At 41.3% G+C, this 72,089-nt stretch overlaps 1 protein-coding gene across 2 annotated transcripts; it reads right to left on the bottom strand.

Moving 5' to 3' along the window:
• Nucleotides 1-28,799: 28,799 nt before the first annotated feature.
• LOC123767436 (uncharacterized) lies at nucleotides 28,800-68,315 on the bottom strand. 2 transcript variants are annotated; one of them, XM_045757125.2, is made up of 7 exons: nucleotides 68,222-68,315; nucleotides 65,465-65,527; nucleotides 51,045-51,104; nucleotides 49,114-49,214; nucleotides 48,577-48,703; nucleotides 40,874-40,986; nucleotides 28,800-29,018 (listed from the first exon to the last, which is right to left on the bottom strand). In XM_045757125.2, the coding sequence occupies exons 1-7, from the start codon at nucleotides 68,249-68,251 to the stop codon at nucleotides 28,937-28,939; spliced, it is 576 nt and encodes a 191-aa protein (XP_045613081.1). In that variant the 5' UTR covers nucleotides 68,252-68,315; the 3' UTR covers nucleotides 28,800-28,936. The 2 variants fall into 2 exon arrangements, with proteins under 2 accessions (XP_045613081.1, XP_045613082.1); XM_045757126.2 differs by lacking the exon at nucleotides 28,800-29,018 and adding an exon at nucleotides 35,941-36,244 and having other exon boundaries at nucleotides 68,222-68,314.
• Nucleotides 68,316-72,089: the final 3,774 nt, after the last annotated feature.

Genomic DNA, 72,089 nt, shown 5'->3' with positions numbered 1-72,089 from the left:
CCTTCTTTGACGGGAAATTCGTGTCTGCATAAGCAGTTCCGTTATTTTTTTCCTGCGTTCATAAGGTTTTCTGCGTTCTCTTTCTACGTTGGATCTCTTTCTGGATTTCCTCAAAGGAACATGTTTCAGACAGACTTGATACGCTTCCGAAGTCAGTTTTTCTATTCCTTCTGTAGGACTTGTATTACTTAGAACAGTTTCCCATGGAATGTTTGTAAGTTCCCTGTTTATTATCTCCCAGTCTATCCTTTTATTATTAAAATTGAATTTACTGAATAGCCCCTCTCGCTTTATCAACGTTTTAGGTCTATTCTGAGTATTGATGGTCGTGTGCACTTCAATGAGCTTGTGATCTGAGTATGTGGTATCTGATATCGTAATGTCTCTGATAATGTCTTCATTGTTCGTAAAGACCAGATCTAAAATATTTTAATTTCTCGTTGGCTCCGATATCTGCTGATTGAGTGAAAATTTGTCACAGAATCTAAGTAGTTCTCTAATCTGTGGTTGGTTAGGTCCCGATAGATTTTCTGGTATAATATTATTGTTTGCTATTTTCCACCTGAGACTAGGCAAGTTGAAGTCACCTAGGAAGATAATATCAGATATCGGGTTCTCCAAATTATCAAGGCTATGCTCTATTTTGTTTATCTGTTCTGTGAATACCTAAGCCGTTGCATCTGGCGGTTTCTATATTAGAATAATCACTAAATTTATTTTTTTTGTTTTTAATCCCAGTACCTCTACCACCTCATTTGTAACGTTTAGGAGCTCCGAGCATACAAGGTCTTCCCAGACAATACGTACAGAGATAGTGTAGTAAGATGACCATACATACAGAGATACTTTAGTAAGGTGACCATACATACACAGATAGTGTAGTAAGATGACCATACATACAGAGATAGTGTGGTAAAGTGACTCTACATACGGTGATCATAGTGTAGTAAGAAGGCCCTATGCACAGTGTTAGTTTTGCAAGATAGCCCTTCATTCAGTGATTGTGTAGCAAGGTAACCCAGCATATTATGGTAGTGTAGGAAATCGACCCTACATATGTTGATAGTGTAGCAAGGTGACCCAACATATCGCCATGACCCTGTCAATTGTCAGGTATAGGGGTCTGACAGCTGAATGGACAGCACTCGGGATTCGTAGTTCTGAGGTTCCGGGTTCGATCCTTGGAGGAGGCGGAAATAAATGGGCAGAGATTCTGCTACTTGGGGGTGTGTAACATAAAGGAGACCTGTTCGGGGACCGGGCCGCGGGGACGTTAAGCCCTGAAATAATCTCAAGAAAACCTCAAGATAACTTTACATGTGTTAATAGTGTAGACGGTGTCCCTACATATGTTGATAGTGTAGCAAGATGACCCTACATATGTTTATAGAGTAGCAAGATGACCCTACATATGTTGATAGTGTAACAAGATGGCCCTACATATGTTGATAGTGTAGAAAGATAACCCCACTTATGTTGATGGTGTAAGAAGATGACTACATTTGTTGATAGTGTAGCAAGATGACCCTACATATGTTGATAGTTTAGCAAGATGACCCTACATATGTTGATAGTGTAACAAGATGACCCTACATATGTTGATAGTGTAGAAAGATAACCCCACTTATGTTGATGGTGTAAGAAGATGACTACATTTGTTGATAGTGTAGCAAGATGACCCTACATATGTTGATAGTTTAGCAAGATGACCCTACATATGTTGATAGTGTAACAAGATGGCCCTACATATGTTGATAGTGTAGAAAGATGACCCTACATATGTTGATAGTGTAAGAAGATGACTACATTTGTTGATAGTGTAGCAAGATGACCCTACATATGTTGATAGTTTAGCAAGATGACCCAACATATGTTGATAGTGTAACAAGATGGCCCTACATATGTTGATAGTTGTTACCACCCTTGAGACTAAATAAGGTTCTTCTCCCCGCAGTGCAATAAAGAAAATAATAAATCGGCCTTGCCAACAACTGTCTAGGGGTAAATATACACCACTGCATAAAATGGAGAACAATATATTTATGCTAAGGGGGACAAACGTATAACACTTAAATGTATAAATAATAACCAGAAATATTCTTCAGCATGCAACTCATAGAATAACCTCCTTATTGAGACATGAGCACTATCACTAAGACATGGATTAATTAGAGAGAAATATGCAATATCATCTAACTAGATAATTAACATTTATATGGGCTAAAATAACAGTGACCAATGACTTAACTTAAAACACATCTCCTCTCGACTTCAGCCGCCACGCTTCTGCCCACGCCTTGGACCGCAGGCCAAGCGTCTACCAAAAAATCAACTAACCGTCCACACAAAACATTGTGGAAAATCTAATAATAAAACGCAGCACTAATATTCAAAACATTGTTAATCTAAAGAGTAGTAACACTGGTACAACATTCCATACAATAATACAGAAACCAAATATGGGCATAATTTAAGGTGAAACTATAAACACTCAATTGACAACAATGTTCCCACACTGGCCATATCCAAATATGGTCAACCGCCCACACGGAGAAACTACATGAGAAATTAACACCAAAAGCCTCTCACAATATAATGTAACTCATGCACACTACTGCATGCTATAATATATATATATAACATACAAAATCTTATATCATACAACTAGATGCTATATTAAGCACAAGACAATAAAGTAATATGAGAATCAAGAGTAATGGTAGAATCCTAGTGAGATTCGTAACATCCCTCCCGTCCCCTAAGAAAAAAATGAAATTAACTGAAGGTTGATTTCATTTTTTTGACTGCATGAAATATAACATGTAATATAACATGAAAATAAACATGAAAATGCTTCGACTAAAATTCAAGTGCAAAGCAATGAAATCTCACACAGTAAAAAAATACAAAAATTTCATACATCTTATGAATAGAAACACTACATAGGTTTCACTGGAGTATGCAAATTTATCTCTCCAGGGTACTATCTCATTTATATCACTTAGTTTCAGATCATATTTCACACTCTTATCTACAACATTATCATTATTAGAATTGTCAAGAAAGGTAGCTGCTTTCACACAGTTATCACGGCAATTTATCTTTCTATCTGTTGCTACTATTTCTCTGAGATCAGTCCCATATTTCCAATTGATCCATTTTCTATATGGTGACATTTTCCAAGACAGACTCCCTTTCCCATTACTCCCTTTTTCTGGAGCTGAACTGCTTAATTGAAGCTGACTGGATGTTGAGTAGATTTGGGACTTCTCCTGGGTATGCTCTGACACAGACATCTGCTCTTCATCCCTCTTGATCCTCTGTGGAACACATACTCTCGCCCAATGGATACTAAAATTAGAGAAATTAGCATTAAACCTCACAATTATGTATAAAACTTTCCCATTCATAGAACCTTCCGAAACACAAGACACCGACTTAGCAAACCTTTGACCTTCAAACCAAGAAATACAACCCAAGATAAGTGCAAAGACTACCTGATCGAACTGACTCAGATGATCCATAAGGAACACAGAAATCAATTGCCTCATAACTCTGTCATAACGATCAGTGAAAGAAAACAGGCATATGCCTAGGCACCATATCTCAATCATAACTCTCAAGACAAGTTCACACCTCCTGATGGTGAACTTGAACACAACACACACTATCATCAACCTTCTAGTCTTCCAAAAGACTAAATAAAACATGCCGAAAACTTTACAACCCTAACCATCACTTCCCAAGTGATTTACGTCTGATGACAAACAATCAACCAAGAGGTTTAAGGGTCTTAACATCTTGAAGATGCACAGCAGATTACCTGAGAAACGCCCAAGGACAATCTGAAACCCTTCACAATGATTAACACTAGGTAGGATAACCTTATCCCCCAACTTGAAATACACACCTGGAGCCTCAAACATCTGCTCCCCAGTATGATTTAATCCTTCACCCACAATATGACTGAAAGTCAACACCACACTTGAGTGGAACATACACTTTTATCACTCGTGCATCAAAATTACCTGGATCTGAATATAGAGATACTGCTCTAGTATAACTCACCACTTCCTCAGAACTACTGGTTGCACAACCTACTTGAGTAAACTCTCTCTGCTCAACCACAAGGCTGGACAAAGATGTCCCACAGTCCATTACTTCACAAGAAAATGGCTCCTGCAGAATAAAAGTAGATTTCAACATCCTACACACACTCTGACTCAAGGTACACAATGAGAAATACTTACTCCACATGGAATAAGAATCACAACTCCGCAACTTAGATCCAAATGCTACTTTACCACTCTTAATGATTTTACCAAAATTTCCTCCCATGACTTCTGGAGCTGCTTGGAGTACTGTCTGCTCACAATCAATAATATCACTACCAAGCTGGGTCACATCCTCACAGACAACTGAAGAGGGAGGCTCACTGGGTCTCCATCTACTCAACAGAAGCTGATCCTCTGGCTGCTTTCCCACACTCTCCAAAACTGGATCTACAGTACAGACTGTCTCCTTGCTTCTCTCTGAAATCTTAGGGTCAGTTCTACTCAATGCACTTAAATTAAGGGAATCTGAAACGAGCGGGCAAGTAACAGGTAGTTTGACCTCCTCCCCTATTATATCACCTTGACTAGGGTGAGGCGGGGCCTCTACAACAGACTTACTCTCGACAACTGATTCTAAACTTGGAGTGAGCGGGAATACTTCTGCCAACCCGACATCTTGTCCTAAACCATTCACTTGGCTGGAATACAGAGTCGTGGCTTTTAAGTTTCTCTCAACTCCTGGCACAACGTTCGTTGTGAGCGGGCAAGACAATGGTACATGGACATCCTTTCCCAATTTATTGGAATAAAGCAGAGTCATAGTATCAGGCTTACTCTCAACAACTAAATCGGCCACACAGGAATCTGGAACAACCACATCCCACTTCTCCACTGAAGGGGTACTGGTTACTGGAACAAATGCTTGAGTAACAACATCAGAACTGACAACTGGATTTATATTAGTACTGACATCAGCACAGGTAGAATGGACAAAACCATCTTCTACAACAGGTTCATTCATAGAACTAACTTCAGCACAGGCAGAATAAACATGGTCTGCAACTGGCTGTTTACACAAACGGGGATCAATCTTACCCACAACATGATTTATGGCCACATCATTACCCAATATAACATCCACACCTGGGATGGGCAACTGGGTACTAACACCCACAGTGCATACACTTGGAGTAATGGTGGATCTTAAAGTAACGTCTATTAGAGGTACAGTTTTACATCCTGCAACACTCTGAAGAACAACAAACTTTCCAGTCTCTCTCTTTTCAACATCAGAAAGAATACTGGATGAAATTATGGTTTGGGAAGCACCTGTATCACGAAGAATAACCACTGGCTTCCACTTCCCATTAATACACAAAACTTCACCTGAAGACATATATGGTGAATACTGTTTCACCCAATTGGGGTTTACAGTTACATGTTTATTAGTAAATTTATTTTGCACACCTCTACAATAAATGAGACCAGTTGGTCTTAACTCTGGGTGCAAAGCATAACATGAATTTACCAAATGACCTCTTCTCCTGCAATGCGTGCAATACCTGCTAGTGGTCGGAACAGCCGAACCCACTGCAGGCTTAATCACTACATTACTTGAGGTTGACAACCCTGTCTGTTCCTCAGATTTAGGCTTTACAGGAGAAGGGTTAAGGGGAGAAGGTGAAGTAGCTGGTCGAGTCTGGAAAACATGATTTTTATGAGCATAATTATTAGTTTTAGCATTAAAATGGTTAAATGGTGCTCTGAAAGGTACTTTAGTAAGTAGTTCATGTTCATCAGCTAGCTTGGCTAATTTGATAAGATCAGTGGTTTGTTTATTTTCAGCCATAAATAAAGCTAATTTCTCTGGTAGACATCCCACTACTTCCTCAGTTACTATGAGGTCTCTTAAAGTCTCAAACTCTGTAATATTAAGTGCTTTAATCCATCTGTCAAAGTGATTTAATTTTACTCTTACAAAGTCAGAAATAGTCTGGTCATGTGCTCTTTTTAAACTTCTGAATTTTATTCTATGTGCCTCTGGGATCTGCTGGTAAGCATTCAAAATACTCTGCTGAACAAATTTAAAATCGAAAGAATTCTCAGCCGGCAAAGATGCAAATACCTCTTGAGCTTTACCCTTAAATTGTCCTTGTAATATGCTAACCCATTGATCGACAGGCCAGTTCATGCTGACTGCTAGTTTCTTAAAATGCAAGAAAAATATTTCTGGATCTTCTTCATTAAACTTGGGTAATTCTACATGTTTACTGTACTTGGAAGAACTATTTGTACTCTCTGGATTATTACTAGTGTTACCTTGCCCTGCTGCAATTCTCTGCTGTTCTAACCTGTTATTATTTTCAGCAATACTCTGCTGAATTTCTAATTGTCTAGTCTGCTGCTCTGCTAGTCTTAACTGAGCCTCCAACTCAAGGTGTTTTGTCTGGTTCTGCAACTCTAACCTCTGCTTGTCTGCTTCCAACCTCTGCTTGTCTGCTTCCAGCCTAGCCATTTCTAATTGAGTCTCCAACTCCAACTTTAAGATTGCCACCTTGTCACTTGACTCTTCTTCTAACTCTCGCAAACACTCTTCTTCAAGTTTCTCCTCCTCCACCAAGTGTGTGACAATCACTCTTAACACTTGAGCTTTCAACATTTTACTGGAAATTGCTATGTTCAATCTATCAGCCAGCAATAACAAACCAGACTTCTTTAAGTCTTTAATTTTACCAAAATTTGGCTGATCTACCAGCGCAGCAACCTGATCCTCCATGGTTGGCTCAATTATCACAACTTACACTTGAAACAACACTGAAAATTATCCTTGGCCCCTGGCACAAGCTAAACACTTACCTCAAATCGTGAAGCGTTGAGAAGTTTTCACAGCAGCTCAGATTGAACAGATAATTTCACAGGCTTGATTTGGTGTCACTAGATAATCACAGAGTACCTAGGAAGGCAATTGCTATTAATAATTAGCACTGTTAATTGTACAACATTACAGGGAATTAAGGCTTATTCTCCCGGACACAGGCCCTCATTTGTTACCACCCTTGAGACTAAATAAGGTTCTTCTCCCCGCAGTGCAATAAAGAAAATAATAAATCGGCCTTGCCAACAACTGTCTAGGGGTAAATATACACCACTGCATAAAATGGAGAACAATATATTTATGCTAAGGGGGACAAACGTATAACACTTAAATGTATAAATAATAACCAGAAATATTCTTCAGCATGCAACTCATAGAATAACCTCCTTATTGAGACATGAGCACTATCACTAAGACATGGATTAATTAGAGAGAAATATACAATATCATCTAACCAGATAATTAACATTTATATGGGCTAAAATAACAGTGACCAATGACTTAACTTAAAACACATCTCCTCTCGACTTCAGCCGCCACGCTTCTGCCCACGCCTTGGACCGCAGGCCAAGCGTCTACCAAAAAATCAACTAACCGTCCACACAAAACATTGTGGAAAATCTAATAATAAAACGCAGCACTAATATTCAAAACATTGTTAAACTAAAGAGTAGTAACACTGGTACAACATTCCATACAATAATACAGAAACCAAATATGGGCATAATTTAAGGTGAAACTATAAACACTCAATTGACAACAATGTTCCCACACTGGCCATATCCAAATATGGTCAACCGCCCACACGGAGAAACTACATGAGAAATTAACACCAAAAGCCTCACACAATATAATGTAACTCATGCACACTACTGCATGCTATAATATATATATATAACATACAAAATCTTATATCATACAACTAGATGCTATATTAAGAACATGACAATAAAGTAATATGAGAATCAAGAGTAATGGTAGAATCCTAGTGAGATTCGTAACAATAGTGTAGAAAGATGACCCTACATATGTTGATAGTGTAAGAAGATGACTACATTTGTTGATAGTGTAGCAAGATGACCCTACATATGTTGATAGTTTAGCAACATGACCCTACATATGTTGATAGTTTAGCAAGATGACCCTACATATGTTGATAGTTAAGTAAAATTACTCTACGTATGTTATAGTGTAGCAAGATGACTCTACATATGTCGATAGTGTAACAAGATGACTCTACATATGTTGATAGTGAAGCAAGATAACCCTACATCTCTTTCCTACAAGATAGGGTCATCTACAGATGACCCTATCTTGGTTATCTCAAGACAACCAAGATACATATGTTAATAGTGTAGCAAGATGACTCTGCTTATGTTGATAGAGTAGCAAGATGACCCTACATACCTGGTTGATGGGGTTCTGGGAGTTCTTCTACTCCCCAAGCCGGCCCGAGGCCAGGCTTGACTTGTGAGAGTTTGGTCCACCAGGCTGTTGCTTGGAGCGGCCCACAGGCCCACATACCCACCACAGCACGGTTGGTCCGGCACTCCTTGGAGGAATAAATCTAGTTTCCTCTTGAAGATGTCCACGGTTGTTCCGGCAATATATCTTATGCTTGCTGGGAGGACGTTGAACAACCGTGGACCTCTGATGTTTATACAGTGTTCTCTGATTGTGCCTATGGCACCTCTGCTCTTCACTGGTTCTATTCTGCATTTTCTTCCATATCGTTCACTCCAGTATGTTGTTATTTTACTGTGTAGATTTGATACTTGGCCCTCCAGTATCTTCCAGGTGTATATTATTTGATATCTCTCTCGTCTTCTTTCTAGTGAGTACATTTGGAGAGCTTTGAGACGATCCCAATAATTTTGGTGCTTTATTGCGTCTATGCGTGCCGTATATGTTCTCTGTATTCCCTCTATTTCAGCAATCTCTCCTGCTCTGAAGGGGGAAGTGAGTACTGAGCAGTACTCAAGACGGGACAACACAAGTGACTTGAAGAGTACAACCATTGTGATGGGATCCCTGGATTTGAAAGTTCTCGTAATCCATCCTATCATTTTTCTGGCTGTCGCAATATTTGCTTGGTTATGCTCCTTAAACGTTAGGTCGTCAGACATTATTATTCCCAAATCCTTTACATGCTGTTTTCCTACTATCGGTACATTTGATTGTGTTTTGTACTCTGTATTATGTTTAAGGTCCTCAGTTTTACCGTACCTGAGTACCTGGAATTTATCACTGTTAAACATCTTATTATTTTCTGATGCCCAGTCGAAAACTTTATTAATATCAGCTTGAAGTTTTTCAGTGTCTTCAGCCGAATATTTTTCATACTGATTTTTGTGTCATCTGCAAAGAATAATACGAAGCTGTGACTTGTATTTTTGTCTATATCTGATATGAGAATAATTAAACGCAGCGGTGGAAGGACCGTACCCTGAGGTACAGAGCTTTTAACTGCACTTGGACTAGATTTTATATGGTTGACCGTTACTCACTGAGTCCTGTTTGACAGAAAACTGAGTATCCAGCGTCCTACTTTACCGGTTATTCCCATTGCCTTCATTTTGTGTGTTCTATCACGCCATGGTCACATTTATCGAAAGCCTTTGCGAAGTCCGTGTATATCACATCAGCATTCTGTTTTTCTTCTAATGCCTCAGTGACTTTGTCATAGTGCTCAAGTAGCTGTGAGAGGCACGATCTTCCCGCTCGAAATCCATGTTGGCCTGGGTTGTGTAGGTCATTGGTCTCCATGAAATTGGTGACCTGACTCCTAATCACTCTCTCAAATACTTTTATGATGTGCGATGTTAGTGCAACTGGTCTATAATTCTTTGCCAATGCTTTGCTCCCTCCCTTGTGTAGAGGGGCTATGTCTGCTACTTTAAGTGCATCTGGTATTCCCCCCGTGTCCAAGCTCTTCTTCCACACTATACTGAGTGCCTGTGCTACCGGCACTTTGCATTTCTTTATAAATATTGAATTCCATGAGTCTGGACCTGAGGCCGAGTGCATGGGCATGTTTTCAATTTCTCTTTCAAAATTTAGCGCGCTCGTATTGATATCAGTTATATTTACAGGGGTTTGAATATCCCGCATAAAGAAATTGTCTGGATCTTCCACTTCCATGTTGTTTATTGGAGTGCTAAACATGTCCTCATACTGCTTTTTTAGGATTTCACTAATTTCTTTGTCATCCTCCGTGTATGAACCTTCACTTGTACGAATAGGTCCAATACTGGCAGTGGTTTTTGCTTTTGATTTCGCATTTGTGAAGAAATATTTTGGATTTTTCTTTATTTCCTGAATTGCTTTCTGTTCTAACTGCCTTTCTTCAGTTTCATATGAGTTTTCCAATTTCCGCTCGATTTCTTCAATCTCCCTATTTAAATTATTCCTTCTTTGACGGGAAATTCGTGTCTGCATAAGCAGTTCCGTTATTTTTTTCCTGCGTTTATAAGGTCGTCTGCGTTCTCTTTCTACGTTGGATCTCTTTCTGGATTTCCTCAAAGGAACACGTTTCAGACAGACTTGATACGCTTCCGAAGTCAGTTTTTCTATTCCTTCTGTAGGACTTGTGTTACTTAGAACAGTTTCCCATGGAATGTTTGTAAGTTCCCTGTTTATTATCTCCCAGTCTATCCTTTTATTATTAAAATTGAATTTACTGAATAGCCCCTCGCGCTTTATCAACGTTTTAGGTCTATTCTGAGTACTGATGGTCGTTTGCACTTCAATGAGCTTGTGATCTGAGTATGTGGTATCTGATATCGTAATGTCTCTGATAATGTCTTCATTGTTCGTAAAGACCAGATCTAAAATATGTTCATTTCTCGTTGGCTCCGATATCTGCTGATTGAGTGAAAATTTGTCACAGAATCTAAGTAGTTCTCTAATCTGTGGTTGGTTAGGTCCCGATAGATTTTCTGGTATAATATTATTGTTTGCTATTTTCCACCTGAGACTAGGCAAGTTGAAGTCACCTAGGAAGATAATATCAGATATCGGGTTCTCCAAATTATCAAGGCTATGCTCTATTTTGTTTATCTGTTCTGTGAATACCTAAGCCGTTGCATCTGGCAGTTTCTATATTAGAATAATCACTAAATTTATTTTCTCTATTTTTAATCCCAGTACCTCTACCACCTCATTTGTAACGTTTAGGAGCTCCGAGCATACAAGGTCTTCCCAGACAATACGTACAGAGATAGTGTAGTAAGATGACCATACATACAGAGATACTTTAGTAAGGTGACCATACATACACAGATAGTGTAGTAAGGTGACCATACATACAGAGATAGTGTGGTAAAGTGACCCTACATACGGTGACCATAGTGTAGTAAGAAGGCCCTATGCACAGTGTTAGTTTAGCAAGATAGCCCTTCATACAGTGATTGTGTAGCAAGGTGACCCAGCATATTATGGTAGTGTAGCAAATCGACCCTACATACGTTGATAGTGTAGCAAGGTGACCCAACATATCGCCATGACCCTGTCAATTGTCAGGTATAGGGGTCTGACAGCTGAATGGACAGCACTCGGGATTCGTAGTTCTGAGGTTCCGGGTTCGATCCTTGGAGGAGGCGGAAATAAATGGGCAGAGTTTCTGCTACTTGGGGGTGTGTAACATAAAGGAGACCTGTTCGGGGACCGGGCCGCGGGGACGTTAAGCCCTGAAATCATCTCAAGAAAACCTCAAGATAACTTTACATGTGTTAATAGTGTAGACGGTGTCCCTACATATGTTGATAGTGTAGCAAGATGACCCTACATATGTTGATAGTGTAGCAAGATGACCCTACATATGTTTATAGAGTAGCAAGATGACCCTATATATGTTGATAGTGTAACAAGATGGCCCTACATATGTTGATAGTGTAAGAAGATGACTACATTTGTTGATAGTGTAGCAAGATGACCCTACATATGTTGATCGTTTAGCAAGATGACCCTACATATGTTGATAGTGTAACAAGATGGCCCAACATATGTTGATAGTGTAGAAAGATGACCCTACATATGTTGATAGTGTAAGAAGATGACTACATTTGTTGATAGTGTAGCAAGATGACCCTACATATGTTGATAGTTTAGCAAGATGACCCTACATATGTTGATAGTTTAGCAAGATGACCCTACATATGTTGATAGTTAAGTAAAATTACTCTACATATGTTATAGTGTAGCAAGATGACTCTACATATGTCGATAGTGTAACAAGATGACTCTACATATGTTGATAGTGAAGCAAGAGAACCCTACATCTCTTTCCTACAAGATAGTGTCATCTACAGATGACCCCATCTTGGTTATCTCAAGATAACCAAGATACATATGTTAATAGTGTAGCAAGATGACTCTGCTTATGTTGATAGAGTAGCAAGATGACCCTACATACCTGGTTGATGGGGTTCTGGGAGTTCTTCTACTCCCCAAGCCGGCCCGAGGCCAGGCTTGACTTGTGAGAGTTTGGTCCACCAGGCTGTTGCTTGGAGCGGCCCGCAGGCGCACATACCCACCACAGCCCGGTTGGTCCGGCACTCCTTGGAGGAATAAATATAGTTTCCTCTTGAAGATGTCCACGGTTGTTCCGGCAATATTTCTTATGCTTGCTGGGAGGACGTTGAACAACCTTGGACCTCTGATGTTTATACAGTGTTCTCTGATTGTGCCTATGGCACCTCTGCTCTTCACTGGTTCTATTCTGCATTTTCTTCCATATCGTTCACTCCAGTATGTTGTTATTTTACTGTGTAGATTTGATACTTGGCCCTCCAGTATCTTCCAGGTGTATATTATTTGATATCTCTCTCGTCTTCTTTCTAGTGAGTACATTTGGAGAGCTTTGAGACGATCCCAATAATTTTGGTGCTTTATTGCGTCTATGCGTGCCGTATATGTTCTCTGTATTCCCTCTATTTCAGCAATCTCTCCTGCTCTGAAGGGGGAAGTGAGTACTGAGCAGTACTCAAGACGGGACAACACAAGTGACTTGAAGAGTACAACCATTGTGATGGGATCCCTGGATTTGAAAGTTCTCGTAATCCATCCTATCATTTTTCTGGCTGTCGCAATATTTGCTTGGTTATGCTCCTTAAACGTTAGGTCGTCAGACATTATTATTCCCAAATCCTTTACATGCTGTTTTCCTACTATCGGTACATTTGATTGTGTTTTGTACTCTGTATTATGTTTAAGGTCCTCAGTTTTACCGTACCTGAGTACCTGGAATTTATCACTGTTAAACATCTTATTATTTTCTGATGCCCAGTCGAAAACTTTATTAATATCAGCTTGAAGTTTTTCAGTGTCTTCAGCCGAAGTATTTTTCATACTGATTTTTGTGTCATCTGCAAAGGATGATACGAATCTGTGACTTGTATTTTTGTCTATATCTGATATGAGAATAAGGAAAAGAAGCGGTGCAAGGACCGTACCCTTAGGTACAGAGCTTTTAACTGCACTTGGACTAGATTTTATATGGTTGACCGTTACTCACTGAGTCCTGTTTGACAGAAAACTGAGTATCCAGCGTCCTACTTTACCGGTTATTCCCATTGACTTCATTTTGTGTGCTATCACGCCATGGTCACATTTATCGAAAGCCTTTGCGAAGTCCATGTATATCACATCAGCATTCTGTTTTTCTTCTAATGCCTCAGTGACTTTGTCATAGTGCTCAAGTAGCTGTGAGAGGCACGATCTTCCCGCTCGAAATCCATGTTGGCCTGGGTTGTGTAGGTCATTGGTCTCCATGAAATTGGTGACCTGACTTCTAATCACTCTCTCAAATACTTTTATGATGTGCTATGTTAGTGCAACTGGTCTATAATTCTTTGTCAATGCTTTGCTCCCTCCCTTGTGTAGAGGGGCTATGTCTGCTACTTTGGGTGCATCTGGTATCCCCCCGTGTCCAAGCTCTTCTTCCACACTATACTGAGTGCCTGTGCTACCGGCACTTTGCATTTCTTTATAAATATTGAATTCCATGAGTCTGGACCTGAGGCCGAGTGCATGGGCATGTTTTCAATTTCTCTTTCAAAATTTAGTGCGCTCGTATTGATATCAGTTATATTTACAGGGGTTTGAATATCCCACATAAAGAAATTGTCTGGATCTTCCACTTTCATGTTGTTTATTGGAGTGCTAAACATGTCCTCATACTGCTTTTTTATAATTTCACTAATTTCTTTGTCATCCTCCGTGTATGAACCTTCACTTCTACGAATAGGTCCAATACTGGCAGTGGTTTTTGCTTTTGATTTCGCATATGTGAAGAAATATTTTGGATTTATCTTTATTTCCTGAATTGCGTTCTGTTCTAACTGCCTTTCTTCAGTTTCATATGAGTGTTTCAATTTCCGCTCGATTTCTTCAATCTCCCTATTTAAATTATTTCTTCTTTGATGGGAAATTCGTGTCTGCATAAGCAGTTCCGTTATTTTTTTCCTGCGTTTATAAGGTCGTCTGCGTTCTCTTTCTACGTTGGATCTCTTTCTGGATTTCCTCAAAGGAACATGTTTCAGACAGACTTGATACGCTTCCGAAGTCAGTTTTTCTATTCCTTCTGTAGGACTTGTATTACTTAGAACAGTTTCCCATGGAATGTTTGTAAGTTCCCTGTTTATTATCTCCCAGTCTGTCCTTTTAATATTAAAATTGAATTTACTGAATAGCCCCTCTCGCTTTATCAACGTTTTAGGTCTATTTTGAGTATTGATGGTCGTTTGCACTTCAATGAGCTTGTGATCTGAGTATGTGGTATCTGATATCGTACTGTCTGATAATGTCTTCATTGTTCGTAAAAACCAGATCTAAAATATTTTCATTTCTCGTTGGCTCCGATATCTGCTGATTGAGTGAAAATTTGTCACAGAATCTAAATAGTTCTCTAATCTGTGGTTGGTTAGGTCCCGATAGATTTTCTGGTATAATATTATTGTTTGCTATTTTCCACCTGAGACTAGGCAAGTTGAAGTCACCTAGGAAGATAATATCAGATATCGGGTTCTCCAAATTATCAAGGCTATGCTCTATTTTGTTTATCTGTTCTGTGAATACCTCAGCCGTTGCATCTGGCGGTTTCTATATTAGAATAATCACTAAATTTATTTTCTCTATTTTTAATCCCAGTACCTCTACCACCTCATTTGTAACGTTTAGGAGCTCCGAGCATACAAGGTCTTCCCTAATATACAGACCCACTCCTCCATGTGACCTAATTTTCCTATCACACCTGTATAGGTTATATCCTGGAACCCAGATCTCCACTGTCTCACATATGTTAGTAGTGTAGCAAGATGACTCTACATATGATAATAATAAAGCAAGATGACCCTATATATGTTGATAGTGTAGCAAGGTGCCAATACACAGAGAGTACAAGGTTCACGAAGTAACCAAATTGTTGTGTAGCAGGACATATTATGGAGTGTATCAAGGTAACTTTACACACCTCTATATACTTTACAGTATACATATTTTGTGCTCTTCAATACACAATGTAGGATTTATGATTTATGGCTGGGAAATAATGACATGTTCATTTAAATAAATCAAAAATAATTTAAGTGGTGACTCTTTATTTTAGGAAATGTAAACATTGTAACTTGTTTGCAATACGTTTCCACGTAGTTTGAATTTTTTAAGTTCTAGATTCCCAACAAAATTTTAAACAAAACACACACACACACACACACACACACACACACATTGTGACGCAAAATTAATGAGAAGAGTTGTGACAGACGAGGATTGTAGGATCCTCCAAGAGGACTTAAACAGGCTGCAGAGATGGTCAGGGAAATGGCTACTGGAGTTTAACACCAGTAAATGTAAAGTTATGGAAATGGGATCAGGTGACAGGAGACCAAAGGGACAGTACACAATGAAGGGGAACAGCCTACCTGTAACGATTCGAGAAAGAGACCTGGGAGTGGATGTGACACCTAATCTAACTCCTGAGGCACATATAAATAGGATAACGACAGCAGCGTACTCTACACTGGCGAAAATTAGAACTTCATTCAGAAACCTAAATGAGGAGGCTTTTAGGGCGCTTTACACTGCCTACGTGAGACCCGTCTAAGAGTATGCCGCGCCATCATGGAGCCCCCACCTGAAGAAACACATAAAGAAACTGGAAAAGGTTCAGAGGTTTGCGACGAGGCTTGTCCCAGAGTTACGTGGGATGGGATATGAAGAGCGGCTGAAGGAACTGAACCTTACGACACTAGAGAAAAGAAGGGAGAGAGGAGATATGATAGGGACATATAAAATACTCAGGGGAATTGACGAAGTGGAAATAGATGAAATGTTCACACGTAATAATAACAGAACGAGGGGACATGGGTGGAAACTGGAAACTCAGATGAGTCACAGAGATGTTAGGAAGTTTTCTTTTAGCGTGAGAGTAGTGGAAAAATGGAATGCACTTGGGGAACAGGTTGTGGAAGCAAATTTTATTCATACTTTTAAAACTAGGTATGATAGGGAAATGGGACAGGAGTCATTGCTGTAAACAACCGATAGCTACAAAGGCGGGATCCAAGAGTCAATGCTCGATCCTGCAAGCACAAATAGGTGAGTACAAATAGGTGAGTACACACACACACACACACACACACACACACACACACACACACACACACACACACACACACACACACACACACACACACACACACACACACACATCTGGAGAGAAGAGACGTCGTGACAACCCATCAACATGGGTTCAGGGAGGGTAAATCTTGCGTTACAGGCTTGATAGAATTCTATGATCAGGTGACAAAGATTAATCAAGAAAGAGAAGGATGGGCGGACTGCATTTTTTTGGACTGTCGGAAAGCCTTTGACACAGTACCCCATAAAAGGTTGATGCATAAGCTGGAGAAACAGGCAGGAGTAACTGGTAGGGCCCTCCAGTGGATAAGGGAGTACCTAAGCAATAGGAAGCAGAGAGTTATAGTGAGGGGTGAGACCTCAGAATGGCGTGAAGTCACCAGTGGAGTCCCACAGGGCTCTGTGCTTGGACCTATCCTGTTTCTGATATACGTAAATGATCTCCCAGAGGGTATAGACTCATTCCTCTCAATGTTTGCTGACGACGCCAAAATTATGAGAAGGATTAAGACAGAGGAGGACAGCTTGAGGCTTCAAGAAGACCTAGACAAGCTGCAGGAATGGTCGAACAAATGGATGTTAGAGTTTAACCCAAGCAAATGTAATGTAATGAAGATAGGGGTAGGAAGCAGGAGACCAGATACAAGGTATCACTTGGGAGATGAAATACTTCAAGAGTCAGAGAGAGAGAAAGACCTGGGGGTTGATATCACGCCAGACCTGTCCCCTGAAGCTCATATCAAGAGGATAACAGCAGCAGCATATGCCAGGTTGGCTAACATAAGAACGGCCTTTAGAAACTTGTGAAAGGAATCTTTCAGAACATTATATACCACATATATCAGACCAATCCTGGGGTATGCGACTCCAGCATGGAGTCCATATCTAGTCAAGCATAAGACTAAACTGGAAAAGGTTCAAAGGTTTGCCCCCAGACTAGTACCCGAGCTGAGAGGTATGAGCTACGAGGAGAGACTACGGAAATTGAACCTCACTTCGTTGGAAGACAGAAGAGTTAGGGGGGACATGATCACCACATTCAAGATTCTCAAGGGAATCGACAGGGTTGATAAAGACAGGCTATTTAACACAAAATAAATAATAAAATAAAAATAACACACGCACTAGGGGACACAGGTGGAAACTGAGTGCCCAAATGAGCCACAGAGATATTAGAAAGAACTTTTTTAGTGTCAGAGTGGTTGACAAATGGAATGCATTAGGAAGTGATGTGGTGGTGGCTGACTCCATACACAGTTTCAAGTGTAGATATGATAGAGCCCAATAGGCTCAGGAACCTGTACACCTGTTGATTGACTGTTGAGAGGCGGGACCAAAGAGCCAGAGCTCAACCCCCGCAAGCACAATTAGGTGAGTACAATTAAGTGAGTACACACACACACACACACTTATGTGCGTGCGTGTGTGTGTGTGTGCGAAATGCACCTGAATGGTGCATTTCACCATTCTGAATGGCCCCCAGGACTATATGCAACTGAGTTTTCAGTTGCATATAGTCCTGGGGACCATTCAGGCTTGGTCGCATTTGTGTTCCTCACGTGTGCCCCAAAGGATGAGGTGATTAGATAAAATGCTATGCCCAAGATTACCCTCCAAGTGCCAGCAGAGAAGTGGTTCAAATAGGCTCGGCAATCACTTCCTTATGTCTGGTCGTGATGGTCAAGTGGATTAAGGCGTCCTGTACATACCAGTTGCGTTGCTCCTGGCAGTATGGATTCGAGTCACTTTTCTGGTGTGAGTTTTCAGTTGCATATAGTCCTGGGGACCATTCAGGCTTGTTCACATTTGTGTTCTTCACGTGTGCCCCAAAGAATGAGGTGATTTGATAAAATACCATGCCCAAGATTACCAACAGAGTGCCGGCGGGGGAAGGGGAATTAGCCTCGGCTACCATCCTCTTTTGTCCGGTCGTGTTGGTCGAGTGGTTAAGGGATCCTGTACATCAGATGCATTGCTTCTGGCAGTATGGGTTCGAGTCACTTCTGAGGTGTGAATTTTCAGTATTCATTCACACACACACACACATACACACACACACACACACACACACACACACACACACATATATATATATATATATATATATATATATATATATATATATATATATATATATATATATATATATATGTCGTACCTAGTAGCCAGAACTCACTTTTCAGCCTACTATTCAAGGCCCGATTTGCCTAATAAGCCAAGTTTTCCTGAATTAATATATTTACTATAATTTTTTTCTTATGAAATGATAAAGCAACCCTTTTCTCTATGTATGAGGTCAATTTTTTTTTATTGGAGTTAAAATTAACGTAGATATATGACCGAACCTAACCAACCCTACCTAACCTAACCTAACCTATATTTATAGGTAAGGTTAGGTTAGGTAGCCAAAAAAAGCTAGGTTAGGTTAGGTTAGGTAGGTTAGGTAGACGAAAAAACATTAATTCATGAAAACTTGGCTTATTAGGCAAATCGGGCCTTGAATAGTAGGCTGAGAAGTGCGTTCTGGCTATTAGGTACGACATATATATATATATATATATATATATATATATATATTTATAGGGAAGGGAGTACCACCTCTGGCTGGAAGAAGGGGGACCCATAGCCTCGGAGGAAACCACACATAACGCATAGGAGGGAATGTGGGTCCCCTCCAATACAGTTTCTGTGTGCTTTTCTCCTACCACCCCCTTTTTTTTTTCCTTTATTGTGTATTTAAAGGTTACAAAACATACAAGACAAATGCCTAAAGGTTATGGATCTCTTGAAGCTCCTCCGCTTCTGGACATGAACCGAGGACGCAGCAAGCATTTCCCCTCTGGATCGCCACACTGAGACGCTGAAATAAAAAACTGGAAGCCCTTGGGTCTCTGGTGACGTCAATGAGCTTGGACCCCAATTCCTTGAGAAATCCCAAGGCACTCTTGCCCCAGGGGCCATGCGTCTCAGACGCTATGGGAACAAAGAGGTATTGACCTTCCAGTCGCCTGTACTTGAGTGATTTTGCTGTTTCCCTGTGGTTGGCCGCCCCACCTGCTTGATCAGCTCCGAAGTGTACATAGGTGTCAGCCAGGGTGGATACACATGTGTAGTCCCACACCAACTGTCTACCCTCCTTCCATGAGTATATGGTGATGCCAACAGGGCGAAGTGCTGGGAAATCCGGGTTTTGGACCCCTAGGATGCGAGGTTCTCTCTCCGCTGGGCACCCAGCTGAGACGAGGCTTCTCTTGATGATGTCATTGACCTCGTTGTGTCTTGCATGCCAGCCCTTTGTGCTTCCGCAATGCAACCCATGCAGTCCGTATTGGTCTGCTTCCACCCTGTTGCAAATATATATATATATATATATATATATATATATATATATATATATATATATATATATATATATATATATATATATATATATATATATATATATATATATATATATATATATATATATATATATATTGGTCTGCTTCCACCCTGTTGCAAATATATATATATATATATATATATATATATATATATATAAAAAGTTTGTGAGGGTACCACCTCTGGTGCCAATGTGGGGACCCGTAGCCTCGGAGAAGAAAATAAAAAGTATTCAGAGGAGACCTTGTGGTTTCTCACTGAACACCAATATTATCTTCTCCTACCACCCCCATTCTTTTGTATGTACACATATATATTTACTTTATTTGAACTTTGTTACAAAAAAGGAGTTACATATGGGTTACAAAGATGGTTGTCATAGGTTGTCGAGTTCCTCCAGCTCCTCAGATGGCGGGCAGGAACCCTGGATGCAGTGCGCATTTCCCCTCTGTATCGCCACACTGAGGCGCTGGAAAAGAAAGCTTGCAGCTCTCGGGTCCCTTGTTGTTTCAATGAGCCTAGAACCCAGTTCCTTCAAAAAACTGGTAGCACTTTTACCCCAGGCGCCGAGCGTCTCAGAAGCAATGGGGACAAAATTGTAGTGGTGATCCAGTTCTCTATACTTACGGGATTTGGCTGCTTCCCTGTGGGTGGCAGCGCCACCTGGTTGTGCAACACTGAGGTTAATGTAGGTGTTAGCCAGGGTTGATACGCACGTGTAGTCCCATACCAACTGCTTGCCATTCTTCCAGGGGTTCACTGTGATACCATCCGGGCGACCAATAAGAGCATCAGAGTTACGGGGCGTTAGGTAACGGGGCTCTCTTTCAGCTGGGCATCCTGCTGTGGTGAGGCTCCTCTTGATGATGTCGTTAACTTCACTGTGCCTCGAGTGCCATCCCCCTGTGCTTTGGCAGAGTAGGCCATGGTGGCCGTACCTGTCAGCCACCACCTCGCCGCAAATACACCTATATCTGGTGTGGATTGGGGCAGCAAGGCGGAGGGCCACAGCAATTCGGAGGGCATGTGGTGTGAGACGCGTGCCAGTTGCCGACATTGGGGTTGCTAACAGGAAATCCCCTGCATGTGGTGCTGCTACTGCTGTGAGGCGAGCAATGTCGTGTTGTGTTGTTGCAGCACCCAGGCACTCTGCAGCAACTTGGTCTACAATGGGACCATCCCAGCTGGATTGCTTGTGGGATTTTGGGGATGGTGGTTGAGGTGATTGGCCTGCACGAGAGGCCCACTCTGTGGCACAGCGTGTAAAATTGGGATCATGTACACCTGCCAGCTGATGTAAGTGGGCAGGTAGAATTTCCTTCACAAGGTCGTCGGATGCTGATAAGGAGGACAGGAAGGCTGGAACAGCGATTTGCGTTGCTGTTCGAACTCCGAGGCCCCCAAGTCTTACGGGAAGAGAGGCTTGTTTCCACTGTAGGTCATCGAGAGAGAGGTTAAGGGCTTTTTCTAGCATTGATTTCAGTAACCGGTCATACTCACTTAGTTTTTGGCTACTGTAAGATGGTGAACACCTCAGAAAGTAGGTTAACCTGGGGAGGGACAGACATCTGGTGATGAGGTAGAGTGCATCATGAGCATCAATATCCTCAATCCTCCCATCCATCCTCTTAAGGTCGGCGATTTTCTTATCAAGGACCTCATCGATGGCTTTCAACCCCAGGGGAGCTCCTAGGAGTGTGCTGTCTTCAGGTTTAGTTTTATGGATATTTGGCAGAAGACCCTCTATTCTCTCTACGATGCCCTGGTTGGAACATATTATTTCACATTTAGAAGGGTTCAGGGTGAGGCCTAAAACTGCACCTTGCTCCTGGATTTTTCTGATGTCCTCCAGGAGGGAGTCTTGGGAACCAGCTAGGGTACCATCATCCAAGAACCAGATGTTAAGCTCGCTGGACAGGACCTCTGTGACTTGTTTGATGACTAAGCAGAAAAGGAGAGGAGCGAGGGGGTCACCCTGTTGGACGCCTTCTCGCGAGTCAATTTCATGTTCGCCAAAAAGTAGCTTAAGATCCATACTGTAGCATGAATGTACAAAAGGGTAGAGGGAAGGGAAATGACTATGAACCGCACGGAGTACAGCATCCCTCCGCACCAAATTGAAGGCATTTTTGAAATCTAGCTTGATAAGGGCCTTTTCGTCTGTGATGTTGGCGATGAAGGCTCGAGCTGCATGGGCTGCCGCCTCACACCCTTGTGGAATGCCAAACCCGAGCTGTTTTGGCTTCAGCATGTTGGCCGCTGCATCACTAACTGTTCTTGCAGCTGCCTTTGCGACGAGACGCCGGAGAGAATTGCCCACAGCTATTGGCCTGATCCCTCCATCCTTTTTCTTTAGAGCACAGAGAGATGCTCCAAAAAAGATAGGTCTTATGGACGCTGGTATGTTGCCAGCTAGACATGTGTTGGTGAATCTGGTTAGTTCCACCAAGAGGTTCTTTGCAATGTCACCCAGTGCAGGGTTGAGCATTTGCTTGAGGTGGTTGGGTTTTAGTCCTGTGAACCCACCTGCTGATCCTGTAGGGAAGGACATGGCTGCTTTATGGACCACAGATTCAGCCACCCAGAGAGGTTCTGCTCCGGTAGCCCCCACTTGTACAATGTCGTCCTCACGCGGAGCCCTGGGTGGGTGTTTCTCCCTTAGGGCTTGAGCTGTTGCGGCATCTCTGTCGGCAATTGAGTCCTCACTGGTGATGACTCGTATTGCGCCAATAGTGTTTCCTTCTTCTATTTTCTTGGTGACTGATGTTCTGATTTTTGATGTCTCGGATATGCCACTGTTGCTCTTCCTGCCGTGGGTGTTTCTCGCGCGAGTGGGAAGGCGCACCTGGTTGTCCTCCCTGGGAAAATCATTTATAGCTTTGATGACTGAGGCAGCTAAGGTTTTGTCTCTCCTTGCAGGGGTGGCTAGACATATGTTGCCAAACATTAGGAGGTTGTGCCATGCTTGGGTCGTTCCAGGAGAGTCGTTGACCTTTCTCAGGAGGGCAGATAATTTGGCTGCTGCATGGGGGCGGGCTGCTTTAGGGATGTGTTGCAAGGTTCTGGCCGATGTTGCTTTGATAGCTTCTAATAAATTTTCTGTGGGAATGAAGGTCTGGGAGGTGTTTTGCCTTACGGGCGGTGTGGGCTGTTGATTGGTGTTCTCCCTGGGAGGGCGCCCAGAACCCAAACACCTGGCTCCGTTGTGGTAATGAATGCGCACATTATCGTCACTCAACCGGATATAGCATACCCGGTCACACGTCTGACATCTACCTTGTCTACCCCTGTTTGATGGCTCATCTTGGCTTGGAGAAGCCTGGCTATCTGTTGGGAGCTGCGACATGGGCGGGCGCTGGGCTGGCGCTGGGCGGGCGCTGGGCGGGAAGGTGGACGGCGGGTGGAGACTGGAGGGTGGGCGGCGGTTGGAGGCTGGGGGGGTGATCAGCTGGCCGTGGCACTTACTACTCAGGTGAGTGGTAATACATATACCACCTCTATACAAAGTGTGGGTATACACCCACTACACAATATGTGGGTATACATTGGGTGGGTGGGTAGCGTAGACACACATGGGAGCCTCCCGGCTTCTATGGGCGGGTGGCAAGGTGGCCTCGTGGGTGGGGAGGCGACGTAGTGGGGTGGGGAAGGAGGGGGAAGAGCAGGTACTTCCCGGCCTGGGCGCTGGGTGGGGGCGGGGGTCAGGGCGACACTAACACTGGTATAATTTCCCCGTATATCACTGCACAATAATGAATGAATCACACACTTGTAATCTGACTCACTGCACGTGTGATGTAATCACAATATGATAGATATGTTGCGCCAATTATCGCTGACAACGTAACTTGTTCAGCAAAACTTTCAAAAAAGAAAAACACAAAACACTGTTTGGCACACGCGTAACCCCCACCTCCCTCTCCTGACCACACAACACCCCTCACTCACCCCCCACCTCCCCTCACTATGGGAGGCCTGCAGGGTCCATCCTGGCCCCTCACTCCAGCCTCCATGACTCCACACTGCCAACCCACCTGTTTTGATAAGTTTTCACATAGATGGTACACCGTAGGCACTTCCGGCCACTCCCACGTCTGCTTGGTGTATTCACGGTGAATATGGTTGAGTCTTGGTACGGTGAGGCCAAGGTGTCTCAGGGTAATGGCTGAGAAGGCAGCAGCTCCTCCGCCACACGTCCGTCCCCTAGGCCTCTCCCTATATATATATAGGGACCTCTCCCTATATATATATATATATATATATATATATATATATATATATATATATATATATATATATATATATATATATATATATATGCAGAAAAACCACAAAGAAATGGGAAAGAGAGGTGAACGTTTCGGCCTGTTAGAGCCTTTGTCAACACCAGACTGACTAGAGAAAGAGAGAGAGAGTGCAGGCCAACACCTGGAACCTGACCAACCCATCTCTAGGGAAAGGATTACCAGAAACAGGAAAGGTCAAAGAGGATTAAGCGGTCAGAGAATAAGGATGAAAGGTTAAAGAAAAGCCTCATGAACACACAATAAATAAATATAAAATTGTAATGAGACTTTGTAAGCCTCCCTTTCAAAGTTTTTTCTTAAACTGTTGTGTAATATTGTAACTTAAAACAGGGTCAAGTTTGTACATACCAGTCCTAACATTGAGAAGATTTGGACATTGACTAATTAGCGCAGACTCAATTAAATTCCGTTCCACAAAGCCATTGCAATTGGCAATGCTTTTCGCCCCATCCCAATTAATAGTGTGATCACACAAACTTGTATGTAGATACAAAGCATTAGACGTTTGGGCAGTTCTTATACTATAAGCATGTTGGGACATACGTAATTGTAAGGATTTTTCTGTTTGTCCAAGGTACACAGACTCACAATCATTGCAGGGAATCGAATACACACAACCTGTTGTACCAGGGGAGTTTTTTTTATTAAATTAGACTTGATCGTATTATTACTGAACACCAAATTGATATTAAGGTTCTTAAAAACTGGGGAAAGTTTCTCAAATCCCATCGCATAAGGTACCACCAATGAGTTTCTATTTTCTGGTTTCGCTTTGGAAACATTATTATAAAACGTACGTTTAGCTTTCCCAAACGAACAACCCAAAAACATCTTAGGGTAAAGTAAACTCTTTCCAATTTCATATATTTTAGCTATCTCTTCATCAAAAAACTCAGGGCTGCATGCCCTCAAAGCCTGAAGAAACATTCCTGAAAATACTGCCTGTTTAACTTTACTATGATGATTCGAATAATAATGAACAAACGACCCCACGTTGGTAGGTTTTCTATACACATTAAATTTGAACCTTCTATTGACTCTATGAATCATAATGTCCAAAAACGGAAGAGTACCATTCTCCTCATTTTCGCATGTGAATTTTATTGAAGGTACCAAATCGATCTGAGAGTTTTGTTAAAATGTGCGATCACTTTTTCAGTAGGATCTCTGTTAACCAATAGATAAGTATCCCTATCTTCCAAAAGTAACTCCATATTTCGAACATAGTCATCCTTATTCATAATAACTACTGCATTTGACTTATCAGCCTTGGTAATATGTAATGAATTATCTTTTTTGAGATTTTTGAACGCATGAATTAATCAATTTGGACAATTAGTTACAGAATTGTTAAGTAAAACAGCATACATCATACCTTTGCACACATTAATATCTTCAACTGAGACATCACTATACTTTTCGAGATTACAGAAACCTTTGGCAATATCTACAAAATTAACTGTCCCGTTAGACGTGGCAAAGCCCAGGCCATATCCTAATGCAGTAATCGTGCTGTTATCAAGTTGTCTATCCGAGAGGTTGATGGCAAAATCACAGTTGGAGTGTTTACTCCAGTTACTTTGTTGAATAAGTTTCTTCAATTTTAAATCCAGTTTAGTACTGGTATCGATCTCCCTCTCTACCTTATATGTATGGTCTTATAAAAACCCATAAACCTCTTAATCCAGTTAGACCGATTATTAGTTCAGTTGGTTCGGCGGCTTATAAACTTTCTAAGTGGTTGGTTAAAGTTTTGTCCCCTATCGTTGGTACTATTTCTAACTCGCACTTAACTAACAATGTTGACTTAATTGATAAGCTATCCACACTAAATTTGAATTATGATTTTAAACTAGTAAGTTTTGATGTGACTGCTTTATTGGCTAAAGTACCTATTGATGATTTGTTAGAATACCTACGTGAGGAACTTCCTAAATATAATTTGGGCTTGCAGACCAATAATGTGTTAGAACTTATCAAATTATATATAAAAGACAATTATTTCAGTTTCAATGGAAAAATTTTCAAACAAACATTTGGAATGGCAATGGGCAATCCCCTTTCCCCAGTTTTGAGCAATTAGTATATGGAGTTCTTCGAAACAAAAACCTTATCCAGGATTATTCCCCTCTAATGTAGTCTGGTTTAGGTATGTCGACGATATTTTGTGCTTATGGCCGAGTGACCAAGACCAAATTGTTTTTCTTAATGAACTTAATTCTTTGGTACCTTCAATAAAATTCACATGCGAAAATGAGGAGAATGGTACTCTTCTGTTTTTGGACATCATGATTCATAGAGTCAATAGAAGGTTCAAATTTAATGTATATAGAAAACCTACCAACGTGGGGTCGTTTGTTCATTATTATTCGAACCATCATAGTAAAGTTAAACAGGCAGTATTTTCAAGAATGTTTCTTCAGGCTTTGAGGGTATGCAGCTCTGAGTTTTTTGATGAAGAGAAAGCTAAAATATATGAAATTGAAAAGAGTTTACAGTACCCTAAGATGTTTAAGGATTGTTCGTTTGGGAAAGCTAAACGTATGTTTTATAATAATGTCTCCAAAGCGAAACCAGAAAATAGAAACTCATTGGTGGTACCTTATGCGATGGGATTTGAGAAACTTTACCCAGTTTTTAAGAACCTTAATATCAATTTGGTGTTCAGTAATAATACGATCAAGTCTAATTTAATAAAAAAAAACTCCCCTGGTACAACAGGTTGTGTGTATTCGATTCCCTGCAATGACTGTGAGTCTGTGTACCTTGGACAAACAGAAAAATCCTTACAATTACGTATGTCCCAACATGCTTATAGTATAAGAACTGCCCAAACGTCTTATGCTTTGTATCTACATACAAGTTTGTGTGATCACACTATTAATTGGGATGGGGCGAAAAGCATTGCCAATTGCAATGGCTTTGTGGAACGGAATTTAATTGAGTCTGCGCTAATTAGTCAATGTCCAAATCTTCTCAATGTTAGTACTGGTATGTACAAACTTGACCCTGTTTTAAGTTACAATATTACACAACAGTTTAAGAAAAAACTTTGAAAGGGAGGCTTACAAAGTCTCATTACAATTTTATATTTATTTATTGTATGTTCATGAGGCTTTTCTTTAACCTTTCATCCTTATTCTCTGACCGCTTAATCCTCTTTGACCTTTCCTGTTTCTGGTAATCCTTTCCCTAGAGATGGGTTGGTCAGGTTCCAGGTGTTGGCCTGCACTCTCTCTCTCTTTCTCTAGTCAGTCTGGTGTTGACAAAGGCTCTAACAGGCCGAAACGTTCACCTCTCTTTCCCATTTCTTTGTGGTTTTTCCGCATACAAATGATCAGTGTTTAGTGATAGTCAATTGCATATATATATATATATATATATATATATATATATATTTATATATATATATATATATATATATATATATATATATATATATGTGTATATGCGAACAAGCCTGAATGGTCCCCAGGACTATATGCGACTGAAAACTCACACCCCAGAAGTGACTCGAACCCATACTCCCAGGAGCAACGCAACTGGTAACTACAGGGCGCCTTAATCCGTTTGACCATCACGGCCGGACAAAAGGAAGTGGTAGCCGAAGCTATTTGAACCACTTCCCCGCCGGCAACTCGGATGGTAATCTTGGGCATAGCATTTCATCAAATCACCTCATTCTTTGGGGCACACGTGAGGAACACAAATGCAAACAAGCCTGAATGGTCCCCAGGACTATATGCGACTGAAAACTTACACCCCAGAAGTGACTCGAACCCATACTCCCATGAGCAACGCAACTGGTAACTACAGGGCGCCTTAATCCGCTTGACCATCACGGCCGGACAAAAGGAATTGGTAGCCGAAGCTATTTGAACCACTTCCCCACTGGCAACTCGGATGGTAATCATGGGCATAGCATTTCACCAAATCACCTCATTCTTTGGGGCACACGTGAGGAACACAAATGCGAACAAGCCTGAATGGTCCCCTGGACTATATGCGACTGAAAACTCACACCCCAGAAGTTACTCGAACCCATACTCCCAGGAGCAACGCAACTGGTAACTACAGGGCGCCTTAATCCGCTTTAAGTAGCAGTCTTTCCTGTAGACATATATTATTAAATATGACCGCAAAAGTAAGATTAATAATTCTAACACGAATTTTCTCAATCTTTCGTACATTTCTTTTCACTGTTGGAGGTAATTCAAAAATCAATTCTCCAAAATTCATTTTTATTTCTAGTCTAGAGACTAGAAATAAAAATGAATTTTGGAGAATTGATTTTTGAATTACCTCCAACAGTGAAATCTCTTTTCACTGTTGGAGGTAATTCAAAAATCAATTCTCCAAAATTCATTTTTATTTCTAGTCATATTTAAATATATATATATATATATATATATATATATATATATATATATATATATATATATATATATATATATATATATATATATATATATATATATATTATACATTGAATCTTTCTGGTTGTATATCTGTATGTCTTTGTGGATAGCTTTACGCAATTTCAATGGCCTTCTTAACCTAAATTTTGACTGTTGGATAGCTTCAGGTATAATTTGGATTGGGTGGGACAGCTCCAGGTATATATGGATTGTGTTGGAGCTCCATATGTGTTAGGATTGGGTTGGATAGCTCCATATGAATTAGGATTGGCTTTGGAAAACTCCATTCAAAAGCCCGCCGAAGATATTTGCGAGAAAACCCCAGAATCTCTTCTCACGCCGTCTGCAACAAACAGAAAATATTTATTATTGTAAAGTGTTTGATCAGTTGTGTTTCTAAGGAGAGTAATGTAATGCCTATTAAAAGTACATTTTCTAGCCGCCAAATACTATTGCAATGTATTGTATCTGTGTTAACCTAGTTAGGCAGTCTTGAGTATCATGCAACTGTTGAAGGTAGTCAGTGACACATTTTAAATACTCTAATGACGAGTGACAAAGTTGACAATTATGGGCCTCGTTCTTCTGATGTGTGTCAAGAGCAGGAGAGGTGCAAGGTGTGCATGGGGGATCACTGTGTAAGGTGTGCATGGGGGAACACTGTGTAAGATGTGCATGTGGGAACACTGTGTAAGGTGTGCATGGGGGAACACTGTGTAAGGTGTGCATGGGGGATCACTGTGTAAGGTGTGCATGGGGGAACACTGTGTAAGGTGTGCATGGGGGAACACTGTGTAAGGTGTGCATGGGGAACACTGTGTAAGATGTGCATGTGGGAACACTGTGTAAGGTGTGCATGGGGGAACACTGTGTAAGGTGTGCATGGGGGATCACTGTGTAAGGTGTGCATGGGGGAACACTGTGTAAGGTGTGCATGTGGGAACACTGTGTAAGGTGTGCATGGGGGAACACTGTGTAAGGTGTGCATGGGGGATCACTGTGTAAGGTGTGCATGGGGGAACACTGTGTAAGGTGTGCATGGGGGAACACTGTGTAAGGTGTGCATGGGGGATCACTGTGTAAGGTGTGCATGGGGGTACACTGTGTAAGGTGTGCATGGGGGAACACTGTGTAAGAAGTGCATGGGGAACACTCTGTAAGATGTGCACGGGGGAACACTGTGTAAGGTGTGCATGGGGGAACACTGTGTAAAGTGTGCATGGGGGAACACTGTGTAAGGTGTGCATGGGGGAACACTGTGTAAGGTGTGCATGTGGGAACACTGTGTAAGGTGTGCATGGGGGAACACTGTGTAAGGTGTGCATGGGGGATCACTGTGTAAGGTGTGCATTGGGAACACTGTGTAAGGTGTGCATGGGGGAACACTGTGTAAGGTGTGCATGGGGGATCACTGTGTAAGGTGTGCATGGGGGTACACTGTGTAAGGTGTGCATGGGGGAACACTGTGTAAGAAGTGCATGGGGAACACTCTGTAAGATGTGCACGGGGGAACACTGTGTAAGGTGTGCATGGGGGTACACTGTGTAAGGTGTGCATGGGGGAACACTGTGTAAAGTGTGCATGGGGGAACACTGTGTACGGTGAGCATGGGGGAACACTGTGTAAGGTGTGCATGGGGGAACACTGTGTAAGGTGTGCATGGGGGAACACTGTGTAAAGTGTGCATGGGGGAACACTGTGTACGGTGAGCATGGGGGAACACTGTGTAAGGTGTGCATGGGGGAACACTGTGTAAGGTGTGCATGGGGGAACACTGTGTAAGATGTGCATGGGGAACACTCTGTAAGATGTGCACGGGGGAACACTGTGTGAGGTGTGCATGGGGGAACACTGTGTAAGGTGTGCATGGGGGTACACTGTGTAAGGTGTGCATGGGGGAACACTGTGTACGGTGTGCATGGGGGAACACTGTGTAAGGAGTGCATGGGGGAACACTGTGTACGGTGTGCTTGGGGGAACACTGTAAGGTGAGCATGGGGGAACACTGCATAAGATGAACATGGGGGGAACACTGCATAAGATGAGCATGGGGGGAGCACTGTGCATGCAGTGGGTGTGGAGCTCCACGCGGCAGAGATAAGGGGGAGGTACACCATGCGTCATATGTGTATTGATGATACTGTCTGTGTAGTGGGTGATGCGGACGATGTTTGTAAAGTGGTTACTGAGGACCTCAGGTGCCAGATGGGTGCTGGTGATCTCGTGTGTTAAGTGGATGTTCAGGAGCCCGTGTAAAGTTTTCATGTTGGTGTTGGGGACCATTGTGTTAATCTATGTGCTTATGACCTCGTGTGTCAAGGGACTAACTACTCTGGGTCTTGTGTAATGAACCGGTGTATAGGCAACCAATGTGCTAAGTGGGTGTTGCTAAGACCTTGTTTAGTGTGTATTTGGAGAACCCGTATGTTAAGGTGTTGCTGAGGACCACATGTGTTAAGTAATTCTTAAAGACCTCGTGTCTCAAGAGGGTGTCAGAAATCTTGTGTGTTAAATGGGTGTCTGGGACCCAATGTTTCAAGAGAGTGTTGGGGAACCGCGAGTGTCAAGTTGGTGTTGGGTAACCCAAGAGGGGGTAATGGGGTGTTGGGGACTATTGAGTGTTAAGTGGTGTTTGGAAGACCCTCTTTGTTAAGTGGGAGTTGGGGACTCCCGGCTGTCATCTTGTTGTTTGGGAATCCTGTAAGTTAAGTGGGTGATGGGGACCATGTGTGTCAAGTAGGTGTTGGTGACCCCGTGTATGAAGTTGGTGCTTGGGACCCGGAGTGTTTAATGAATGTTCGGGGCTCCAAACACTCACTTGACACTCAGATAAAAAATTGCTGTAGTTTGAAAATTTTCATTCAGAAAACTTTGTTACAAAATGTTTTGAAAGATTGACACTGAAAAGTTTTCTACTGAAAAAAAAATTATACAAAATGTTTTGACAATTTTCTTACAGAAAAATTTGTTACAAAGAGTTCTAAAATACTTAGCAGGAAAAGCTTTGTAAAAGAAATATGATTAATATGCAAAGCTTCAAAAAGTTTCTTACAGAAAACTTTCTTACAAAAAGCTTTGAAAAGTTTGTTATAGATAAAAGTTTCGAAAGTTTTACAGAAGAAGTTTTTAAAAGTTTTTATAGAAGAAGTTTTTAAAAGTTTTTACAGAAAGGTTTGGTATGATTTTCATTTTAATGTTTGAGAAAAATGTTTCATAAAGAAATTTGTTACTTCATAAAAGTCATATAAAAAAGTTACCCAAGTATAGTTTGCTATCAGATAAAGTTGAATTTTTGGTGTTGTTGCTTAAGATCAGTAATGTTGTTGTTACAGAAGCAATACTAATAAGCTTGATCATGCATAAAACACTAATGATAGCTACAACACTGCACAAAGACTGTCTATGTAGTAGGCATAGTAGGCATCCTACAGTCTAAGACTATGGAGTTGCGCCCTGACAGGGCGAAAAGCCTGGGTAGGTAGATATGGAGGAGAAGCTGTTACCCATGCAACAGGTCCCCCCCCTCTCCACGTTGCTGAAATTATCCAATAGAAAGGAAAATGCCAATACACATGGTTCCAGCAACGTCGCAGGAGCTGCCAGAACGAGGTCGACATCAACAACGAACTGCCTTAGGGGCTCCAACTCCGGATTTTTCCTCGAGGTTGACTCCTCAAGCCTTTCCCAAAAAAGGGGTATGGCCGCAAGGCAGCGGAGGTTTAAAATCAGGGTTTTCCTTCCCTAGATGGGCTGCCTTCCCAGGCTATCGAGTCCCATCTACCCGGAGCAGATGGTTTTAAGGCGCCAGAGGCACGCCCAGAAACCTAATGTCTACGTATATGTTGTCTAAATAAATGCTGTCTTGTTTTGATAATGGAAAGTTGTTACAAACCAGTGATATTTCGAGCAGACATTGTATAAAGACGATATGTCACAAAAATATTATTTTGATTTTCTTACCACATAAAATAGTCCTGATAAATAAGATATGATACAGAAAGATTGATTTGCAAAGTTTGACTTTACATAAAGTTTGTTACGTCTTAATGAATTTGTCAATTGAGACAAAAGATTTGTCTCAAGATTTGTAAAACCAAACAGATTTTTCACTGCAAAGCTAAGTCGTTAGCACACGTTTAGGTTAGGTCGTATACCTTTAGTGACGTTTGGTAGATGTAATTTGAACTAAGGAGTGGCACCCTAGCTGGTGGATGTAAGGAAATTAAACAACCACAATAACGGATGAAACGAAGTCTGACAGACTGAGGTAGGTCTAAGAAGCTCATTTTACCTCTTTACACCCTAACATGGAAGAATCATTCAAAAATGATTGAGTAAGCAGATAAGCGTGAGTATGACACAGGTTGGAATTGTCTTGATTCGTCTATAAAATACCAGAAACCACTAACAGTTACGCACACTCGCTCACGATAGCTCATACTCATGCATCGTCATCCACTCTCATATATACTCACTCTCTTGCTCTCTCTTACACACTCTAAATGAGTTGGGAAATGTTTTGGAATATCTGTACAAGCGCAAATCGGAGAGTATACACACGACATGGATGATGGACTCTAATACAAATAGCCGGGTGCACATAGTCGAGAACACATAATATGAAAGCTGGTCTCTATGTGTATTAGCATGAATTGCAAAGTGTGAATAGCCTAGTAGACCATCTGCAACAAATGGAACACCGAAATAAGTACAAAAAATGGGCTGGAATGATTATAACTCAAGAGTTAAATCACACATTCACGAGTGTTTCAAGGGCTGATCCACGTTAATGGATTTTTCCTGAAACTGACATTCCACCATTAATCCACATGAGGAACACAAACGTGAACAAGCCTGAATGGTCCCCAGGACTATATGCAACTGAAAACTCACACCCCAGAAGTGACTCAAACCCATACTGCCAGGAGCAATGCAACTGATGTGTACAAGACACCTTAATCCACTCGACCATCACGACTGGTCAAAAACTGATGGTAGCCGAGGTTACCATCAGCTCACAAGACAGGTCCTAGTCTACAATGGCTTCTTCAATGGTTTCGTTGAAAACATCATTAAAAGGAAGGTGAAACGCCATGCTACCTGTGAAGAGACAACTAACACAACACATGTACCCCCTATTAGGCTATTTTACAGGAACGTCTTTTCATCAGCTCATGAAACGGAGGAAAGGGTCCTGAAAGATATTGTTAATTGGAAAGTTATCCCTACAGACAAAAATCAGAAGATACAATTGACCATTTACTCTAAAACCAAACAAACGGCCAACCTACTCATGAAAAACTCTCCAGACGCAAAGCAGAACGCTTTAAAAGAGACCAACGTCGTCTATGCCCTTATATGCCCATTTGGGGACTGTAAGCCCCAAAGAACTCAGTATATAGGCACGACAACAACATCTCTTTCCAGGCAATTAACAATGCATAAGCAACAGGGCTTCATTAAGGAACATATAATCTCTTCCCACAACCAGACCATCACCAGAGAAGTCTTAACAAACAACACAGAAATCATCAATAGATACAGCGATAGCAGGAGGCTTGACATCTGCGAGGAACTACACATCAAAAAATCAACACGAGCAATCAACAGCCAGTTAATGCACAACTATATTCTACCCACTTCAAGACTCCGTACCAATATAGAAGTATCAAGAGGAAAAATGGGCCAATAGGCCCTTTGCAGTTACTTCCATTCTTCCCTTTCATCTATACCCACTGAACCGTGTTCTGTCTTGTGTCGAAAGTTTGCTCACCTCATCTGAAACTTTTGTAACATATCACCTCCCCCAAATGCGAGTATATAAGACAAAAGATGTTTAAATATTAGCATAGTAAAACTCTGTTTAGTGTTTGCAGGTTATAGTTGTGTGTGTGTAAACTAAAGTCTTTGAAAATGTAATAAGTTATTACGAAACGCGTTCAAGTGTTGCATCAGACTAGAAATAAAAATGAATTTTGGAGAATTGATTTTTCATTTACCATCAACAGTAAAAAGAAACACTAGAAATATTGAGAAAATTCGTGTTAGAATTGTTAATCTTACTTTTTCTGTCATATTTAACAATATATATATATATATATATATATATATATATATATATATATATATATATATATATATATATATATATATATATATATATATATACACACACATATATATATATATATATATATATATATATATATATATATATATATATATATATATATATATATATATATATATATATATATATATATACACATCATTGAATTTGACCGCATATTCAGTATTTACTATCTTCTGATTTAGGGCTTCTATCCCTCTAACTTTTCCTAGCATCAGGGCTTAGCTGAAAGAGGAGTTCTTCAAAACTCATTTTCGTTATTTCAAGGTGAAGAAAAAAAGTCAATTACTATAGAATGTATTACACTTATTTATACAATTTGCACAACGTTTCAAACCTCCATGGTTCATTCTCAAGCGAAAAAATTTACAGAACTCGTTGATTTATACCCATACGGGGTCAGGTAATAAGACAAGTACAATATAACTAAAAACACGGGGGATACATAGGAGATAAAAGGGGGACGAAGCACATAAAGGTAACTGCAGAAGGCCTATTGGCCCATACGAGGCAGCTCCTATCCCAAAGATTAATATTGTGTAATTGGCCTGTTACATTGTCTTCTGTGTTGGCATCGTTATGTTCTGGTCTTGTCTTTACTCTCATGGTCGGTAGAGTAAATAGTTCCGTGATTTGAGATCTTAACCTTATGTGAATTGCTTCAAGAATTTATAAACTTCATGCATCTTTGGTTTTATCTACTAGGTACAACATTATATATATATATATATATATATATATATATATATATATATATATATATATATATATATATATATATATATATATACATATATATATATATATATATATATATATATATATATATATATTATACACATATATATATATATATATATATATATATATATATATATATGTATATATATATATATATATATATATATATATATATATATTATACATATATATATATATATATATATGTATATATATATTTATATATATATATATATATATATATATATATATATATATATATATATATATATATATATATATATATATATATATGTATATATATGTATATATATATATATATATATATATATATATATATATATATATATATATATATATATATATATGTATGTATATATATATTATACATGGAATCTTTCTGCTTGCATATCTGTATGTCTTTGTGGATAGCTTTACGCAATTTCAATGGCCAGCTTTTTAACCTAAATTTTGACTGTTGGATAGCTCCAGGTATAATTTGGATTGGGTGGGATAGCTCCAGGTATATTTGGATCGGCTTGAATAGCTCCAGGTATATATGGATTGTGTTGGAGCTCCATATGTGTTAGGATTGGGTTGGATAGCTCCATATGAATTATGATTGGTTTTGGAAAACTCAACCAAAAAGCCCGCTGAAGATATTTTTGATAAAACTCCAGAATCTCTTCTCACGCCGTCTGCAACAAACAGAAAATCTTTATTATTGTAAAGTGTTTGATCAGTTGTGTTTCTAAGGAGAGTAATGTAATGCCTATTAAAAGTACATGTTCTATCCGCCAAATACTATTGCAATGTATTGTATCTGTGTTGACCTAGTTAGGCAGTCCTGAGTATCATGCAACTGTTGAAGGTAGTCAGTGACACATTTTAAATAATCTAATGACGAGTGACAATGTTGACAATTATGGGCTTCGTTCTTCTGATGTGTGTCAAGTGCAGGAGAGGTGCAAGGGGTGCATGGGGGAACACTGTGTAAGGTGTGCATGGGGGAACACTGTGTAAGGTGTGCATGGGGGAACACTGTGTAAGGTGTGCATGGGGGAACACTGTGTAAGGTGTGCATGGGGGAACACTGTGTGAGGTGTGCCTGGGGGAACATTGCATAAGATGAGCATGGGGGGAACACCGCATAAGATGAGCATGGAGGGAACACCGCATAAGATGAGCATGGGGGGAACACTGTGCATGCAGTGGGTGTGGAGCTCCACGTGGCAGAGATAAGGGGGAGGTACACCATGCGTCATATGTGTATTGATGATACTGTCTGTGTAGTGGGTGTTGCGGACGATGTTTGTAAAGTGGTTACTGAAGACCTCAGGTGCCAGATGGGTGCTGGTGACCTCGTGTGTTAAGTGGTTGTTCAGGAGCCCGTGTAAAGATTTCATGTTGGTGTTGGGGACCATTGTGTTAATCTATGTGCTTATGACCTCGTGTGTCAAGCGACTACTGTGGGTCTTGTGTAATGAACCGGTGTATGGGCAACCAATGTGTTAAGTGGGTGTTGCTAAGACCCTATGTTTGGTGTGTATTTGGAGAACCCGTATGTTAATGTGTTGCTGAGGACCACATGTGTTAAGTAGTTCTTAAAGACCCCGTGTCTCAAGTTGGTGTCGGGAATCTTGTGTGTTAACAGGGTGTTTGGGACCTAATGTTTCAAGCGAGTGTTGGAGGACCGCAAATGTCAAGTTGGTGTTGGGTAACCCAAGAGGGGTTAATGGCGTGTTGGGGACTACTGGGTGTTAAGTGGTGTTTGGAAGACCCACTGTGTTAAGTGGGAGTTGGGGACTCCCGTCTGTCATCTTGTTGTTTGGAATCCTGTGAGTTAAGTGGGTGGTGGCGACCATGTGTGTCAAGTAGGTGTTGGTGACCCCGTGTATGAAGTTGGTGCTTGGGACCCGGAGTGTTTAAAGAATGTTCGGGGCTCCAAACACTCACTTGACACTCAGAAAAAAAATTGATGCAATTTGAAAATTTTAATTCAGAAAACTTTGTTACAAAATGTTTTGAAAGATTGACACTGAAAAGTTTTCTACAGAAAAAAAATTATACAAAATGTTTTGACAATTTTCTTACCAAAAAGTTTGTTGCAAAGAGTTCTAAAATACTTAGCAGGAAAAGCTTTGTAAAAGAAATATGGTTAATATGCAAAGTTTCAAAAAGTTTCTCACAGAAAACTTTCTTACAAAAAGCTTTGAAAAGTTTGTTATAGATAGAAGTTTCGAAAGTTTTTACAGAAGAAGTTTTTAAAAGTTTTTACAGAAGAAGTTTTGAAAAGTTTTTACAGAAGAAGTTTTTAAAAGTTTTTACAGAAGTTTTTAAAAGTTTTTAACAGAAAGGTTTGGTATAATTTTCTTTTTAATGTTTGAGAAAAATGTTTCATAAAGAAATTTGTTACTTCATAAAAGTCATATAAAAAAGTTACCCAAGTATAGTTTGCTATCAGATAAAGTTGAATTTGTTGGTGTTGTTGCTTAAGATCAGTAATGTTGTTGTTACAGAAGCAATACTAATAAGCTTGATCATGCATAAAACACTAATGATAGCTACGACACTGCACAAAGACTGTCTATGTAGTAGGCATATTAGGCATCCTACAGTCTAAGAATATGGAGTTGCGCCCTGACAGGGCGCAAAGCCTGGGTAGGTAGATATGGAGGAGAAGCTGTTACCCATGCAGCAGGTCCCCCCTCTCCACTTTGCTGAAATTATCCAATAGAAAGGAAAATGCCAATACACATGGTTCCAGCAACGTCGCAGGAGCTGCTAGAACGAGGTCGACATCAACAACGAACTGCCTTAGGGGCTCCAACTCCGGATTTTTCCTCGAGGTTGACTCCTGAAGCCTTTCCCAAAAAAGGGGTATGGCCGCAAGGCAGCGGAGGTTTAAAATCAGGGTTTTCCTTCCCCCTAGATGGGCTGCCTTCCCAGGCTATCGAGTCCCATCTACCCGGAGCAGCTGGTTTTAAGGCGCCAGAGGCACGCCCTGAAACCAGCATACACGTCTACGTATATGTTGTCTAAATAAATGCTGTCTTGTTTTGATAATGGAAAGCTGTTACAAACCAGTGATATTTCGAGCAGACATTGTATAAAGACGATAAGTCACAAAAATATTATTTTGATTTTCTTACCACATAAAATAGTCATGATAAATAAGATATGATACAGAAAGATTGATTTGCAAAGTTTGACTTTACATAAAGTTTGTTACGTCTTAATGAATTTGTCAATTGAGACAAAAGATTTGTCTCAAGATTTGTAAAACCAAACAGATTTTTCACTGCAAAGCTAAGTCGTTAGTACACGTTTAGGTTAGGTCGTATACCTTTAGTGACGTTTGGTAGATGTAATTTGAACTAAGGAGTGGCACCCTAGCTGGTGGATGTAAGGAAATTAAACAACCACAATAACGGATGAAACGAAGTCTGACAGACTGAGGTAGGTCTAAGAAGCTCATTTTACCTCTTTACACCCTAACATGGAAGAATCATTCAAAAATGATTGAGTAAACAGATAAGCGTGAGTATGACACAGGTTGGAATTGTCTTGATTCGTCTATAAAATACCAGAAACCACTAACAGTTACGCACACTCGCTCACGACAGCTCATACTCATGCATCGTCATCCACTCTCATATATACTCACTCTCTTGCTCTCTCTTACACACTCTAAATGAGTTGGGAAATGTTTTGGAATATCTGTACAAGCGCAAATCGGAGAGTATACACACGACATGGATGATGGACTCTAATACAAATAGCCGGGTGCACATAGTCGAGAACACATAATATGAAAGCTGGTCTCTATGTGTATTAGCATGAATTGCAAAGTGTGAATAGACTAGTAGACCATCTGCAACAAATGGAACACCGGAATAAGTACAAAAAATGGGCTGGAATGATTGGAACTCAAGAGTTAAATCACACATTCACGATTGTTTCAAGGGCTGATCCACGTTAATGGATTTTTCCTGAAACTGACATTCCACCATTAATCCCCATAAATTCCATGGCATAAGGGAAGTATGAATAGGTGGGTACACAATGGTATGGAACGTTGAAGATAAGAATGGAAGATGGTATGGAACTGAGAGGTTAAATTAAGTATGAATAGGTATGTGTGAAGAGGTAAGTCCAGATAGGTGAATACATACATACATACATACATACGACAATGACATGCATTTCTGAGCAATGAACGTTTTGATTGGGAACCAAGCATCTTGTATTGACCAGAAACCATGGGAAGGAGGGGATGATGGCGTCCTGAAGACCGAGGGACACACAAGTGTTTGGATTGTGTTCATCTATTTTTTGCACTTGTTTATAGATAATTGTTTGGACTTGAATATTGACATTTTTTGAACGTATGTAAATATATATTTTTATTTTATACAAAAAGAATTTAAATGTGTAAGAGTCTTCCAACTTGTGAATAAAAGTTCTCGGACTGGTGATCATTGCCAATGACTTAGAATAAAATAATATCCTTATTCATCCGATTCATCTACTGTCTTGAGGCTTCCTCTGGAACCAAATCAAGGTTTCACTAATTCCCCACATGCACTCTGGCTGTGGTATAGGACATACATTCTGGCTGTGGTATAGGAGGAGTTCTACCTCCAACGCTTCTCTTTGAATGCACTTCTTTGTGAATTTGAAGAGAAGCGTTGGAGGTAGCCACTCCTATACCACAGCCAGAGTGCATGCGGACAATGCCAGGAAACCTGACATAAATATCCCTATTGTTTTCACTAGGTGCACTGAATATACCTATGAGTTGCACTAAGTATAGTTTGATGTTATAATGATAAGATATATATCGTACAATTTCAATAGGTTTTTGGTACATTGGGAGTAGGTAGATGGTACTTTAAGTATAGGTAGAGGGAGCCTTTCGTACAGATAGGGAAATGAGTTTTAATGATGCATAAGGAATTGATAGCCTGTAAATTGGGTATGTACAAATGGCCCAAATGACTCAGGTAGATGGTACAATGGATATAGTTAGATGGTACATTAGGAATAATTAGATGAAACATTAAGTAAAGACAAATTTTACATTAAGTAAAGATAGATGGTTCATTAGGCGTAAGCAGATGGTTCATTGTGTACATATATAAATGGAACATTTGGTATATGCAAATGCTACTTTATTGGTATTGATAGATGCAACATTGGGTATATGTAAATGGCTTAGTGAGTATAGATAGATAACACATTCGTAGGTCTGAACTCAGACAGATGGATGATGCTACACGTTAGTCTAACCTGTGTGTGTCTGGCAACTACAGCAAGATTCTTACTTTCGCTCCATGATGGAGATGTCCGAGCAGAGTGTGGTCCGCTGGTTGGAGCAGGAGGAACCGGCCCCGACGACACCGTCCTCAGGAGAGCATTGCTCCGACACCACTGTCCACTATGTATCGCGGCAGCAGTAGCAGCAACACGGCGTTTACCAGAGACGATGGATTAGTTACAGTCAGGTAAGTGTTATAAAGTGGAAAGTGTGTAGGTAACGGAGTTCAAAAGATATCTGCCTTGGGAGAAAGATTGTCGCCATTGAAGAAACGACTTTTTACGTGAGGTGAGGAATGTGGGGAAATATTTACTAACATAACTCTATTAATGAAATATTTAATTAAATCTTTATGAGGATCACACATTGTTTAAGTTTAATTAACAAACTACTGCATACTACAGAAGTTGGTAGTTAAATAACGCCATCCCATGGGCCAGCCCGACGCCGCCTGACTCTGACACTCGCACTATCTTAAACAATTATGAAACTAAAGGAATTTCCTTTCACGTTTTATAAATTATATAACTATTAGAATTTAGCTAATACTTAAATGAACTATTTAAATTAACATTGTTAATTTTACAATTTACCTCGAAATATAATATCTACATTAAACAGTACTTATTTTCAATAATGCACTGGATGATATAGATTTAATTAATAATTAAATTTAACTGTTCTTGGGGGCTGTGTGAGAACTACTTACAACTATTGATACAGTTCACTCTCTAATATTTAAACGACAATAATATTTTCTCCGTGAAAGCCCACAAGGTATATCAACCTCGAAGTTTACTGAAGAGCCTGAAACAGTGAGTTTACTGAAAAAATGCTCGACTTTTTTGGAGAAATTTATTTATTGAAGGCAGCTTATGATGTTTGTGGTGGTTTTCTCTTATAAAATTTGCATATACTTTTATTAATTTACGTATTATCTAAACTGCTAATTGTTAGTATTATAAAGAATATAATAAAGATCTGTACCTACGGAGTAAAGATCTGTACCTAACAGGGATGTTAAAATGCACCGAATGTTAAAAGTGGTAGTTGGTGTCTTAATAAAATTATATTGTTAATGTTGATAATTGTCCCATAACTATAAAGATAACATACATGTTAATTATTGTCTGTGTTTCTTGGCTAAATATCTAAACTCATTTCATTGCATAACTGCTTAAAAAAAAATTGGGCATATCATGAGGTTATCTTTAGATGATTTCGGGGCTTTTTAGTGTCCCTGCGGCCCGGTCCTCGGCCCGGCCTCCACCCCCAGGAAGCAGCCCGTGACAGCTAGCTAATATCCAGGTACCTATTTTACTGCTAGGTAACAGGGGCATAGGGTGAAAGAAACTCTGCCCATTGTTTCTCGCCGGCGCCTGGGATCGAACCCAGGACCAAAGGATCACAAGTCCAGCGTGCTGTCCGCTCGGCCGACCGGCTCCCTGCATTAAAACATATGTGAGATCAAGTCTCATATTAGTGGGATTCTGGATGTGTTAAGACTTTTTTGATCCTTTAAGGTAAAATTTAGTATGAACATTAGGTATTGCTTATATTCCTCGCAACTTTGGAGAGCGGACCAAAATATGACAGAATTGTAACGATTTGCATAAATTATTAACGAATAAGTTCCTTAATCTAATATAATCTGTTAAATAATGATCTTCAATGTCATCTGACTTGTGAATTCTTACTTAAGGATTGTAGCTTTGTTTTATACAAGCCTATTGGATAAAACACTATTTTGATGAAATATAAATTGGGAAAGGAATTGTTTGAGCGAGACCGTAGAATTATCTTTCCTATAATCATGTACCCACCTTATCTTTTCTCTTCACAGATAACAGAGTACTCTAAATTTCATATGCCTCCTGTCTACATCCTCATCACATGTCTTGAGATGAGACATCTTATGTCTTGAGATGAGACATCTCATGTCTTGAGATGAGGCGAAGATTTATAATTCTGCCGATGCTATAGGTAGCAAAGAAGTGTTCATCATTTTCCACCAATTTAAAAAAAATAATAACTTTTTTTCGAACTTTGGACATTTATTAAAAAACTAGATTACATTAGACTTGGAAAAACGATAGGTTCGCCAGAAATAAACGGAACCAGCAACTTGATGGAGTAAATCTTTTTTTTTACAAGATGTCTGTGTTTTTTATATCACAGAGAGTCGTGAGAAGTAATCGATAAATTGGAAACTTTTCCCATTGCATAACCCATTAAATAAAAGTGAAAATATCAGTCCTGAGAAGAAGAAGAAGAAGAGGTACTGCACAATTATGTTATCTTATGCTGCCGGTATGACTAGGAAGGTTATTTTCCTGGAGTCTTGAGGTGTAATTATGCTAGTTTTTTCACATTCATGTAATTGATCAAACCCATTACTAGATTTGGTTTGGGCCTTGTGGTGATTTTACGTAACTCTCAGGGACTTTGATCATTGGTTTAATCATACCATACAACCTCTTCTCAGATTGTTGTAAGACGGGTCCTAAGGAGTCCTAAGATGGGCTACTCGAGTTTACCTGAGATAACCAATTGCTGGGATGCAACTGTACTCTTAACAGTTAGCCAAGGCCTTATGGCAACTTGAGAATAAAACAAGATGCTTTTCATGCGGTAACATCTCCACTGTGTGAAACAGTGACTTATAGTCGTCTACAGAATAGATGACTAGTGAGCTATAAATGAACCATATTCATAAAAATTATATACAGCTTAAGGCAAAATTAACATTGTTGCCGATAACTGTACAGAAAAAACGTGTACTTGAAGCTTGCAACAAGCAAACAACAATAACTAAAGAAATATTTGTTTAATAGCAACCATAATGCACAAAAAATCTCATAAACGTGATGCATCAATAAGACAATCAGTAGACGCCACGAGGAGGATTCGAACCTGCACACTGGGTACTCCCAAGCACATGTTTTAAATCATTTTACAACGACATCCTCAAAAGCAATGAAACCTGGGATTGAAATCACGAATCACAAATCACATCAATGTGATATCTTTGTGTATTGGAAGAGAAGTGTGGGAGGTAGAACTCCTATACCACAGCCAGAGTGCATATGGGTAATGATTGAAACCCCTATTTGGCTTCAGTGGAAGCCTCAGGACACCTAGATTCAGAGGAGTACCAGGTTTCTTTGATTTAGAGAATATCGTTATTAAGTGGATTTAGGTGTGAGCATGGGAGTGCCCAGTGTGCAGGTTCGAATCCTTCTCAAGGCAACAATCATAATAATAAATGATGTGAATAATATATAAACATACGATGAATCACAATAACGTGGTTGAAGATATGATGACCACACTACACATCAGAAAATGAAGAATGGACGTCTTGGTCCGTCCTGAACCATTATCCAGTCGTGTGATAGAAGAGACGAAGGGACAAACAAATAAATAAGGTAAGAGAGTGAATGAGAAGTGAGGAACATGTATGAGAAAAAAGGTAAGAGTAGAAGGCAAGAATAAGAAGAAAGGTAAGAATAGGATGAGAAGAAAAGGAAGGTAAGAATGAGATGAAGGTAAGAATAAGAATAAGAAAAAGGTAAGGATACGATGAATGTAAGAATAAGATGAAGGTACGAATAAGAAAATGCTAAGAATACGATGAATGTATGAATAAGATGAAGGTAAGAATAAGGAAAATGGTAAGAAATCGATGAAAGTAAGAATAAGATGAAGGAAAGAATAAGATGACAGTAAGAATAATAAGAAGGTGAGATTAAGATGAAGGAAAGAGAAAAAGGTAAGAATAATATGAAGGTAAGAGAAAAAGGTAAGAATAGATGGAGGTAAGATAAAAAGGTAAGAGTAAGATTAAAGGTAAGAATAGGATGAGAATAAAAGTAAGGTAAGAATAGGAAAATGGGGAAAGAATAAGAGAAAGGGGCAAATGCAGGTGATGAGTCACAATAACGTGGCTGAAGTATGTTGATAGTCAAGTCGATTGACAATCGACTTGAGAATGGTCCAGGACAGACCGAAACGTCGTCGTCCCTTCACCTTCTAGTGTATGGTCTAGTCAACAAGAAAGGGGCAAAGGTTAAGTCTGGTCACGTTTGTTAAGAAGGTTGGAATATTTAGGTATGTATTGTGACAGGGAAGAGTCAACAGCAACACGCTAGGATTAGTAATCATGTTGGGAGTATTTTGTATCAAAGCAGAGTCAACAAGATGGCGTTTGTGAAGAGTAGAGGCATTATTAAAGATTATTTTAGAAGACCAATCAATAGCATGATTAGAGTCCCTAACACTACAGAATAGAGCAGTGTTTATGCCTACAGTTCTTTCGTGTATATTAAGTCTTTCATTTAGTGAACACCTAGTTTCACAAAGTATCGGAGAGGACAAGAGGAGTAGGAAATAGAGTAGACACCAGCAGCATTAGACGCAGGAGGAGCAGTGTGAACCAGGTTACTTGCGTGTGTTAGTTTGTCGAAAAGGTGAGTTTAAATCAAGAAAACGAAAGGCATTAGTGATATTTTTGAGTTCAGATATGACATGAAGGTAGAGCAGTGTTACTAGTGTAATATTTAGTTTAGCTTCAGAATAGCCACAGTTGATATAATGTAAGATATCCAAGGCGAGAGATACATGTAAATAAAGTAAATTTCATAATCAAGAAACTGCGGGTTACTGATGCTAGGACCTGGAAGAGTTAAACGAGATTCCTTTTCTCAATAAAAGGGGGGAATATTAAGAAAGAAGTGAATGTACATATCACTGTGCGAAGGCTTGCGTTAAACAGAGCAAGATAACCTAGTCCCAGATCTGTGAACATGAACATCTAGAAAGGAATGAGAGACTTTGATTCCCAATCAGCTATGCAAATAATAGAAGGAGCCAGATTGTCAAGAGAGAAGATAAAAAAAAGGTTGGAAATGACAAGGACCATAAGGTCATAAAGCAAAAACATCATTAACTTAACGAAGCCAGAGAGAAGAACGAGTATTAATAGTAGGAAGAACAGCTTCGAGATGCTCCATATAGTGACTGGCAAGGAGAGGGGAGAGAGGAACCCATAGCAACGCCCAAAGTTTGAAAGTTTTTTTTTTTTTATTTTTTTTTTACATGCAAAGCATGCAACTTAAATACAATAAAAAAACACAGAATACAGAACAGAACAAAAGAACACAATAGACCACCGGCCAGAAGGGCCGACAGCATGTCACAATAAACCACAAACACGATAAAGACAGAAAAATACAGCATACAACAAGGTATAATACAATGGCATACAAGGTATAATGTAAAACAATGGCAAAATATATTACAAAGGCAAACTAGCACAATAACATCACAAAACAAAAGCGGCATAAAACAAAACATACATCAAAGGCACAACAGGGAACATAACAGTACAAACACAATACATCCCAAACAAAACATAAAGAGCAAACACGTACAACAGGTAAAGCACGCCATAACAAACGGAAGGCAAAACAAAATGGCACAACCGAACAAAGAGCACTCGCCAACAGCCTGAAGGGCACACAATATGACATACATAAGCGCATACGACATCCACACAAATACACAGGAACCGCACACCCACCCACCAGCCATACAAAGAAAACCTACAACGTACACCGGAGCACGCAGGAACTGGGAAACAAAACCCACCCCACCCACTCACACACACACACCCCATCCGCACCGTACACAACAAGAAACATAGAAATCATTTGCGAGGAACAGGGTGAGAAATGTACTTCTCCGGGAAATCATCGGAAGGATACTTCGCCTTGTAAGCTTCCCAGACCAAATCTTCAAGGTCGATAGGGTTTTTGATCCCCCTTGCCCGAGGGGGTATCATAAACTCAGGAACATCTATATCGGGCGGCATCGGCCAACGCCCGAGGTCACTGACGCAAGTCGCATAACGAGGCCGGGGAGCGCCATCCACGCCCATCGAGGAAGCAGACGACACTGGAGAAGCGGACGAGGGCCGCCGAGACTGCCACGAAGTCGCACACATAGGAGCAGTGGCCGGACGACGAGACTGTAGCATCTCCATGGATACCGCAGGAGACACAGAAGAGACTTCTAGAGACGGAAGAGGCGGCAAGACCGCTGCCGAGGAAACGGGTAACGAGGAAGGGGCCACAGAACTCTCAGAGCGAGCATCCTTTCGCAACACCATCACCAGGCCACCCCGCTCACCACCAACCACAGCAGGGGGAACCACTCCCCACGAAGAACCGGAGCCACCTCACGCAGGCAACACACTTGAAGCAGGACCCTCGGACACCAGACCAGGAGGGGAGGCCGAAACGCCGGCACCGGCATCCTCAGGCAAGTGTACCTCCGCCACCACCGTAGTGTGCACCACATCCGGAGCCACCCCACCGTCAACGGAAGGACGACACTCGTCGAAGTCGCCAACTTCAGCCCACGCAGAAGAACGCCGGGAACGCTTAGGCTCGGGCCGCACATCATCAGACCCGGAGGCAGACTCAGCGACCCGCGCAGCACCAGCCTAGCGAACCGACGCACGCCGCAGTACGGCAGCATCCTCAACCACACAGGGCACCAGGCCAGGCACAGGAGGGAATGCCGGATCCACCCCAGCTCCCAGCACAGCCGGAACAGACGGCGAGGGTGTAGGGACCGGGACAGACACAGCAGAGGAAGAACTGGAAGACGAGGGGTCCGAGCAAACGGCAGATGGAAGAGGCTCAGGGACACCAGCCGGAGCAGGCTAAGCACTAGGCGAGGACACAACCTCCGGAGGAGATGCGGCAACAACAGGGGGCGCAACAGGCGGAGCAACAGCTGATACAGAGAGCACCTCCTCAGCCGAAGAGACGTCCACACCCACCGAATCATCCCCCACAGGAAGGGGCGGAAAATCCTCCTCACTGAAGAGATTCACTGGTGCAACAGCAGGCGCAGAACAGTCAACAGCCTGATGGTCCAAAAGACCACAACGATAACACGTCCGCGGCTGACGGGCGTAAAACACCCGAACGTTGTACCCCATAAGGCGCACAGAGGACGGAATATCCGCCCAAAGTCTCATGCCCAGGGTGCGAATTTTAGACCTCACAGCCTTAAGAGGACTAGAAGACACCACGTTCACCCTCACACTAACAACTGCGCCAAACCAGCCGAAATACCGCCGTAGCAGAGCCTCTGGAAACTCCAAGGGAGCCCCATGCACACTGATGTAAGTAAGTGCACCACTTCTATCCGAGAGGGTTACAGTGCCCGCACCATCCGGCAGGGTTAGTGTCCGCCCCTCGTATGGCCGGAGAAAATCGCGATATGCCACCTCCTCTGCGAACTTCACAATTGCCCTACGCGCCGTTACCAACTCGACCCCATAAATCGCAAACACAGGGACAGAGAGCATTTCACAAGCCAGGGCAATCTCCGGGTAACCAGCCCGCACAGAGAACTCTAGCACCACAGACTGAGCCCGGACGACAGGGGGTAGAGGGACCCCCATCGTAACGCCACGTCAGCACAGGCGAGCAGAGACCTCCAAAGTTTGAAAGTAGTATTTTCCATTGAAAAGAAAGAAGTTAGAGTCAACACAGCGACGTCGTCGTCTCTTCATTTTCTGATGTGTGGTTTGGTCATCAATAATATGTAGCGTGTGTTATTTTCAAAGAAGAGACCATGAAAGAGAGAATGCTAGTGAAGAGAACTAGGATAACAGCTAAAATGTAGACTACTCACCTGAAGAGTGCAGGAATCACAGGTGAAGTGGGCAGGTATGATGAGAGGTATATTGTACTCTCCTCCCTGGGTATTCTTATCCATCTTATACTGACGGCCTTCCACCCCGGATATCTCCAAGGGCCACCTGCGCGTCATGTCATTAAAGTGAAGTTAGATCATGTCTCAGAAACCTACATAAAATGACTTTTTGGAGAAATATCCGTTAAATAAAATATTTCAACTCGCGTACAAACACATGATCAAAGTAAATAAGCAAGTAAAGCAATAAACAGTTTAAACTTGTTAATCGTGATTAAATTTAATTCAAGAGTTAGAAATTAAATAAATTTGGCTTTTCTGTAATGAAAGTTATGAAAATTTACCAAATATATTAAAGAAATTTTGTAAGAAAATATATACATTATAATTATTCGTGATATAAACTCCAAGTTGTATCTAACACTGCTTGACTGTAATGACATTTGTCTTTCTATCAAACTGTATGTGAATATTCTAACTGTGGGGGACTATGCCTAGAAAGACTTGATGTATCACCTCATGAGGCAGTCTTCATCCCCGGGGCCTGTCTTAGGGCAGAGGTAGAACTCGAAGACCCCTTTCTCCACATGCGGCACCTGGGCCTTCACCAGCATCTCCTGTAATCCATCGACGGAAAAGAAGAAAGACAAAAGGGTCAGTTCATGCGGCATCTGTAACGTCACAGAAATATTTATTTTTATCAAAATCACACAAGCTGTATATTATTGATGACCAAACCACACATCAGAAAATGAAGAGACGACGACGTCGCTGTGTTTAACTTCTTTCTTTTCAATATTACAGCAAACTACATATTTACCAATCTCCGTGGGGTAGTGGTAAGACACTCGCCTGGCGTTCCGCGAGCGCTTTGTCATGGGTTCGTATCCTGGCCGGGCAGGATTTACTGGGCGCAAATCTTTAACTGTAGCCTCTGTTTAACTCAACAGTAAAATGGGTACTTGGTTGTAACAACGATTCTTCGCGGGGGTCGTATTCCAGGGACCTGCCCGAAACGCCACGCATACTAGTGTCTGAACAAGAATGTATCAACTCTTGTATATATGTATATATATCTCTCTCTCTCTCAAACAAAAAAAAATAGAGACTGCGCCATAGGAAGGGGGGCGGGGATAAATGCTAGTTGATGTTTTTACTATTTTTGCAAAATTAAGAATCTATCAAAACGACTAATTTGTTCCTCAACAACTCTCACTACCACAACGACTAACATACACCACAATCACCACAACTATCACAATGACTAAAACATGCCACTACCACTTTAATTCCACTTCTCTAGAGAGCAGGCAAAAGAGATTTATAGTAACTTACAGTCGGAACATATTACGGGCATTGGTTCCCCATTGAAATAACACCACATGAGACAGGGAGGCATGACATGCGTACAAAATAGCCCTGTTGAAAAGGTGAAATATATAAGCTGAGAAGTTGGGAAAAATATCAGGGAAACTATAAGGGAAAAGCGCCAAGCAATTACGACTATATAGCACATGGATAGGGTCAGGATAAGGATTTGGGTTTGGGACGGGGGGAAAGGAGGGAGAGAATTCTTTCATTATCAAGCGCTCTAGACTTTTCAGTTTTCTCTCTTAACATAAAGGGCACAACTAGATGAACTATTTGAGAGTACAAAATAAAATTTGGTAAACTCCTTAAATGAAAACCTCAAAATCGGGCTGTGATTCATACGTTAGGCTGTGAACAGCTGCGTCTAACAGCCTTGTTATCCAGATCACCAACTAGGAGGCCTCGTGAGAGATCGGGCCGCAGGAACGTTGCTCCTTGGAACGAACGCAAGGTAACCTCAAGGTAAAGTATACCATGAATCACTTTTCTGTGATCTCTGGCGATGCAAATTCCGTGAAGGAAGTCTCCTCTTATATTATGCATGAAAAACCTAAGTTTACTTGAAATTGCTTCCCCGCGTTTAAGCTTTAAAATATAGATTATAACACAATCAGGGACCAAACTACATGTTTCTGATCATAAATATAATATGCTTAGCACAACAATTTGCATTTTTGTCAGGACTAAACTATTATTTTTAGCCATTCAAGATGCACCAAACTTTGCCTTGTCATATGTATTAATTATTCATATACATCTGTAAGACCGTCATTCATCACTCCACAGCAATAAGAAATCTATAAATATAAAATATAATGATTCCAAGAGATCCCCTCTCAGTGTAACACTGACGCCCGACGAAAGATCAGAATCCTTTCCTTGTCTCTCTATTGCAAAGTTTCCGAGTTTTTATATGCATTCTTTGATCACGTGATTAGTACTCTCCTATAATGGAGCAAATTTTTAAGATTGTGCTGGGAAAAGAATTTTTTTATTGCAAGTTCGAAGCAGAAACTGCTGAACAGAAGGTACTAAAAAAAATATATTAATGATAGTAGAGTGGAAGTGTTACTCACCTCGCCAGCAACGTACTCAGGAAGTTGCTTCACAGCCTGGGAACTCTCGTCTGCCGCTTCCTATAACACAAAAGGAGTGCTAAACATAAGAAGACGCTTCTTATATATAAGATATATTCTAAACACACAAAATGAAACAGACACACACACACACACACACACACACACACACACACACACACACACACACACACACACACACACACACACACACACACACACACACACGAATCTGTTAATGTTAATGTTAATGTACTGTTAATGACCGCATTTACTAAGATGATATCCTACACATGTTGACGAGCGTTCGATTTCCCACCATTTCTGCTTTCTTCGTATTTTTTTAAGGGGTCTGAGCTGGTGGTGGAGCGGGTTAAGGCGTACCTGTTATGCCAGTTGCTGGAAGGCTTCTGTGCTGGTAGGGTTCGAGTCTCCTGGTGGGAAAGTGTTCTAAAGTTGTACACTTCACTCTCGTGTTTTTCGTTATATGACAAAGAGTGCTGGGAAGACGGGACACCACGAGCGTAGCTCTCATCCTGTAACTACACTTAGGTAATTACACTTAGGTAATTACACACACACACACACACACACACACACACACACACACACACACACACACACACACACACACTAAGGAGTATGATCCAGCTAGACTCGATCTGATATTCACCCTGAATGAGTCGGACATAAGGGAAGTTAATTTTGATGCTCCATGGAATGTCAGTGTTGGAAGTGTTCACACTGTACTATCATCTGAGAATTTGATGGAGGTAGGGGTAATCTCCCCCCCCCCCCCCCCCCCCCAAAAAAAAAAAAAAACGTAAAGAATAGGGCTAACATACCGAAACGAAAGCTATGAGGAGATGAGAAAGTTCCTAACATAAATACCATAAGAAACAAGACTCAGAGAAAAGTCTGTGCAAGACATGATGGATTACATCACTCAAAAATGTCAAGAGGGAGTAAATATGTTTCTGCCGCTCATAAAGTAAGGAATAATAAGCAAAAGAGGAATCCGCTATTTAACCAGGCACTTGAGGAAGGAAGGCACTCAGATGCAAGTGCGTGGGCAACTGCAGAAATAACAGAAGAACAGAGAGCAGGTTAAGATACCAGAGGGCCAAGAATGAATACCTCAGTGTATGAAGAGAAGCACAGAGACAGTATAAAGATGACATAGCAAATAAAGTCAATACCGACGCAAAACTGCTCCACAATCACATCAGAAGGAAATCAATAGTGAAAGAACAAATGATGAAAATGAAAGCGGTCATTCAGAGAACAATAGAGGTGTGTGAAGAAATCAACAAGAGATTCCAGGAGGTTTTAACAATAGAACGAGGTGAGGTCCCCGAACTAAGAGATACGGTAACAAACCAGGCAGCTTTGGAAGGGTTCGAAATTGCCAGAGATGAAGTTAGGAGGTACCTGTTGGATCTGGACATGAGAAAGGATGTTGGACTTGACAGAATCTCTTCATCGATCCAAAAGAGTTTGCAGAAGCACTTTGCTTGTCTCTGTCCTAATATACGAAAAAAGTGACAGACAAGAGGGACTGAACTTTTGACAGACAAGAGTGTCCCTAACTTGTATATCATGCAAAGCGATGGAGAAGATCGTGACGAAAAAATAGCATATCTGGAGAGAAGGGACTTAGAGACTACCCACCAACATGGGTTCAGAATGGCAGATCTTGTCTCACAGGTCTAATAGGATTTTACGATCAGGTGACAAAGATTAACCAAGAAAGAGAAAGGTGGGAAGGCTGTGCTTTCTTGGACTATGAGAATGCCTTTGACATAGTGCCCCATATGCTGGTGCATAAGTTGGAGAAACAGGCAAGAATAACTGGTAGGGTTCTCCAGGGAATATGGGAGAACCTTATCTATAGGAAACAGAGAGTTACTGTGAGGGGTGAGGTCTGAGGATAGCATGATGTCACTAGCCGAGTACCACAGGGTTCTGTTCTCGGATCTTTTCTGTTTTTGATATACCTAAATGATCTTTCAGAGGTTTTAGAATCATTCCTGTCTTTGTTTGCTGATGATGCTAAAATTATGAAAAGTAAGAAGGAAGACAGTAGACAGAAAGACACCATGAAGCTTCAAAATAAACTTGACAAACTGACGGAATAGTCCATCAAATGGCTATAGGAGTTTAATTCGAGAAAATACAAAGTAATGAAGATAGGTGTAGGGAGCAAGAGACCTGAAACAAGACCTGACCTGACCTGACCTGACCTGACCTGACCTGATATTTCATTAGGGACATGATATCATTCAAGAATCTGGGAGAAAGGAAGGCCTAGGAGTTGTTATCATGCCAAACCTATCCCAGGAAGGTGAACTGAATTACAGGCCAGTTGCCCTAACTTGCATACCATGCAAGCTGATGGAGAAGAGTGTGCGACAAAAGCTTGTGGATCATCTGGAGCGAAAGAACTTTGTAACACAGCATCAACATGGGTTCAGGAATGGCAAGTCCTACCTCACAGGATTAATTGACTTCTACGACCAGGCAACGAAAATCAGGTAAGGAAGAGAGAGGTGGGCAGACTGCATTTTTTGGATTGCCAGTAAGCCTTTGACACAGTACCAAACAAAAGGCAAGTAAAAAAGCTGGAGATGCAGGCAGGAGTGAAAGGGAAAGTACTCCATTGGATAAGGGAATACCTGCGCAACAGAAGACAGCGAGTCTCTGTGAAGGGTGAAGCCTCAGATTGGCGAGACGTCCCGCAGGGTTCAGTCTTTGGACCTGTACTGCTTCTGACATATATAAATGATCTCCTAGAGGGTACAGAATCCCTCCTCTCATTGTTTGATGATGATGCAGAAATTATGAGAAGGATTAAAACAGAAGAAGATAGTAGGAGGCTACAAGATGACAGCTGAATGAATGGTCCAACAAATGGCAACTACAGTTCAACCCAAGTAAATGCAAGGTCATGAAACGTGGCGGCGGAAACAGGAGGCCAGACACAGGATACCGAATGGGAAATGAAGTACTTCATAAAACGGACTGAGCGAAAGATCTAGTAGTTGATATCACACCAAACCTGTCTCCTGAAGCCCACATAAAAATAATTACATGTGCGGCTTACGCAAGGCTGACTAACTTCAGAACAGCCTTCAGGAACCTGTGTAAGGAATCATTCAGAACCTTGTACACAGCATATATAAGACCAATCATGGAGCATGCAGCCCCATCATGGAGCCCGTACCTTGTCAAGCACAAGACGAAGCTGAAAAAAGTTCAGAGGTATGCCACTAGGCTAGTCCCAGAACTAAGAGGCAGGAGTTACGAGGAAAGGCTGCGTGCGATGCACCTCACTAGACTGAAGAGTAGGGGGAGACATGATCACTATCTACAAAATTCTCTTAGGAATTGACAGGGTATATAAGGATAAACTTTTAAACACGGGTGGTACGCGAACAAAGGGACAAAGGTGGAGACTGAGTACCCAAATAAGCCATAAGGACGTTAGAAAGAATTTTTTCAGTGTCTGAGTAGTTAAGAAGTGGAATGCATTAGGCAGTGATATGGTGGAGGCTGATTCCATACACAGTTTCAAGAGAAGATATGATATAGCCCAATAGGCTCAGGAATCTGTGCATCAGTTGATTGACGGTTGAGAGGCGGGACCAAAGAGCCAAAGCTCAACCAACGCAAACACAACTAGGTGAGTACACTATCACTCGCAGGAACAAAATTGTCAGGCATTATAACAAATGCAGTGTTTCTGCCGGATTACTGTATAGTAAGGAAGGAAGGGAAGAGAGAATAGGTGGAGTGGCCCTGCTGATTAGGAATGATTGGAGTTTCGAAGAGATGGATATCCTAGGTTGTGAATGATTCAGAGACAACATAACATGAACTGTGACAAAGGGAGGACAAAAAATAATATTAGCAGTAATTTATAACCCCTATTTAAATGATATAAGACCCAGACAGGAGTTTGATAGGAACAATATGGCAACCATTAATAGAATAGAGAGAAAGCAGCTTCAGTTGCCTGCAGGAATGGATTCAGACTTTTAATCATGGGGGACATCAACCATGGAAAGATAGACTGGGTGAAAAGAGAACCACATGAAGGTGCAGATACATGGAGAGCTAAACCACTGGATGCAGCAACAAGGAACTTTCTGAGCCAACATGTCAAGTGACCCACAAGTGACCCAATGAGGAAAACATCGAACCAGCTAGACTCGACCTGATATTCGACCAGACATAAGGGAAGTCAAATTAGTAGCCCTCATGGAAATGGATGATCACATCATTCTGATATTTAATTATCTGGTGGAAGTAGGGATAACCTATCCAAGGAAGGGATCAAAAAGGGCAAGAAAGGCTTACCGAAAAATTAACAATGAGAAGATAATGAATTTCTTAATAGAAATTCTATACGAACAGAACTCAGAGAAAAGACTGAACAAGATATGATGGATTACGTCACCCAGAAATGCCAGGAAGCTGCATACAGGTTTATCCTGGCCCAAAAGGAGAACAATTACAAGCAACACAAGAATCCATGGTTCAATCAGGCATGTAAAGAAGCAAAGCAATTAGGAAAAAGAACGTAAAGAAACTTCAGAAATAAGAGAACATCAGAGGGCAGGGAGAGATACCAGAAGGTCAGGAATGAGTATCTCAGAATGAGGAGAGAAGCAGAAAAATAGTATGAAAATAACATCGCAAGTAAAGCCAAAACCCAACCAAAATTATTAATGAGCCACATCAGGAGGAAAAAGCAGTACAGGAACAAGTGATGAAACTGAGAAAAGGGGAGAATAGATACACAAAGAATGATAAGGAGGTGTGGGAAGAACTCATGAAGAACTTCAGTGTCTTAAGAGATACCAGGAGGTCCTCACAATAAGTCAAGGATAAGTCCCTGTACTGCAAGAGAAGGCGCTAAACCAAGCAACATTGGGGGATATGTGACCTCACCAGTGATGCGGTCAAAAGGAATATTTTGGAGGTGAATGTGACAAAGGCTGTTGGGCCTTTCACATTCTCAACATGGATACAAAATGAGGGGTTCAGAACCATTATGTGTGGGGGGTATAATTGGTCACTGGAAACATGAGACTGGAAACCTATTAAATTAGATTACCAGAAAGCTCGTAGTGCACTAGTGCAGGTGTAATGCAAATATACAAAAAGTGTGACAGGCAAAAGGCATTGAACTACAAGCCAGACTCCCTAACTTGTATGCGATGCAAAGTGATGAAGAATATCGCGAGGAAAAAGCTTCTAGAACATCTGGAGAGAAGGCGCTTTGTTATACACCACCAGCATGAGTTCAGGGATAGTTAATCGTGCCTCACAGGCTTAATAAAATTCTATGACCAGATGATAAAAATTAGACAAGACAGCGAAGGGTGGGCAGACTGCATTTTCTTAGACTGTCAGAAAACCTTTGTCACAGTACCTCATAAGAGGGTGTTACAAAAGTTGGACAAACAAGCAGGAGTAAAAGATAAGGTGTTCCAGTGGATAAGGAGTATCTTAGGGATTTACTGTTAGTTACTCCTCTAAGATGCTACAAGGTATTTACACATGATACAAAATATCAACAAGAAAATTAACAACAGTTAAAATGTTGTTTTGTTTAATTTAAGAGTGAGGGAGAGAGAGAGAGAGAGAGAGAGAGAGAGAGAGAGAGAGAGAGAGAGAGAGAGAGAGAGAGAGAGAGAGAGAGAGAGAGAGAGAGAGAGAGAGAGAGAGAGTGGGGGAAAGAGGGAGAGAGAGAGTGAGAGAGAGAGAGAGAGAGAGAGAGAGAGAGAGAGAGAGAGAGAGAGAGAGAGAGAGAGAGAGAGAGAGTGGGGGAAAGAGGGAGAGAGAGAGTGAGAGAGAGAGAGAGAGAGAGAGAGAGAGAGAGAGAGAGAGAGAGAGAGAGAGAGAGAGAGAGAGAGAGAGAGAGAGAGAGAGAGAGAGAGTGGGGGAAAGAGGGAGAGAGAGAGTGAGAGAGAGAGAGAGAGAGAGAGAGAGAGAGAGAGAGAGAGAGAGAGAGAGAGAGAGAGAGAGAGAGAGAGAGAGAGAGAGAGAGAGAGAGAGAGAGAGAGAGAGTGAGAGAGAGAGAGAGTGAGAGAGAGAGAGAGTGAGAGAGTAACACAGGGTTCTGTACATGGACAAATTCTGTTTCTGATATTTATAAACGATCTCCCAGAGGACATTGCTACTGACTCATTCCACTCAATGTTTGCTGACGATGCACAAATTATGAGAAAAATCAGGACAGAGGAAGACAGACAGACTACAAGATGATCGGGACAAATTGGAGGAATAGACTAGAAAATGACTACTCATGTTTAACTCAACTAAGTGTAATGTAATGAAACTAGGTTAATTTTGCAGGAGGCTAAACACAATATACCATCTGAGAGGTCAAATACTTCAAGAGTCCAGTAGAGAGAAAGCTCTAGGATTTGATACCACGCCGGACATATCTCTGGAAGCCCACATTAAACGGATATCATCAGCGGCGTATGCTAGATTGGCCAACGTAAGAACTGCCAATAGAAACTTATATAAGGAATCGTTCAGGACCTTGTATACCACATAAATCAGACCAATCCTGAAGTATGCAGCTTCAGCCTGGAGGCCATACTTAGTTAAGTACATGACAAAGTTAGAGGAAATTTAGATGTAAGCCACTAGACTAGTGCCAGAGCTGAGAGGTATGAGTTATGAGGAAAAGCAACGGGAATTTAATCTCCCGTCCCTGAAAGACAGAAGATATAGGTTAGACATGACCACCACCGACAAGATTCTCAGAGGAATATACAGGGTGAACAAAGACAAACTATTTAGCATGGGTGGAGCTTGTACAAGGGGACACAGGTGGAAGTTTAGAATTAAAATGAGCCACAGAGATATTAAAAATATTTTTTTTCAGTGTCTCAGCAGTTAGCAAATGAAAAGCTCTATATAACGTCATGACGGTGTTGCAGGCTCTGATGTTCAGACCGTTCCCACCAGACTTGGTCAAGACTATAGATAAGCCTTCTAGACCGTCTCTCTACTTTGTCCAACAGTCTGACGAAAGATGGGGGGCAGGCAATCCAGGAAAGGGGTGCATACTCTAGATGTGATCGAACTTGTGCTTCATATAAAGTTTTGCATCCCTTGCTGTCAAGAAGATATGAGATGCGCCATAGTGCTGTAAGTTTCCTGGCTGCCTTCTTAGCTAGGTATAGCACATGGCTTTTCATTGTCATTGAAGAGTCAAACGTCATTCCCAAGATGTCAATTTCTTCTGTGAACTCTAGGGATTTGCCGCCCATTTGTAGTTCCGTCCGATTCGCCATGTGCAGTCTAGTTACCATCATCGTTTGAGTCTTCTCAGCCGCAAATGTGACCTGCCATCTCCTACCCCAGGTAAAATTGTTGAAAGTTCGTGATTAATGATTCTTGCAGCAGTTAGCATTTCCTCCTTTCTGTATGTAAAGGTTAGAGTACAGTCATCAGCATAGGCTTGAGCTTCAGGAATGAGATGAAGTAGATCGTTGAAATAAACATTCCACAGCAGAGGACCAAGCACACTACCCTGTGGAACGCTGGCACCAATTGAGTGGCTATCGGATTCTGCTCCATTGAGGACTACCCTTAGGGTTCGTTCTTGAAGGTAGTCTTTTAATAACACTAAGATGGAGCCTACAATGCCTAAAGCTAAAAGCTTCACTGCTAATCCAGAGTGCCAGACCCGATCAAAGGCTCCTGTTATATCTAGAGCAACAACAGAGCTGATCTTGGACTCATCCACGCCGGCCCAAAGGTAAAAAATGCAATGCAATGAGAAACCCATGGTTTAATCAGAGATGTAAGCTAGCTAAAAAAGAAAGTAAATGAGCATGGAGAAACTATAGAAACAACAGGACACCTGAGAACAGAGAAGGAAACCAGAGAGCCAGAAATGAATACGTTAAGGTAAGAAGAGAGGCAGAAGGGCAATATGAAAACGACATAGCAAGCAAGGCTAAGACCCAACCCAAATAGCTATATAGCCACATCTAGAGAAAGACAACAGTAAAGGAACAGGTAATGAAACTGAGGATACAGGCAGACAGATTCACTACAAACGACAAAGAAGAGTGCGAGGAACTCGATAGGAAATTCCAGGAAGTCTTCACATTGGAGCAAGAAGTTCCAGAGCTAAGGGAAGGAATAGTTAACCAAGTACCATTAGAGGAATTTGAGATTACCAGTGGGGATGTAATTAAGGAAGCTTTTGCTAGAGTTGGATATGACAAAGGCTATAGGCCCGAATGGAATATCGCCATGGATACTAGAGGAAGTAGCAGAAGCACTGTGCCTGTCACTCTCCACGGTGTATAACAAATCACTGGTAACAGGTGAACTACCAAAAATTTGGAAGACGGAGAACGTTGTCCCGATATACAAGAAGGCGGATAGACAGGAAGCACTGAACTACAGGCCATTATCCCTAATTACCTTGCATACCATGCAGGTTAGTGGAGAAAATTGTGCGAAGAAGGCAAGTGGAACATCTGGAGCAAAGGAACTTTGTGACAACACCAACATGGTTGCAGGGATGGCATATCATGCCTCACAGGATTAATTGAATTCTACGATCAGGCAACAAGCATCAGATAAGTCATGCCTCACAGGATTAATTGAAGTCTACGATCAAGCGAAACGTATCAGACATGAAAGAGAGGGATGGGCAGACTGCATATTTTTAAATTGCCAGAGAGCCTTTGACACAGTTCCACACCAGAGACTAGTGCGAAAGCTAGAGATGCAGGCAGGAGTGAAAGGGAAGGTACTCCATTGGATAAGAGAGCACCTAGGTAACAGAAGACAGCGAGTCATTGTGAGGGGCGAGGCCTCAGATTAGTGAGACGTCACCAGTGGTATCCCACAGGGTTCATTTCTTGAACCCATACTGTTTCTTATATATGTAAATGATCTTCAAGATGGTATATAATCATTTTTCTCATGGTTTGCTGATGATGCAAAAATTATGAGGAGGATTAAGACTGAGAAAGATAATATGAAGCTACAAGATGACATAGACAGACTGAATGAATGGTTCACCAAATGGCTATTAATGTTCAACCCGAGTAAATGTAAGGTAATGAAACAAGGCAGTGGAAACAGGAGGCCAGACACAGGATACCGAATGGGGAAGGAAGTCCTTCATGTAACGGACAGAGAGAAAAATCTGCGTGTTGATATCACACCAAACCTGTCTCCTGAAGCCCACATCAAAAGATTAACATCTGTAGCGAATGCGAGGCTGGCTAACATCAGAACTGCCTTCAGGAACCTGTGTAAGGAATCATTCAGAACCTTATATACCACATATGTAAGACCAATCCTGGAGAATGCGGCCCCAGCATGGAGCCCGTACCTTGTCAAGCACAAGGCGAAACTTGAAAAAGTTCAGACGTATGCCACTAGGCTAGTCCCAGAACTAAGAGGCATGAGTTACAAGGAAAGGCTGCGGGTAATGCACCTCGCAACACTGGAAAATAGAAGAGTAAGGGGAGACATGATCACAACCTACAAAATTCTCAGAGGAATTGACAGGGTAGATAAAGATAAACAGTTTAGCACGGGTGGTACGCGTACAAGGAGACACAGGTGGAAACAGAGTATCCAAATGAGCCACAGGGACGTCAGAAAGAACTTTTTCAGTGACAGAGTAGTTAACAGATGGAATGCATTAGGCAGTAATGTGGTGGAGGCTGATTCCATACACAGTTTCAAATGTAGATATGATAGAGCCCAGTAAGCTCAGGAATCTGTACACCAGTTGATTGACAGTTGAGAAGCGGGACCAAAGAGCCAGAGTTCAACCCCCGTAACCATAACTAGGTTAATACAACTAGGTGAGTATACACACAAACACACACACACACAAACAGGAGGTCCAGGAGGTCTTCACCTTAGAGCAAGGAGAAATTCCAGAGGTAAGTGAGGGAATAGCTAACCAGGAACCACTGGAAGAGTTTGAGATTACCAGCGGGGAAGTAAGGAAGTGTTTACTAGAGTTGGATGTGACGAAGGCTATAGGCCCAGATGGAATCTCCCCTTGGGTTCTAAAGGAAGGAGCAAGAGAACTGTGCCTACCACTCTCCATAGTGTATAACAAATCACTGGCAACAGGGGAACTGCCAGATATTTGGAAAGCAGCTAACGTAGTCCCGATATACAAGAAAGGGGATAGACAGGAGGCACTGAACTACAGGCCAGTGTCCCTAACCTGCATACCATGCAAGCTGATGGAGAAGATTGTGCGAAAAAAACTAGTGGAGCATCTGGAGCGAAGGAACTTTGTAACACAGCATCAACATGGGTTCAGGGATGGCAGGTCCTGCCTCACAGGGTTACTTGAATTCTACGACCAGGCAACAAAAATAAGGCAAGAAAGAGAAGGGTGGGCAGCCTGCATATTTTTGGATTGTCAGAAAGCCTTTGATACAGTGCCACACAAGAGGCTAGTGTGAAAGTTGGAGATGCAGGCTGGAGTGAAAGGGAAGGTACTCCGGTGGATAGAGGAGTACCTAAGCAACAGGAGACAACGAGTCTGTGTGAGGGGTGAGGTCTCAGATTGGCGAGACGTCACAAGTGGAGTCCCGCAGGGGTCAGTCCTTGGACCTATACTGTTTCTGGTAAATGTAAATGATCTCCCAGAGGGTATAGATTCGTTCCTCTCAATGTTTGCCAACGATGCAAAAATTACGAGGAGGATTGAAACAGAGGATGATAGTAGGAGGCTACAAGATGACCTGGATAGACTGAGTGAATGGTCCAACAAATGGCTGCTGAAGTTCAACCCGAGTAAATGCAAAGTAATGAAACTAGGCAGTGGAAACAGGAGGCCAGGCACAGGATACAGAATAGGAGATGAAGTACTTAATGAAACTGTTTGCAGTCTCCGTGGTGTAGTGGTAAGACACTCGCCTGGCGTTCCGCGAGCGCTATGTCATGGGTTCGTATCCTGGCCGGGGAGGATTTACTGGGCGCAATTCCTTAACTGTAGCCTCTGTTTAACGCAACAGTAAAATGTGTACTTGGATGAAAAAACGATTCTTCGCGGCAGGGGATCGTATTCCAGGGACCATAGGATTAAGGACCTGCCCGAAACGCTACGCGTACTAGTGGCTGTACAAGAATGTAACAACTCTGGTATATATCTCAAAAAAAAAAAAAAAAACAGACAGAGAGAAAGATCTAGGAGTTGATATCACACCAAACCTGTCTCCTGAAGCCCACATAAAGAGAATAACGTCTGCGGCATATGCGAGGCTGGCTAACATCAGAACGGCGTTCAGGAACCTGTGTAAGGAATCATTCAGAATCTTGTACACCACATATGTAAGACCAATCCTGGAGTATGCGGCCCCAGCATGGAGCCCGTACCTTGTCAAGCACAAGACGAAGCTGGAAAAAGTCCCAAGGTATGCTACTAGACTAGTCCCAGAACTAAGAGGCATGAGTTATGAGGAAAGGCTGCGGGAAATGCACCTTACGACACTGGAAGAAAGAAGAGTAAGGGGGGTCATGATCACAACCTACAAAATCCTCAGGGGAATCGACCGGGTAAACAATGATGAACTATTCAACACTGGTGGGACGCGAACAAGGGGACACAGGTGGAAGCTGAGTACCCATATGAGCCACAGAGACGTTAGAAAGAACTTTTTCAGTGTCAGAGTAGTTAGTAAATGGAATGCACTAGGAAGTGATGTGGTGGAGGCTGACTCCATACACAGTTTCAAATGTAGATATGATAGAGCCCAGTAGGCTCAGGAATCTGTACACCAGTTGATTGACGGTTGAGAGGCGGGACCAAAGAGCCAAAGCTCAACTCCTGCAAGCACAATTAGGGGAGTACAATTGGGTGAGTACACACACACACACACACACGCACGCACAAGTGGGGCCTCGTAGCCTCGTGGATAGCGCGCAGGACTCGTAATTCTGTGGCGCGGGTTCGATTCCCGCACGAGGCAGAAACAAATGGGCAAAGTTTCTTTCACCCTAAGTGCCCCTGTTACCTAGCAGTAAATAGGTACCTGGGAGTTAGTCAGCTGTCACGGGCTGCTTCCTGGGGTGTGTGTGTGTGTGGTGTGAAAAAAAAAAAAAAAAAAAAAAAAAAAAAAAGTTAGTAAACAGTTGATTGACAGTTGAGAGGCGGGCCGAAAGAGCAAAGCTCAACCCCCGCAAAAACACAACTAGTAAACACACACACACACACACACACACACACACACACACACACACACACACACACACACACACACACACACACACACACACACACACACACACACACACACACACACACACACATACACATACACATACACACACACACACACTCTATGGCCCAAATGAGCCACAGAGATATTAGAAAGAACTTTTTTAGTGTCAGAGTTGTTGACAAATGGAATGTATTAGGAAGTGATGTGGTGGAGGCTGACTCCATACACAGTTTCAAGTGAAGATATGATGGAGCCCAGTAGGCTCAGGAACCTGTACACCTGTTGATTGACGGTTGAGAGGCGGGACCAAAGAGCCAGAGCTCAACCCCCGCAATCACCACAGGTGAGTACAACTAGGTGAGTACACACACACACACACACACCACACACAAACACACACACACACACACACACACACACACACACACACACACACACACACACACACACACACACACACACACACACACACACATACACACACACACACACACACACACACAACCACCACCACTACCACCACCAGTGGAGTCCCACAGGGATCTGTACTCGGATCTATCCTGTATCTGATATAGGTAAATGATCTCCCAGAGGGAACAGACTCATTCCTCTCAATGTTTGCTGACGACGCCAAAATTATGAGAAGGATTAAGGCAGAGGAGGACTGCTTGAGGCTTCAAGAAGACCTAGACAAACTGAAGAAATGGTCGAACAAGCTGTTGTTTGAGTTTAACCCAAGCAAATGTAATGAAATGAAGATAGGTGTAGGGAGCAGGAGACCAGATACAAGGTATAATTTGGGAGATGAAATACTGCAAGAGTCAGAGAGAGAGAGAGAAAGAACTGAGGGTTGATATCACGCCAGACCTGTCCCCTGAAGCTCATATCAAGAGGATAACATCAGCGGCATATGCCAGGTTAGCTAACATGAGAACCTCCTATAGAAACTTGTGTAAGGAATCTTTCAGAAAGTTATATACCACATATGTCAGCCCAATCCTGGAGTATGAGGCTCCAGCATGGCGTCCATATCTAGTCAACCATAAGACTAACCTGGAAAAGGTTCAAAGGTTTGCCACCAGACTAGTACCCGAACTGAGGGGTATGAGCTAAGAGGAGAGACTACCGGAATTAAACCTTACATCACTGGGAGACAGTAGAGTTAGAGGGGACATGATCACAACATACAAGATTCTCAGAGGAATTGATAGGGTAGATAAAGACAGATTATTTAACACAGGGGGGCACATGCACTAAGGGACACAGGTGGAAATTGAGTGCCCAAATGAGCCATAGAGATGTTAGAAAGAATTTTTTCATTGTCAGAGTAGTAGACAAATGGAATGCATTAGGAACTGATGTAGTGGATGCTGACTCCATACACAGCTTCAAGTGTAGATATGATAGAGTCCAGAAGTCTCAGGAACCTCTACATTAGTTGATTGACATTTTTTTTTTTTTAATTTTTAAGAAACATTTTTTTTTTTAAGAAACAGCACCATCTGTTGCACGTAAGAGCAACACATGCTATACTACTTATGTAACATTTCCATTTCAATGTTTCAGATTGCATTGACAAACTGAATTTTCCAGGATTTCGATTTATTTTCATTTTGATTTAATTATTTTGAGTGACATTGTGTTGGAATTGAGCTGTGATGTTTACCATACCGTTCATTTTGTGAGATCTTGATTTTGTGAGAAAAATGTAGTATATTTTTTATTTTTTCATTGTTTTCCATTTCGTTTTTTAACTGTTTTTCTTATATTTCATTGATGGGAACATCAGATCATTTGATGTTTCCAATTTTCTGATGGAAACATCAGATCATTTCGAAATGCATCGGACGAGGGAGTGGGGAATGGTGGGGAAGACGAGGGGACGGAAGTGGGGTTTGTTGGGGAGGACGAGAGGACAAGGGAGGGGGGTAATGGTGGGGAGGACGAAGGGATGGGAGAGTTGGGGATGGGGGGACGAGGGGACAGGAGAATAGGTAATGATGGGGAGGACAAGGTGACAGGGGAGTGGGGGAATGTGGGGCGGACAAAATGATGAGGAGTGAGGAATGATTGGGAGGACAAGGGGATGATTGAGGGGGGGGGATGGTGGGGAGGACTGGGAGACAGGGAAAGGTCGTTGTGGCTCAGAAAATGTAAATGAGAGACGTAGACACTCACCAACTCATGGCAGTTGCGTGAGGGAGGACTGACGAGGAGCTGAGCCCAGCAGCACGTCCCAACCTGCAGTCAAGGGGAAAATAGTTCACACTAATAAGAACTAATAACAGTAATTCATAACAGTAAAATAATATGTTTAATTGATATAATAATATAAATTACAGAAGTATTAACGTAAAATAGTGGCCGGAAACATTGATCACAGACTCAAAATTTGTAAGTATACTTTAGTCATAAACATTCTCCTGCATTAAATATATTTTTTGTGTATATTCGCTGCATATATATTGTATATATTCAAATATCATAAAGGAATTTGTTTGGTGCTGAAGTTAAAACCTTCCAGCCTCTGTAGCATTATTAAGGCCTCCCACAGTTGCTTACTGACCAACCTGCAAAAATACATTGGTTATGAACAATGACAACCCATCTTCTAGCATAGATAGTACTTTTCTGTAACTGTGTGCACCATAGTACAATTATTGACGTACTGAGCAATTCGATAGTACTATTCACTTTATATAGTCCGATAAAAATTAAGCAAAAAACAAACTTTAAATTTCCTATGCATAGTATAGTACACATATGAACTATATTAAATCTCAGATAGTGTGTATTAGGCCGTGGAAGGTAAGGTTTGGTTAGTTTAATTTGTCTTTGCAACATAAGTAGAAAATCGTTTTCCGGTTTGTATTTCATAGTACCGATTTCTATTTTCTAATTCCGTTGTAAGTCGGTATATGTATCTTATCCTTCCTATAATTACTATCAAAACAGGAGGATGGGCTGGCAATGAACATTGTCCAGGACTTAATGTTTGTACACCGAGAGGCTGGACACACCGAGAAGTTCATCCCGTAAGAAGTCTGGTCTTGGGCTTAATGCCTATCATAATATGGAAGTTTATTAAGGCAGCAACAACATCTTGCTGACTAACAAGCAAGAATACTCTAGTCCTGAACAGTCTACGACTTGTGTAAAAATTGGGAGTATACACCAAGAAGCGGGTTACACCTCTCACTGTTTACATGCCCGGGGGTGGACAGGGGGGGAGGGGTATTACCGTGATGTCTCATTCCCTGATGTACACCGGACTCTTATATACCGTCAATTATCTTCTTAACTGCCAGTAGTACAATAGTACACATGTGTCTAAGACCACTCAAAGACTGCACGAAACTTAACATCTTCTTACAAGCTACTAAACAATGTAATAAAAATTACATTGTTCAGTATCTTCTTGATGTTATCTTGAGATGATTTCGGGGTTTTAGTGTCCCCGCGGCCCGGTCCTCGACCAGGCCTCCACCCCCAGGAAGCAGCCCGTGACAGCTGACTAACTCCCAGGTACCTATTTACTGCTAGGTAACAGGAGCATCAGGGTGAAAGAAACTCTGCCCATCGTTTCTCGCCGGTGCCCGGGATCGAACCCGGGACCACAGGATCACGCATCCAGTGTTCTGTCCGCTCAGCCACCGGCTCATAGTAGTAATAGTACAATAGCTATAGTAGTACAATAGTACAAATTAAAATCTTTATTTTGAAGCTAAACCCCAAAACAAAAAATAAACATTGTTCTGACCCAGGCTGGTGCACGTTTGTATCAACTTTGAATCAAATCTCTCAATGATCTTTGTGCAAAATGAGATTCGTGTTCAAATCCGCTATATAAAACAAATGCATTATTGGTAGTGGTTCAAATCACAGTTTGGTGACATTTTATACATATGTTCTTCTAGAACATTCTATTCCGAACACATTGGCAAAGAAATGAAATCTGTACATCGAAAATTAAGATCAGGACAGTGAAAAGAGTATACACTTTTCAGTGTTTCCGCTCGATCGCCCGCAAACACCGAGAGCACATAGCGCTAACTTTTTTCCTTGTACGCCGGCCGCATGAAAGTGTAAAGTAATTTCGTGATTAAGTGCAATTTTTAGGCAATCTTATTCCAGACTTGAGGGTTGCACTTAATTATGTTTTCCTAATTACACACAAGCCTCAAGGCATTCTTATTCCAAAAATTTTAACTTTTACATGTAGTGTTAATGAATGTAAACGAATTATTCTGTCTGAGGACGTCAAAACTAATCGTAGCGAAGCACTTATAATTGAATTTTTAAATTTCACATGCTCGACATGTGTAGCTATGTTAAGTGTTCGGCATGTGTAGCTATGTTAAGTGTTCGACATGTGTAGCTATGTTAAGTGTTCGGCATATGGAGCTATGATAAGTGTTCGGCATGTGTAGCTATGTTAAGTGTTCGGTATGTGTAGCTATGCTAAGTGTTCGGTATGTGTAGCTATGCTAAGTGTTCGGTATGTGTAGCTATGCTAAGTGTTCGGTATGTGTAGCTATGCTAAGTGTTCGGTATGTGTAGCTATGCTAAGTGTTCGGTATGTGTAGCTATGCTAAGTGTTCGGTATGTGTAGCTATGCTAAGTGTTCGGTATGTGTAGCTATGCTAAGTGTTCGGTATGTGTAGCTATGCTAAGTGTTCGGTATGTGTAGCTATGCTAAGTGTTCAGTGTGTGTAGCTATGGTAGGAATATATTTAATTTAATACGAAGTTTCCCACATCTTTCCTGCAAAGTAAACTTTCATTGTGAAGCAGATCATTTTAAAGTTAATGTACAACAATTTACAGCTAGAAGCGTAACGAAAAAGTTACGTAAATGATTGTTTTAAGAGTTCACATCAAACTTTAACTTCAGTTTTAGACGATGACATTAATGAGAAGTTAGACTAATACTCACAGTCAGGAGGAGTAGGAGAAGCTTGGCCATGCTGGCGGGTGTGTGCTGGTGTAGTGTGAGTGGTGAGGCTCACAGCCCTTATATACCTCACGCTCCCTCAACAAGAAGCCCATCCCACCATATTACACATCTCATTTTTTCTCCCAGGACGACTATGTGGACATTACACACACGACTACATGTTGTTCCAGGATGGACGTCTCACAGCGTTCCCCACCTTACACACTCTACCTTACTGGACACATTGAGGCTCATCATGGTACAGTGGGAAGTGAGTGCTCCTGGTGAGTGTTATAAACCAGGCTGTGATATATACATCAGGCTGCGAGCAGCCGCCACCAATAGCCTGGTTCACTAGTCCAGCAACCAGGATGTCTGGTTAGAGACCGGGCCGCAGGGACGTGGATCCCCGAAATCAGCGCAAGGTAAGGAATGGCGAATACAGAAACATAAGATCAATATTCTCATTGTCATAACAATTTATCATGACATCGTTGCCTCGTGCATGACACAGCTGCCTGGTGCATGATAGGGTTGTTTCGACCATGATAAGGTTTTCTTGAACATGATAGGGTTGTCTTGAGCATGATAGGGTTGTTTTCAGCATGATAGGATTGTCTTGAGCATGATAGGGGTGTCCTAAGCATGATAGGGTTGTCTGGAGCCTTATAGAGTTGTTTTGAGCATGATAGGGTTGTCTTGAGCATGATAGGGTTCTTTTGAGAATGATGCGGTTGTTTTGAGAATGATACGGTTGTCTAGAGCTTACTAGGGTTGTCATGTGTATAATAGGGTTGTTCTGAGCCTGACAGGGTACTCTTGAACATGATAGGTTTGTCCTGAGCATTATAGAGTAGTTTTGAGCATGATAGGGTTGTCTTGAGAATGACAGGGTTGTATTGAGCATGATAGGGTTGTCCTGAATATGATAGGGTTGTCTTGAGCATGAAAGGGTTGTCTAGAGCACGAAAGGTTTGTCTAGAGCAATTTAGGGTTGTCTTCAGCATGAAAGGGTTGTCATGAGTATGACATGGTTTTCCATGAGTTTGATATGGTTGTTTTGAGCATGATAGGGTTGTCGTGAGCATGATCTTCTTGAGGTTATCTTGAGATGATTTCGGGGCTTTATTTTAGTGTCCCCGCGGCCCGGTTCTCGACCAGGCCTCCACCCCCAGGAAGCAACCCGTGACAGCTGACTAACACCCAGGTACCTATTTTACTGCTAGGTAACAGGGGCATAGGGTGAAAGAAACTCTGCTCACTGTTTCTCGCCGGCACCTGGGATCGAACCCAGGACCACAGGATCACAAGACCAGCTTGATGTCCGCTTGGCCGACCGGCTCCCTGAGTTGATAGGGTTATTTTGAGCCTGATTGGGTTGTCCTAAGCATGATATGGCTGTCTTGAGAATAAAAGGGTTGTCCTGGGCATGATAGGTTTGTTTTGAGCATTATAGGATTGTTTTGAGCATGATAGGGTTTTCTTGAGCAATATGGGTTTGTAATGAACATAATAGGGTGGTCTTGAATAATATGTAATTGTTTTAAGCATATTAGTATCCTCTTGAGCATGATAGAGTTGTCTTGAACATAGTAGGGTTTTCATGAGTATGATAAGGTTGTTTTGAGCCTGATTGGTTAGTTTTCAACATGAGAGGGTTGTCTTGAGCATTATAGGGTTGTATTGAGCATGATATGGGTTGTCTTGAGCATGATTGGGTTGTCTTGAGCATTATAGGGCTGTCTTGAGCATGATAGCGTTGTCATGAGTATGATATGGTTGTTTTGAGCTTGATGGCGTTGTGATGAGCATGATAGGGATGTCTTGAAGATGATAAGATTGTCTTGAGCATGATAGAGTTATTTTGAGCAAGATAGTGTTGTTTTTAGCCTGAGAGGGTTGTCCTAAGCATGATATGGCTGTCTTGAGCATAATAGGGTTGTCATGAGCTTAATAAGATAGTCTTGAGCATTATAGGGGTTGTCTTGAGCATAATAGGGTTGTCTTGAGTATGATATGGTTGTTTTAAGCATGATAGGGGTTTTCTTGAGCATGATAGGGTTGTCTTGAGCATGGTAAGGTTGTCATGAGAATGAGAGGATTGTTTTGAGCCTGATAGGGTTATTTTGAGCATGATAGGGTCCTCTTGAACATGATAGGAATGTCTTGAACCTTTTATGCTTGTCTTGGGCATGATAAGGGTGTCTTGAGCATTATAGATATGTTTTTGTTGTTTTTTAAGATTCGCAACCTGGAATAAAAAGTTCCAAGTTGCACGGGCTATTGTGAGCCCGCAGTGGATTTTATTATAGAGATGTTTTGGGCATGATAGAGTTATCTTGAGCATGATAGTTTTGTTTTGAGCATGACAGGGGTGTCTTTAGCATGACAGGTTTGTTCTGAGCCTTATTGAGTTGTCTTAAGCATGATAGGGTTTTCTTGAGCATGATAGGGTTTTCATGAGTATGATAGGGTTGTTTTGAGCATGATAGTGTTGTTCTGAGCATGATAGGGTTACCTTGAACATGATAGGGTTGTCATGAGCATGATTGGTTGTCATGAGTATGATATAGTTGTTTTAAGCATGTTAGGGGTTCTCTTGAGCATGATAGGGGTCTTTTTGAGCATGATAAGGTTGTCTTGAGCATGGTAGGGTTGTCGCGAGAATGATAGTTTTTTTGGAGCCTGATGGGGTTGTTTTGAGCATGTTAGGGTTATCTTGAGCATTATAGGGCTGTCTTCAGAAAGATAGCGTTTTCATGAGAATGTTATGGTTGTTGTTTTGAGCATGGTAGGGTCTTCTTGAGCATGATAGGGATGCCTTGAGCATGATTGGGTTGCCTTGAGCATGATTGGGTTGTCTTGAGCAATATGGGGTTGTCTTTAGCATAATAGCGTTGTCACGAGTATGGTATGATTGTTTTTAGCATATTAGGGTCCTCTTGAGCATGATAGGGTTGCCTTCAGCATAGTATGGTTGTCATGAGTATGATAGGGTAGTTTTGAGCCTGATAGGGTTGTTTTGAGCAAGATAGGGTTGACTTAAGCATTATAGGGTTGTATTGAGCATGATAGCGTTGTAATGCGTATCATATTGTTGTTTTGAGCATGATAGGGTCCTCTTAAGCATGATAGTGTTGTCTTAAGCATTTTATGATTGTCCTGGGCCTGATAGGGTTGTCTTGAACAATATAGAGAAGTTTTGAGCATGAGAGGGTTGACTTGAGCATGACTGGGTTGTCTTTAGCATGACAGGGTTGTTCTGAGGATCGTTGGGTTGTTTTGAGCATGATTGGATTGTCTTAAGCATAATATAGTTGTCATCAGTATAATATGGTTGTCATGAGTATGATATGGTTGTTTTAAGCATGATAGGGGTCCTCTTGAGTATGATTGGTTTGTCTTGAGTATGGTAGGGTTGTCATGAATAAAATTGTGATTAAGAATAAATGTGATTTTGAGTCTGATAGGGTTGTTTTGAGTATGATAGGGTTAACTTGAGCATTATAGGGTTGTCTTGAGCATGATAGCATTTTAATGAAGATGATATGGTTGTTTTGAGCATGAATAGGTCCTCTAGAGCATGATTGGGTTGTCTTGAGCATTTTAGGGTTGTCCTGGGCATGATAGGGTTGTTTTGACAATTATTGGGTTGTCTTGAGCATGATAGCGTTGTCATGAGTATGGTATCGTTATTTTGAGCATAATAAGGTCCTCTTAAGCATGATAGGGTTGTCTTGAGCATTGGAGGGTTTTCTTGAGGATGATATCGTTGTCATGACAATGATATGGTTGTTTTGAGCATGATAGAGTTGTCATGATAGGGTTGTGTTGAGCCTGTTAAGGTTGTCCTGGGCATGATATTGTT

This window comes from Procambarus clarkii, chromosome 74 (genome assembly GCF_040958095.1).
Source record: "Procambarus clarkii isolate CNS0578487 chromosome 74, FALCON_Pclarkii_2.0, whole genome shotgun sequence".
NCBI classification, from domain to species: Eukaryota; Metazoa; Arthropoda; class Malacostraca; order Decapoda; family Cambaridae; genus Procambarus; species Procambarus clarkii.
Note: the sequence above shows the minus strand (reverse complement) of the source record. Positions and strands in the feature narration are given on the sequence as shown.

Excerpts from the sequence above, each read along its gene's own strand:
- LOC123767436 (XM_045757125.2), bottom strand. The coding sequence starts at position 68,251 with ATGGCCAAGCTTCTCCTACTCCTCCTGACT. Across the intron at positions 48,704-49,113 it reads GATGAAGACTGCCTCATGAG|GTGGCCCTTGGAGATATCCG; the intron begins GTGATACATCAA and ends CATGACGCGCAG. Across the intron at positions 40,987-48,576 it reads GTGATTCCTGCACTCTTCAG|TGGACAGTGGTGTCGGAGCA; the intron begins GTGAGTAGTCTA and ends CGCGATACATAG.